We start from the raw sequence: 55,448 nt of genomic DNA on the forward strand, positions 1-55,448 counted from the left end.
CTCTTTTGAACTGGTAGTGGATGTGCTGCAGGAGAAAGTGAGGCGGTCAAACGACGCAGCATCGTCTCAAAGGGAACGGCTGTGTGTGTTCAGAGGGTCACAAACCAAAATTAATCCCAAGTCACTCACCGCTCTTCTCTTCTTGGTCAGCTCTAAAACGTTGATTTCATACTGTAAATAAATAAGTGGTCGTAGTTTGTATTTTATTATTCATTAAAAAATGTTTTTACTAAATTAGAATACATGTGTAACATGAAAAGGCCCCCCTCCCCTACCTGAATGTATGCAATGAAGTCCTCTTTGTTTACGACCAACCTGTGAAGCTTGTACTCCAGAGCCGTTGCTCTCTTGATTATGGATCTGAAATAATAATAATAATAATAATAATAATACAATCTCACGAATCAAAACTGAGCTGTACAGATTGATGAAAAACAGCACACACTGTGTGAAGTATATTTTAGGGTGCATTTTTTAATTAGATCCACTGCTATATCCTCTGTAGTGGTGAGGTCAATGACAGTCATAATTACATGACACACATGGATGTTTCTCCATGTTTCTGCCATACGTGGTCTTACTTGACTTCTTTCTTGGTGAACAGTCCCACTCTCTCCAGCTGCTCCAACTCAGGGATCCTCTCCTCAATGCGATGCTGAACGATCTCCGCCATCTTAGCGACGACGCCTTTCCGGGTTTCAGGTCAGACTGTTATTCGCACTAAATATATTAATGTCAACTTGATAATGAAATGCAATAAGACGGTAAGCAACAAGCCCGAAACTCTCCGACACATGTGTGTGGAAGTTGTGATTGGCCACGTTTCCGGTTCCGTCTGCAAACGGCTCCGTCGGGAAACACGGTCGCGCGCGAGGGCTGGCGAGACGAATTCCGAGCTGCTTCGGATTCAGGAGACACATTATTTAGTTTTGGGAGGGAGACACGTTTTAAATGGCACGACGCGACACGTATTAGTAAATAGCAAATGTGTTGATGGGGGGATTCTAATTTGAAACAGTTAATGCCTCATACAATTCAGAAAGTGATTTCGAAGTTGTTATTGAAGTTATAGGAAAATGAAGAGGTTCCTATATGAACCCGATAACAAATATATGATTTACTTTTACTCAAAGAATATAAATATAACGTTTTAACGTTTTATGCTGCAGTAAAGATCAGTGTAAGAGCCATTTTGTTTGTTTTTGTTTTGTTTAACCTCCCACCACTAGGGGGCGTAGGGCCACTGTCAATTAGGACAGAGGCCAATATAATCAGGAGGAGCACGAGGGCCAGGTGTTGCTGGACTGGCCGGAGAACACCGTTTTTGACCCTATGAGAACAGGTGACAATGTGTGACAACGAATGTTTTTCATTTCTTTCATTTTTTGGTGAAGACAGGGAATGTATCTTTTTTGGTTTGTGTTGGAAAATCAGAAATAAAATACCTTTCACATTAGCAACTGGACATTGAATCTGTTTAATGCACTTGTCTAAACTAGTCCTCAAGCAACCACAGTGACCTTTTTTTGATAGGCAACGAGGTCAGTACATAAGTCAAACTATTTTAGTGTAAATAACAATGATCTGACCTTTATCGCATTAAAATAATAGTAAAGCAAAGTGGGATCAAAGTGGTGCTGTTACCCGAGAATTAAACAAATAATAACTTTCGGTGTTCGGATCCCGGTCTGGGCATGTCCTTCTGTGTGGAGTTTGCCCTCCACGTGTCAGCGTGGATTCCCTCTGGGTTCTCCGGCTTCCTCCCACAGTCCAAAGACATGCAGGTTAATTGGACTCTAAATTGCCCGTAGGTGTGAATGGTCATCTGTCCCTACATGTGCCTTGAGATGGACTGGCAACCTGTCCAGGGTGAGGCCGCCTTCGCCCAATGTCAACTGGGATCGGCTCAAGCGAACCGCGACCCTAAAAAGGTAAGCGGTTCGGATAATTTATTTTTATTTTTATTTAACCAGGTGAATCCCATTGAGATTAAAAATCTCTTTTTCGAGGGTGACCAAACAAAAAACACGGAACAAGACAAGTTAAAAGAAACAAAGTTAAGAGACAGTGACATAACCAAGTTAATTTAAGAAACATTGACATTTTTGGGAACCTGCCTCCATTTCTTTCATGTTATATTTAAAACAAGTAAGTGGTATTTTAAAGTATTCTGCATATTCCAGGATCAGGGTGCAGAGTACACAAAAACCCTTTTTTCCATTGATGTTCTGGTTTTTGGGACAGTGAGCATCAGGAAGTCCTGAGAACGCAAAGAGTATTGTCCCACACCTTTCTTCATGATGAGGACACACGGGTAGTTTGGGATGAGACCAATAAATGCCTTAAAATGAAGGTGGACTAATGACGGCGCCTACGTGTGGCCAAAGCAGGCTCCTACCTGAGAGTATAACTCACAGTGGTGAGTCAGAGCTTTACAATTGGTAATGAACCAGTGAAGCATGGTAAGCTGTGTCCACCATATGAAGACAGTTAGCAGAGGCATGCATGTAAAGATCTCCATAGTCCAACACAGGTACAAAAGTAGCAGCAACTAATCGCTTTTTTTACATTAGTTGAAAAGCACAGCTTATTTAAAAAATAAAACCCCAGTTTTAACCTCAACTTTTTTACCAGGTACTGCACATGTGGCTTAAAAGTGAGGACGTCATCAATCAAAATACCTGGATATTTATAAGTCAACAACCTCTATTTCACTTCCTTCAAGAGTGACCACCAAAGGGATGTTCTGTGGCCTACAACAACAGTTTGAATACAACATAAGTGTTGTCTTCTCTGTATTGAGAACAAGTCTCAGTTGAAATAGAGTATTTTGAACAACATTAAAAGCTTTTTGCAAAAGATCAATTTCCTGTACAAGAGTTGTCGCCCAGCAATATATCAGTGTCATCAGCATAAAAGTGACAGTTAGCGCCCACCACATTTTGGTCCAGATTATTTATATAAACGGTAAATAAAAGTGGATCTAATACAGAGCCTTGTGGCACACCTTTACAGACAGTTGCAATATCAGAGGATAGACCCTCATATCTGATGCACTGAGACCTTTTCTCAAGGTAGCTCGTGAACCAAGCGACCGCTTGCTCCTGAGTTGAGGAGCCTCAGCCCTAAAACATCATGGTCAACTGTGTCAAATGCTTTTGACAGATCAATAAACAGGGATGCACAATGTTGCTTCTTGTCAAGAGCAACAATAATGTCATTTACCACTTTCAGTGCAGCTGTATTAGTGCTGTTTCTTCCTGAAGCCTGACTGATAGGTTGATAAAATGACATTGGTGTATAAGAACTCCTTCAGTTGTTTGCTCATAAGAGCTTCAAGGATTTTAGTAAGTACAGATTAGATATTGGCCTATAGTTATTCACCACCTTTAAACAAAGGCAGATTCCATTTAAATATATATTTGTATTTCGTTATTTTTCACTGTCAGGTTAAAAATATATGCAAGTGGCTCTGCAACAAAATCAGCAGCCAGTTTAAAAAAGTATAATAATAATAATACATTTTATTTGGAGGCGCCTTTCAAGTCACCCAAGGTCACCTTACAATAAAATAATACAGGATAAAAAATAAAAGCATGAAAGATAGGAACAACATTAAAACAGAACATCAACATAAAAACTAATGAAGTGCACGGGGTCCAGTTATAAAGAGTATGCCAGTTTGAACAGGTGAGTTTTGAGTTGAGACTTGAATGATGTGATGGAGTCTGATTGTCTTATGTGTGGGGGAGGGAGTTCCAGAGCCAGGGTGCTGAGCAGCTGAAGGCTCGGGCACCCATGGTACTGAGGCGTGACGTGGGGATGGTTAGCAGTCCAGAAGAGGATGTGCGGGAGGGAGTGTATTCCTGAAGGAGGTCGTAGAGGTAAGTGGGGGCTAGATTATGGAGAGCTTTATAGGTGAGGAGAAGGTTTTTGTAATCGATGCGGTATTGTACAGGGAGCTAGTGAAGTTGGATGAGTACAGGAGTGATGTGGTCCGATGATTTGATGATCCGGGCGGCCGAGTTCTGAATGATTTGCAGTCTGTTGATGAGTTTGGTGGGGAGTCCGGTGAGGAGGGCATTGCAGTAGTCGATGCGGGATGTGACAAATGAGTGGACCAGGATTTCGGTGCTGGACTGGGTCAGTGATGGCCGGAGTCTGGAGATGTTGCGGAGGTGGAAGAATGCAGTCCGGGTGATGCTGGGGTGTGTTGGGATTTGGTAATGATGGATTTGGAGCCGATGAGCAGGGCCTCAGTTTTATTGCCGTTTAGCTTTAGGAAGTTCCTGCTCTTCCAGCTTCGGATGTCATCAAGGCAGGTGATGAGGGAGGTAGGAGGGATGGCAGCGGTCGGTTTAGAGGAGATGTAGACCTGTGGCTTGTTATGGCTTTATGAACTTCCTCCACAGGAAATGTGGTAAGGAATAATAATGGAATGTAATAACTTTCGTCTCTCGGCTATAAAGTGGGATCAAAGTGGTGCTGTTACCCGAGAATGAAACAAAATAACTTTTGTCTCTTGGTTATGTATTTTACATTTGGAATAACTATAATATGTAATATATGGTAATCCATTTTTTTCTGCTCGATGAAAACTAAATTAATACAACTACGTGCAACCACAGACAGGATATTCGTGGGATGCTGCGAACAGCAGACTGTCAGATCTCATGTGACTGCAACAGCATGACAGAGTTTCAGCTGCAGGCTCGTCTTCTTCAGGATTCTGATCAACTTGATTTCCCGCAAAATCGCAGAAAGCAAGAGCGGGTTGTACGTCATCTCCGGAGGCCAGCAGCCAATCACAGCCCAGGATTCTCTGAGTCCGGCTCCTATTGGCTCACGACTGACTACTGCCCTGTTGTTCAGTACAAATTGAAGGAGTCCACACCGACAATAAATTACAGATAGATAATTAATAATTCTGTCCAAAAAATACTCTCACCAGCTCCGCCATCAAACGATATTCGTTTCCATGACCTGTGAGTCTCTGGCGTAACGGAGGTTCGTGTTCTAGTTCACCATGCTAGCATCGCTAGCTAACTAGCAGCGGCTCGTCGCCTCCTCTTCATCTTCATGGCTCTCTGCTGTTGAGTCGGCTGGAGGCTAACTAATTAATGCCATCGGCCAGAGTGGGTTGCCTTTATTTATGCCCTATGTTCACAACACGTCGACTTTAGGAGTATTTTAGTGGGTTAATCGTGGTCCGAGTAAACGAACCGGACACTGCGCCGAGATACCGAACTAAACATGTTAGCATTGGGCTTTTAGCCGAGCTAGCTAGCACGAGCGTTTGCCAACGGGCTAACGTGCATTAACACCGTTCGTGCCGCAAGAACGCGCGTGTTAACGTGTGCCGTTGTGTCCACGCGCAGAACTCAGGTCCTATTATGAGTGGGGCCAGTTGCAAAGCTAACGGCGCCGTGTACCCCGCCTCGTCGGCGGTGATGAACTCTGTGAAGAAGCCGAAGATGGAGCAGATCCAGGCCGACCATGAGCTCTTCCTGCAGGCCTTTGAAAGTGAGATTTTAAACACTCTTCTTCTCTTTGGAATGAAACTCATTTTTTCTCTCCCCCTCCTCGTTTTTAGAACACCAGAATAACTTTCCCACACATTCAACAGGCTTTGAGTTCCCCGCTTAACTTTACCGGGGACGGTAGTTTTCAATAATGTCTTGTGGCTGACGGGCCTCCATCGTTCAACTCGGCCTCCCTTTTATATTGTTTGTTTTGAACCAAGATGGACCTCACGAGCCAACTGTATTATGGAAGTAGCCGTTATCAGACTGGAAACGGATTCATTGTTTCATATATTTTCAATTATTTTACCGTTGATGAGTGTTTTGACTGATCGGCCACCACCTGTTAACACCCCTTTTATTTGGGGCATATAAGCAATGCTAATTGATGGAGTTATTTTCTGACACTGACAGCAGGCTGATGGAGGAGGAGCACTCTGTAAAACAGAGTACAGACCCTCCATGCCCTTTTTTACAATTTGTTTTATTATACTTCTGCTCATGTTTCAGATTTTAGTGGGTTCTTGGTTAAACAATAAAGTTATTCTGAAAACATAGAAATGTGATAAATGTCACAATAACACCGTTTCTATTTCTAGAACCAACTCAGATATACAGATTCCTCCGCACAAGGAATTTGATTGCAGTAAGTGAATTGCTGTCCTATAATTTATTTTAAGTTATTATATTGAATAGCCCACGAAAAAGAAGTGATGTGATGGAATTCCCTTTTCTTCCCTTTCCAGCCCATATATTTGCACAGGACGCTCACCTTCATGTCTCACAGAAATGGCCGATCAAATGCCAGACGGTATGAGATCTGATGTGTTTTCAGATGATGATGTTTTTAACGAATCTTGTTTAGTTCTGCCACTGTATTTATGACTTGTAATCCTCCCTCTCAGGAAAACATTCAAAGTGGATGACATGTTGCAGACAGTGGAGAGGATGAAAGGAGAGCAGGATTCTCTAAGGTAACATGGCTCCACCTCTTTTTTATTTTTTTGCTGTGTAGTTTCTTTTAGACAAAAACACCAGCGAAACCGTATTGACATAATTTATCACCATTCATATTAATAGTTGGAGCTCTTGGTATTACCCGATTTAACCTGTACATTTTTCTGTTGGTTCTTCAGTTTGTCATCACATCTGCAGTTAACCTTCACTGGGTTCTTCCATAAGGATGGTAAGCAGATTTTACTTGAGTGCTTGTGTGTAGCATATTTGTGCAAAGGGAAATGCTTACAAATGCATCCAGAATGGGCTGAGTAAAGAAGTTTTGTGTTGTCTTTTAACTTATAGTCATATTCTGGCTGCCATCAGACCAATAACCTGTTGTTACCTGGATAGGGACTAGAGAAACCTGGATATGCCACCTGGAGTACTCTAATAGAAACCTGGATATTGTGGCATGACATTAAGGACCTTATTCAGGTTTCGGATCATTCTGTTGGTTCACAACATGGGGGCTGATATGGTGAGAGGTCAAGATACAAATGCATGCAGAAGATCAGAAACCTGGATACTATCCAAATTATGGGGACAGGATTCTCCATCTAAGATCAAAACTTGGAATAAAACAAAAAAAAATGTGACATAGTAAAAATAAACAGGACATTAGTACACATGTCAGTATTGCTTACATACAATAATAATACTACTAGTGACAGAGAGTAGACTGTTTACCTGTTGGTGGCCTGAAAACAGACAGGTATTGGTAGGTTGTTATTAAAACGAGGACACGCAGTGTCGTTCTCAGACAATGTTTTATATACCAATAGAGCGTCAGACTTGCATGGAGACTACGATGAAAGTCATGTGTGCTTCAGTTCGATGTTATCTGGGATTTTGTTGTAATGAAAATTGGACAAAGGGATTGACACCCTTTTTTTTTTTGCCATACAGAAAAGCCATCTCAGAATTCAGAAAATGAACAAAGTTCGGTGTCCTTAGAGGTGCTACTTGTCAAAGTCTGCCATAAAAAACGCAAGGTAAAGCAGCAAGTAGTTTAATCTTCCTTACGAGTGATTGTTTTTTTCAAATTTAAGATTGTTTTTTTAAATATATATATATATATATATATATATATTTATTTATTTATCTACTTTTCTTCAGGATGTCAGCTGCCCAATAAAGCAAGTGCCTACAGGTAAAAAGCAGGTGCCTTTGAATCCAGACAGTAACCAAACCAAGCTTGGATCCTACCCTTCCCTCCTGGTCTCCAGCAACGAGTTTGAGCCCAGCAACAGCCACATGGTGAAGTCCTACTCGCTCCTGTTCAGGGTGTCGCGCACAGGACGGAGGGCCGCCAACGGTCTGGTCAACGGAGAGGCCAACGAGAACATTGGTAGAAGACAAACAACCCTTCTGGTTTTTACAGCACAAGTTCAGTTGGCATTGGGCTGAATTATTTAACAGTTCATTTTGTTATGAGCGCAGAATAGGGCGGCTATGATCGCTTCGAACTTGGCCACAGCAAGCCGGCTGATTGCAAGGAGCCAGTCTTCGCCCGGGCGCCGTCATCTGAATAATAATGGTTTGATATGGAATTTCTCACTCTATTTTGTGTTTTTATTCAAAGATGTAATCGACACTCCGAGTAGAAAGAAGAGAAGTTCATCCCACAGAGAGGAGGGAGAGACCACAGAGACCTTCGTCGCACAGATGACTGTCTTTGATAAGAATAGGTAAGGTTTTCTTTCAAGATTTAAGATCACTTTTTCTTGCCGTTCCTTTGACCGTGCCTGTAAAAGTCACTGCTCTTGATTGGCTCTGTGCAGGAGATTGCAGCTGCTGGATGGGGAGTACGAGGTGTCGATGCAAGGGATGGAGGACAGCCCTGTCAGCAAGAAGCGAGCTACATGGGAAACCATTCTGGATGGAAAGGTAACCGTTTGTTCATGTCTCTGCATGAAGCGTGTGAGCACTCTCTCTCCTCTTTGGCTGCATCTGGATGCCGCGTTGGGCTCTTTCATATCTTTAGGATTTGTTGTCTACTCCACATCCCCTCATCGCTGACCCTTCCTCCGTATGACTGTCCCACAGAGACTGCCACCATTTGAGACTTTTTCTCAGGGACCCACATTGCAGTTCATGCTGCGTTGGACAGGCGATGCCAGCGGAAAGTCCACTGCCCCCGTGGCGAAACCCCTCGCCACGCGCAACTCCGACAGCTCCAGCCCCATGGAGACCAGAACCAGCAACCACCGAGCTGCTCTCATGGGTGAGTGCGAAGACGCCACAGGCTTTTATTAAGTGCTGCTTAAGTCTTCATTAATGACACCAGAACATTCAACCAGAATCATTGATTTATTTTCCTGCCAAAAAGTCCTCCAGTGAGTCATCGCTGTCCAGTCCTTTTTGAGACTTGCACTTTGCTCCATGAATGTGACGGCAACATGACATGTCACTCTTTTGAATAAAGCCCCCTCTCACCCGAGTCATGTTTCTGTGTAAGTCATGAAGTATTTATGAATATCAAGCAAAATGTTTGCAGACTGCGAATGAGCAAATAGGAATCGCATGAATCATTTTGATCTCTGTTTGGGCACAGTTCTTTAAACATAATTAATGAGGACATTTATAAAAAGATGTATGGTTGTCTTCAGGTTTGCTTGCTGTAGGCAAGTGAGAAGCCAGGTCAAGTCTCAGCTCATGATGCTTTGATGGTCATTAATTAAGCAACAGATAAACATTCAAATCAATTCAAATGTGTTTTCAGTGATGCATCCCATGAGAGACCTGTAAACACTCAAATCCGTTTACATTTCCTGTTTGAATGTCAAAGGGCCGTTTTATAAACGGGTAGATGAAGTCAGATGTTGCATGTTCCCTGTATGAAAAAGGCTTTAGCAACAGTGATATGTGTGCGCTTGTTATTTAAAATCTTCATGTTCTGGGCCAAACGGTGCAATTTCTAAGTTTTTCTCAAATTCCACGTTGACTGTATCAAATCAATATGGTGATTCTCCCAAGAAATAACCATCTCCGTCTGTTCCCGTCAGCAGTGAAAGAGTCGGTGAGCACAGACATTAAGACGAGGAAAGAGCAGGTCCTGTGTGAGCCGCGGCAGAAGCTACGTATATTTTATCAGGTACGTCGCTCTACAGTCAGACGCACAACTGGGCTGGGATGCTGAAATGCAAAATGTTTGTTTCGTCTAAACATTTTTTAAATTTTTTTTTAAACCTGTTTGGAATTAGTCACATTTCTAGACCGTAGGAAGAACACGTTGCCACATCTGCTGGAGGTTGGCGCATCTGGTTTACCTTGTAACTAACGAGATCTGTCCGTGTTTAGTTCTTGTACAACAATAACACACGGCAGCAAACAGAGGCAAGAGATGACCTTCACTGTCCCTGGTGTACCCTGAATTGCAGCAAACTCTACAGCCTGCTCAAACACCTCAAACTCTCCCACTCCCGCTTCATCTTCAACTATGTGGTAAGGAACCGGGTGTCGGGGTTAGCGTCTACAAATGTAAAATAGAGTGGGATTTTCCTTTTTTTTTTAAAAATAACTTCTCTGTACTGCACATATCAAACTCTCAACAGAGATGAGAACAAAGCAAAATGACTCACTTGTTCGAGTGCTCAGTCATAGATTTCAGGCGCGGTGACAGAAGTAGCTGAGTGCTTCTTTCTCGCCTCTGTTGAGAGTTGCACATGTGCAGGATGTACGAATTCGTGGAGAACTCTTGTTTCCGTGTCTGAACAGGCTCTCCTTTGAGAAATCACACTTCTCACCTCTCAGTGCAGTGTTCCCCTTAATTTCATTAAGTGTCGGGCCAATTTCCTGTATGAACTTCACTGATGTTTTTTTGTTTTTTTTAAATGCGCAGCCTCACCCCAAAGGAGCAAGGATAGACGTGTCCATCAATGAGTGCTATGACGGATCATACGTTGGCAACCCTCAGGACATCCACAGCCAACCCGGCTTTGCTTTCAGCCGCAACGGCCCAGTTAAGAGGACCGCTGTCACTCACATACTAGTTTGCAGGTAAACTTGAACCCTGTTCAAAAAGCAGTGTTTGAACCGGAGCCTGCCAAGCAACGTAATTAACTTGTTTGAATGCACTTCAGTGAATTGTTCATGAGCAGTAAGCTGTTTGAAACCTATTTAGAACAGGGGATGTGTACAATATCATATACAAAGAAACCCGCGTTGAGGTTATTGAAGCATCATCTAACAAATGAGAACAGGAAAGGTGTGAAATACCAGTGTTCGCCCCCCTCCCCCTCCTCCTCCAGGCCCAAGAGGACTAAACCGAGTCTGTCCGAGTTCCTGGAGTCCGAGGACGGAGAGTTGGAGCAGCAGAGGACGTACGTCAGTGGACACAACCGCCTCTACTTCCACAGCGACAGCTGCATGCCGCTCCGGCCCCAGGAGATGGAGGAGGACAGCGAGGACGAACGGGACCCGGAGTGGCTCAGAGAGAAGACGGCCACGGTGAGAAGACTTTTTTTTGCTCGTTGCGTCCTTTTCTGTCTGAAGTGAAACCCTGTAAATCTGAACTACATCTGCTTGGTGGGGTTTGTTTTTACTGCCCGTCAGTCACATGGTGTCCTTTCTCCAGGTTGCTCTGCAGTGTGCCGAGATGTCCCGCTTGTGTCTCCTTAATAGATGTTCAACCATTGTATATTTCTGGCACTCTGTAAATTTACTATGAACTCCCTGTACTTTGTGGCATTTTATCTGCTGTATCACTAATATTTCTACTTCTAAAGGGAACTTTATAATGAGCCTGTGTTACGGAATAGCACATTTATAGTGACCGTACTCTCGTTCCCCATAAATAACTTAAAGCTAAAGCCAATCGGAAATGCTTAAAATGAATTGGTCATCATTGAAATTGTTCCATTGCCCTCAAGACCAAGGTTTTAAACACGACATGTGTTCTACCGCTCGGACGCCGTGGGCGTTGGCCCCTCTTCAGGGTTGTGGTGTCCTGTGTCACCAGAGTTGTATTCTAATTCTTTTTTTTATTTTTTATTAACATACAGCAACTGGATGAGTTCACCGACGTCAATGAGGGAGAAAAGGAAGTGATGAAGCTGTGGAATCTACATGTCATGAAGTACGGGTACGTGGGAAGTAGTAGACATCGCTCCATCAACAGAGAAGTAGTCCTGATGCCGAGATTCAAAGCAGTGGCGTTGTGCACTGTGTATATGTACGCAGCTTTCATTTGGATGGGGGAACTTTCCTAAACTCTGAAGGGGGTTTGATTTTGGATTGAAAAGAAACTCAAAGCACTTAGAAGTCCACTTGCAATCTCAGTATGTGTGATGGAGCTCTGTTTACTCCCCTATGCAGGCGTTGTTCTGTATTGTAGTCCCAGCTACACACGTCCCCATCCACCTATTTAACCTCTAGAAACTAAGCCCTTCTGTGCTCCGCTGTGCCCCCCTGTTGTAGTTTCATTGCAGACAACCAGATGAATCAGGCCATCATGCTCTTTGCGGAGAACACCGGCGCTCACATCGTCCGCCGCAACCTCTGCCGCAACTTCCTCCTGCATCTAGTCAGCATGCACGACTTCAACCTGGTGACCACCGCCACCATTGACCGCGCCATGGCCCGCCTACGGCAGATCAAGGAGGAGCTCCCGGACGCCGAGGAGGAAGAGCAGCAGCAGGGCCAGGCTCTGGTTTCAGCAGGGGCCTGCAACGGCAATTCCATCACCTCCACTGGTGGGAAACAGGGCAAGAGGACAAAAAGCGCACTAACGGACTGATGATGGATGGATGAAACAACGATTGTCGTGTTTTTTCTCTCTCTTTTTCCCCCTTCTTTTCCTTCTTCAAATGAACATTACCAACCCTTTGGTGCTTAGATAGGTGCAAGAACCGGAGGATCTGACCAGAAGCAGAATAGTACACAAGGTAAACAAGTTTTCGGAACTTGAGAACTGAACCAAATATGAACAATATAGAAGTGAAACACCGACATTCGCACAAAGCAGGAATTTGAGGACTCGTTGTAAGTCGAACCTACATAATACGCATTTTGTAGGAGCCACTGAAGTGTCTGTCTTTGGGCGAGAGCCTGAACAAACAAGAGTCCTGGTGTTGTTTTGGTATGTTCACGTCGGAGACGACTGCCTCAAGACTACAGTTAACAATGTACTGGTAACGTCACTCTTGATTATTTGTACACAATAATCTTGTTGATCTTATCCTTTTAGCTGATTATTTTTTAGCACTTGGAGTGTTTGTATTTAGAAAGCTTACCTTTTTAAAAAAAAAAAAAAAAAAAAGTTTCTTTTTATTTTGTATTCATGCTGCGCCAAATGTTAAATGCAGCGTTTCCACTGGCGTCAGTGGAGAAACTTTAGTGGGTTTGATATCACTGTTGTGTGACACTTGACTGGTCATACAGTTACAGTACAAACCTACACTATTGGCGTCAATGTCTAGAGTATATAAAGCCTGCTAAGCTTTTGTTAGGACCCCTTAACCTGGATTTTGGGTTTTGCTGGTAGGATGCCATGACAATAGTGATATACTGTCAGCTTTGGATCCCAAACAACAGAATAAATTCTGATTTTGGGTCCATGCTGTAAAAAAACGAACACAAAAAAACCCAACCCTACTCATCACCCCCTCAGCCTTTTAGCCTGCATTGATGAAAGCCAGGAAAATACTCCTTTTTCCGACTTTTTATCCCAGAGACAACCAGCAGCACGTTGCATCGTGCAGAGTGCACCGCATTTTCCCTTCGCCTTTTTAAGTTTCTTGTCACTTTCAGGTTCGATCATGTTGCAATCACGAAGTGTTTTTGATTTCCCGACATGGGTTTTAAGTATTGACAGAATTGTGTTCACGTGTAATCGCATCAAATGTTGAGCCGTGCCCAGTTCTGGGTCCAATAACTAACTAGCAACTAATTGCAGTTCTTCTCTCAAAGCAATACGCCGTTTCATTCGATGGTTGGCTTTCAGGTCCAAGTCTGTTTGTCTGTCTCCTGTTCAGTGCAGTTTATGCCAAAGGCAAATATTTTCCCCCAGTCTCTTAGTTATGTATATTATTTAGCATCTTTTCTTTTGTTCATTCCATAACAAGTTGTTGTTTTTTCTTTATTTTAATAAGGAGGAAAAAAACAGCAGTTTTGTAGTTTCATCCGACTTTCTTGTGAACAACCAAATTAACAATATTGTTTTCCTTCCTCTCCTACTCGTGGAAGGTTTCTGTATTCATCTGAGGGGGAAAAGGGAGACATTTACCATTATTATCAAAACACCCTGTTTAAAAAATGTTCACTGTACACTCTGGCTAGGGGGACTTTTATATTTAAAGAAATAAAAGGAATTTGTCCTTATGTTGGCTGTAATGTTGTAGCCCTTTTGCACTCTTGCATCATTACACACTCTCCTTCATGGTCTCGGACCAGCAGTGACACTTGTCTTGAGTAACTCTTGTTTATACATTTTATATGAACAATTCATGCCCCACAAATATAGAATAAATATTTCACATACGGTCACCCAAGGCAACACTGAATATTTCATGCTTAATGAAACTGTGTCTCAAGTGAATACCAAGAGGAGAGGTAAACAATTAAACAATTAGTAACCCAAGTGCTAAGGGGGTGCGCCATCTTCCGTCAGTTTGCCTGTGATGGACACACTGAGGTGCGTCACGAATGTAAAAGCTGATGAAGTTAGTAAATGCTTCACACCACTACTTCTCGTTCCATCTTCAGTGGGAGAACATGACAACTTGGCCTCTGTCTCAATAAAGAGCATTTTTAGACTGACAATCTTTGTTCTTCTAGCTAATCCGATCCCGTCGGTGGTGAGTCCGATATTTTTATTGGCTTTTTTCTATTCTAAACTTGTGTTCTTGCCTTTATTTTATCAAATGTCCTCTTAATGTTTATTATAACCATAAAGTCTGAGGCCGATTATAAAAAACAGCTAAATCCAGACACACGAGCTACCACTCTGCATTTTAATCCAAATAATTTATAAAAAAATAAATGAGCGTTGAACTGGAGCCATGATTGTAGACGCAACTGTGTCCTTTATGGATACGTCACCTGAATCAGTTCAGCTGACTGTAAGAGCCTCCGTGTGATTTGTCCTACATACACGATCTTTGGCTCCACCCAACCAACGTCATTTAAACGTCATTGCGAAGCAGTTTTGGATTCAACACTAACCACAAGTTTGTTTTACGAGTTGCTTTAATGCACTTAAGCCGAATCACGCACAGGGAGCTGACGTTAGCGCGGTCGGTGTGAAACAACAATTGACACTTGCGTTTTGTTGTTGTTAGCGTCGCACACACTGACGTCACCGACGCGTCATGCGCGACACAGAGCGAAGCGCCAAAGACGAGAGTCTTTGAATGTGGAGTTCTTTGCGATGCCAAACAAACTCAAACGGACCAAGACCTGTAAAGACGTGTTGCCCCCGCGCGCCTCCGAGGTGGCGACGTTCAGAGGGGACTCGGCCTCGCTGGCAGCGAAAGACGCGCGTGCGGGCGCTGCCGCTGCGTGCGCCGCCTCAGACAGAAAAGTCGCACCACCCCAAGAGCGGAGAGAGACTTTCTGCGGAAAACACGCACACATCGCGCCAATCTTCTTGCGGAAAACACAGCACAGCGAAAGCAAATGGAGCGGCGACGGGAAGCCGGGTCGGCCGGTGGAGAAGCTTTGGGAACCGGGGCTCCCTCCCCAGGCGGAAGACGTGCAGCGGGTGAAAGGTCAGCGGTGTTTATCAACAGTCTCCCGGGGAGGCCGGCTGTCGACCTCGGCTCTGGGCAGCTGTCTGGAAGACATCCAGACGTCCAACCCAGCGTTTCCAGTCAGGACAGTGTTCAGCACTCTGCGGGAGAGAGCGCGAGGAAAGCCGCAGGATGTTGGACCCACAGGTGGGGATTGTTTTAGCAGTTATTATTCTGAATTTTGTTTTTCATTGTTATTCATCCAACTGAACCTGTGCTGTCTCCCCCCCTAGCAATAAATATAAGCTCCCCACAGAACCCCTTACAAGAGAAGAGGAAACGAGGGAACGAAAGCTCTGAGAGGGGCCCCAAACGTCTCAGGTCAAGTCTCGTTGTGGAGGAAGCCTTCAGCGTGGGTCCCTGTCTGGTGTCAGCTGTCCAGGAGGATCCCGTCCTGACGGTCAAGAAGCAGCACTCAAGGAGCAACAAGCTGAGTCGCAGACTGAGGGAGCAAAGTGGGAGCCCAGTAGACCCGGAGCCGCCCAAAACCTCCGGCATCCCCCAAAGAGGTGAACTTGTGATGTCTCGATTGCTCGTTGACATGTTTGATGCACTTTTGGAGAGCAGGAAATGAACTCTTTTGTCTAGATTCCAGTTTTGAGGACGTCCTCTGGACAGACAAATACAGTCCTCGGCATTCAAGTGAAGTCATCGGCAACTCTGCCTCCGTGAAGAAACTGCAAATGTTCGTTAAGTATAAGTAACTGCCTTCACCCTGTTCGCTGATGTATTTGCCTTGAGCATAAGCTATTGTTTTTATTTTTCTCAATGTAATTCAGTTGGTTGAAGAAATGGAAACTAAGAGCCGACCGTGACGAGAGGAGACGAGAAGAAAACAGCAACGGTATGTATGGGCTGGCATTGTACAGGGTCACATGAATAATATGGTTTCTAAATGAATAATTTTTGGGGTAACCAAGTGGCTTTTAAATGACTCTGGGTTTCCCGTGCAGATTCATGGGACTGTGGAGACTTCCAGGGTGAGGCCGGGCCAGAGGAGGGCCTGTGCAACACCGTGTTGATCACGGGACCCCCCGGTGTGGGCAAGACCGCCTCGGTGTATGCCTGCGCTCAGGAGCTTGGATTCAAGGTTGGGTGATTCGAACTGGATCGATATCTTTGTATCCGTCCTGCCAACCGTAATCCTTTTTAATACACTGCTCTGTTGCTTGCTCATTGGAATTGTGTCTATTGACTCTGCGATGATGGAGAATCCAGAAATACATTGTTTTTTCGAACGACTGCCAAATGGCCACACAATCAAAGCGGGTTCCATTTTTAAATGTTACTATTTTGTGGCCCTTATACCCGAAGAACAAACCATGAGCTTCAGAGGATTCTAGACTGCTTTTACAGTAAAGAATAATCCGGACACCACACTTTTAAATACGAGGAATTATCTTACGTTTTTGTCCGTTTTCTTTTCAATTGAAAAGGTATTTGAGGTGAACTGCTCCTCGCAGCGCAGCGGCCGCCATGTTCTGTCCCAGCTGAAGGAAGCTACCCAGTCCCACCTGGTGGAGATGTCGGGGAAGGACCCACTGAAACCCACATACTTTAACAACTACGCCATCAACAGCTGCACTCCGAAATCTGAGACTTTACCTGGTATGACAAATGACATGGAGCTCATTGAAATACAAATAATCATAAAGAACAGTTTTGTAGGAAAGGTGAAGTGTTTATGGCGTCAGGTTTGTGTGGTGTTTGCATCTGTAGACGGTAACGGAGGCCTCGCTCTTCAGGCGTTTGTGTTCTTTTCTTCAACAGGCAAAGCCGTGCGTCCCAAAAATGTCACCTCGACCTCAAAAAATAGAGCAGCCCAGAAGTTTGGCCACTCGAGTCGCAAAGGGAAACCCCGTCCAGCCGCGGTCACTCTGGCCAACTACTTTAGGGTGAAGGCCAAAGCGGATCACGTTCACGCCGGCGGTCCGGCGCCGTCCGACAAACTGGACGGCGAGGGATCGGGCAACCCGTCGCCGGGCTCCGATCCAGTGGCGCCAAAGAACAGAAAGACGGCCACGTCACTCATTCTGTTTGAAGAGGTAAACCACCTGAAAGCCCCCACACTGCAAGACATATCGTTTCAATGGATATGAGACCACGCACACAAACGTTTGGTCTGGTTTGACCCTCACCCCCCCCCCCCAGGTTGATGTCATATTTGATGACGACGTTGGTTTCCTCGCAGCCGTCAAGACTTTCATGATGACCACCAAAAGACCAGTCATCTTGACCACCAATGGTAAGTGCACACGCCGTGTAGTTTAGAGGAGAAATAGATTTAAGGACGAGCTGCGACGCAAAATGACTGTCATCCTTAGATCCTTCCTTCAGAGAGAGATTCAACTGCGGCTTGGAGGAGCTCGTTTTCAAGACCCCGTCGGTGGTGAGTCCGATCTTTATGTCTGCACTCTGGGAAATGCTTTTGTCTTTCCTCCGGCAGCGCAAACTTTGTCTTGTAAAGTTTGCGCCGGGCCCGGCTGCTCAGTGTACTTCTAAAGGCTCCCAACATGCAGAATGGAGCAAGAGTTTTGACGTGAACCTACTTTCCATCTATGACTCCAAGGTGAACGTCTGTAGCTACCTGCAGCTGGTGGGTTTGGCTGAGAGCGTGCGACTGGAGTTCCACGACGTGAGCAGCCTCCTCCGGCTGTCCGGGGGCGACGCCAGGCGCTGCCTGCTGCAGCTGCAGCTCTGGGTGAACGGTGGCGGGGGGCGGTCGTCTCTGAGCGGAGGCTCGCTTGAGGAGGCTACTCGTGTGCGAATCTGTAAGTTGCACTAAATAAATAGACATGGGTTTTGTTTCCAAAAACACAACAAATTTGCGGAATTATATTTCCCCTCAACTAGACTCGAGTGTTACTGAAAGAGGAGACGATGAAGACTCCCAACAGCCTCGGTGTGACGCAGCCTGCACTGCCAGCATGCTGGGTCTCCACCATGTGACCCAACACCAACTTGTAAACCTTCTAAAGGCAAGTATTAATTCAGCTGACTTCTACATAATTGAAAAACGTAATTTGTCAATACTGTCTTAATTCTCCAGCGTCCGGTCTGGACTGAAATAGACATGAACAAGCTCCTGAGGCTCCTAGCTGAGAGCTGGAGAGGAGGCGTTCCTCTTCTGTACTCCAACCTGGAGATTCTTCTGCCCATCGAGGGGGCCAAGGGGACTTGTCCCAGTCTGCAGAGGGAGCTGGGACCCTCTGACAGCGATCCTCACGTCAGCCAGCTGGAGGGAAATGTCACTGGAAGGGCACCAGCCACCGGAAGGGCACCAGCCACCCACAGCAGATCTGTTAAGGCATCTAGACTTGGCAGAAGGAAATGGATCCCAGCAACGTTGGACGCCACATCGTCTTCCAGTGTGACGCAACATCCTCAAAGAGCGGCCTCATCGCCACAGAGGGCCGCTAGTTCGAGGGACGAGACGGAAGTGGTGACCGGCGGTTTGGATGCCTTGACTGACTTCTTTGACCTTGTGTCGTACCTCGATTCCACAACACCAGCTGCCGTGGCGCCGCTCATCTCGGGCCCGTTTGTCTGGACAGGAGCTGAGATTAAGGACGGCTTGTTAGATGAGATGCGCGAGGACGTCGAGGAGGAGGTGGGCAGGATTTTGAGCCAGGAGAGGATGTTGGATATTCAGGCGGCTGTTGAGGGATTGGGGTGTCACAGGTGCTGTTGGCAGATGTCGGAGGCGTTGACCGAAGCTCAAAAAAAATACAGACGGGAGCTGGGAGACACACGGTGGGGAAGGCTGACGGAGGGACTATCCGCCTCTTCAAAAGGACGGAGCCTCACCTTTAGCGCTCATCTGCCGTGCGCGCCAGGGTGAGTCTACTCTCCATCTCAGATAGTTACCCTCCGACACTTTTGACTGAAAATACCGGTGTCTCACCACCGCTCGCACGTCCCTCCCCCCTCTCCCCCTCCAGTGTGTCCAAAAGGAGGTACGAGCTGAGCAGGACCCTTCTTGGCAGTTCGTCCTTCAGCCTGCTGGGGAACAGACGAGCGGTCGGTGTCGACTACATGCCGGTCCTCCGCCACATCTGTCGCTTGCAGAGAGCACAGGATCAGAAAGAGGAGCCAGTCAGGTGAGGCCACAATACGGATTTAAATAACAGTTGGTAGAAGTAGTGAATCATTTAGAACAATTGCACAGTTTAAAAAAATAAATAAAACGTTGACGACATTAGGGTGACGGTGAAGGAAGACACACTGCTTCCGTACTAAATCACCTTTTAGTTTGAGATCCAACTAATGTTGTAATTAGGTCTTCCAATTGAATAATTGTAGGATTCAAATGATTTGTCCCCCCATTAGGAGTCTGAACTACCTCAGCAGCACACACCTCGGCCTCTCAAAGTCAACTATTCAACTCCTGGCTGAAGATTTCTCATAGAGAACCTCATGTACTACCTCACCATACTCCAGTCAGTATTGTTTAGTGTGCATTCATTTAACCTGAATATTGTCGCCATCTAAGTACTGTCAAATTCATTTTATGCAGTTGAGACAAGAAATGTTTCATTTACGTGTATGTTTTTTTTTTTTTAATTGTGGAAAGTAAAATAAAACTATTTTTTTAAAGGATGTTAATTTTTTTTAAGAATGTAAAACACTTTCATTGTTGTCCTGATGTGAATCAGAGTGAAACAGACCGTGGGAAGATGGCAGACAGCATTTACTTCAAGTGTCCAAATCAAACATCTAACAAAGTATTCAAGACTTTAAAATGTGCCGCGAATAACCAGCAAATCTGTTCCAGGAGGTAAATGTTGGGTTCAAGTCCAAAAGGGCTTAGGGTGTCATGGTTAGAGACGGTTCCACGTGGTGGTGGTGGTGGCGGCGGCTAACTGGGAGATTCACTGAGGAGCTCGTAAAAAGTCACCGCCTGGAGCAGAGCGTCACAGAGTTCCTCCCCTCCTCTCCTGCTGCCCATCTGGAAAGAATTCCTGTGCCTCATCAGCAGCTCGGGGGGGAAGTTTATCCTGGGAAGCTTCTGAGTCACCGACTCGATCATCAGCTGTCGCACTGTCTGAGCGCCGCTGGTCCGCGACTCTCCCACCATGAGTCCGAAGTGACGTCCCACAGCGGTGCGCATCATGTTCAAAACTCTGGAGGGGGCGAGGGGGGAGGTAATTTGATTACCATCACCCACTTCAAACAGTTGCCACAAAGAGAATATATCTCTATATCCTAGCATAACATTTGTATTTATTTTTTAAATTGAGTTTGACTATATGGAACCAAAATATTGTACAAACAAACCTTGGAGGAATGTTTGACTCGGGTGGTACGTTTCTGGGCTCCAGCAGAGTGAACAACATGGCCTCCACAGTCCTCATGTGGGCCAGGATGGGGAACAGGGTCGTATTCTGAATAGAGATGGAGGATTTCTCAATGATGTAGAAGTCAGCTGGCGGGAGGAGCGCCACGGCCGCAGACACCTAATGGAAGAGAAATGACGGGATATTCTTTTGAGTTCCACGTTGATGTTAAAAAGGAGAAATTCAAACAATTGGACAACAGGTGTTCTATAGTTTCTCTATGAAAATGTAAATCAACTATTCAATAACATGAACTCTGGTGTTTATGCTCACATCATTCAAGTAGGCAGACGCCATGTATGATCCCTTCAGGAAATTTGGACAGTCCAGCTCTTGCCAATCCAGCACTGCCATCCCCCGGTCCACATGAGCCCAGGCGATTTTATCAGTCCCACATACGAGTGACACAACATTACTGGCCTCCTGAGGAAACAAATACAGAATCATGACAGGCGGCCAAACGACAACAACTGATCAGACAAACGCTGGATCCATCGCCTGGTTGTCAAATTAGATTGCCCAACACACAACGTGTCAAACGTCAGTTTATTGGTCACAGGAATTGCAGCACGGCGTGCGAAAGCAACTACAATATATTTTGTGGTTCACGGAGCGCTTGATCGAGAGAATTGGTGTAGAGTTTTAAAGGCTGGTTGTTTGCCATGCAAGGAGGGAAGAAGAAGAAGATCCAGCCTTTTTTTAAGAACTTAAACATACAGCGAGTCTCTACTTGGCCACCCCCCTCTCTAAAACTCCTGCCCAAGGGACAAGGACCTCACCTCCAGCCAGGACCTGTCAACTTCCGGCCTGATGAACTTGGCCAACTGAATCCTCACTTTCCTCTCCTTCTTCACCGGGTTGAGAATAGAGTTGAACACCGTGACGGCACTTTTGTGCTTCAGCAGCGGCACTTTCACCACGCTCTCCAGGGTCCTGAAGGGCCCGTGTTTAGTCCTGTACTCCACGATGTTGAGCGATTTGCGGCCCCTGAGGAGCTTCACGGCCGCCAGCTCCGACTGTGTGCCGGTGTTGAGCAGCTGGAGGATGACGACCCGCTGCTCGTAGGTGTAGCAGGCGTCCAGGGACCGGTTGTCCTCCTTGCAGGGATCCGAAGCAGAGGACAGGGTGTCGTTCAGGGTCTCGAAGGCCGCCACGGGGACTCGGCTCCGCCAGCAGCATGTGCACTGCAGGTACCGCAGCTCCAGCTCTGGGAGGCAGCCGTGCCGAGGGCGACGGAACAAGCCGACCTGCCCGGCATGCCGACCTGCAGGGAGACACGAGACGTGGTCAAATCAGCCAGCGGTCACGTGGAATAAAACCACAACTCGTGAGCAGAGGTCCCTCCAACTGTTAACTTAACGTCACGGTGAACGGCTGCCACTCAAAGGCTGTGTAACCTCAAGACTATAGTCTAAAACGGAAACACTACCATTGCCTGTATCAGTTAAACTAACGCTAGCTAAGTTAAATGAGTTAGCTTAACGCTGCTGGTCTGCCAATGAAAGAAACGTAGCAACGTACTCATCTGAGCGACAGACGACAGCAATCGCCTGGCGACCCACATCATTTTTTTAAATTCAATTAAATACTCGATTGTTTCATCTGTAACCTCATACAGGTTGCACAACGGTGATCTTTCTGGTTGTTGTCCGCCGGTTTTTAACCCGCCGGCGGGGAACAACAAACACCGCTGCAATGGTTCCGGTGTAGTGTGAAAGATCACCGTTTCCCTCCTGATAAAACAGTAGCACCTCACTCAGGGGTTAGGGTTAATATTTATTAAAAAATAAAAATAATAAAGGGTACACAAATAAAATCATATTTAAAGGTTTGGTTCAGGTTTGGGGGAGGGGACAGTATTCGACACAATGCCACGAGTCTTCATTGTGTTTACAGTCATTGCACTCATTCATATGCGCTAATGCAGTGTTGATTCAATTCAATTTATGTTGTATAGACCAACATTACACATTTGACTCAGAGTTACAATCTGTACACATACGACATCCTCTGTCTCACATCGGTTGAGTAAAAACTCCCCCCAAAAAAACTTTTAACAGCGAGAAAAAAGGGAAGAAACCTTCTGGAGAGCAACAGAGGAGGATCCCTCTACCATGATGGACAGAAGTACAATAGATGTCACGTGTACAGAATCAACACGTTCAAAGAATATGACAGAAATTATTCATACAATGAGAAGTAAGCATGATGAAAAACTACCAAAAATAACAGCAACAGTGGATATAGTAGAATTACAATGATAATGAAAGCAGTATTGGCAATACTAATTGCAATGCAACTAATAATAATAATAATAATGATAGTATCACTGGGTGTCAGGCAGGACCAGGGTCCAGATAAAACCCCAATTCATTGAAACCTGTGAGAAGAGAAAGCACTAAGACAAAGGAGCAACTTTAGTAATGTGCATGAATGGGGCATGAATACAGAAGTAGATAAAGAAGAGTAGAGAGGAGCTCAGTGTATCCTAAAACATCCCCCAGCAGCCTATAAGCCTATAGCAGCATATCAAGGGGCTGGACCATTGCAAACCTGATTCAGCCCAAACTATAAGCACTATGAAAGAGGAAAGTCTTAAGTCTACTCTTAAATGAGGTGACTGTGTCTGCCCCCTGGACTGAAAGTGGAAGCTGTCTCCATAAAAGAGGAGCTTGATAACTGAAGGCTCTGGCCCCCATCCTACTTTTAATGAGTACATACCAGTTATTTAAGTGAGGCTAGATTTGATATTAGAAACACCATTTATTAGTGTGCACTGCAGTACAATAAAATAGCACCACAGTCTACCAGATGTGGAAGATAATAACTAAATGATAGTAGTTGTTGCGTTTAACTCCAAAACACAGGGTTCATGGTCTAAAAAGACACAGTTTTCAACAAAAAGGTGGAAGCGTGATTGTGTTCGTATCTGTGAGCAACCAGAAGTTCAGGGACAAAACCGGAAGTGGAACAAACGATAAAAGGGGCGGGACTGTGTACAAGTCTTTAAAGGCCCTACACACACACACACATATACACACGCACACACACACACATACACACGCACACACACACACACACACACACACAGTGTCCGCATTGGTCTCTCTGAAAAGGGTTGAAGTTAAATGGAGCTCTGCTGGGAATTACATGAGGTCACTTCCATTTAAAAAAAGCTCTAATGAGTTGGGGGACAAAGCATTACTAGATGTTTTATAGAGAGGGTGTTTGCTTCAATGTAGCCTCCTATATAGTGAATAGATGTGCTTGTAATGTCTACCCTGCATTTTAATTATTTTAAATCAGTTACATTTGATTTTTTTATCAACAAAACCTCCCTTCAGTCAGTCAGTCAGTCCCCCTGTTACACAGTGACGTGAGCACCACTTCCTTTCTGTTATTTCTAGACCGTTTGTGTTGCAGAACAATGAACCTCATGATGCTGTGCTGGTAAGAGGAAATGCTGGGCCAGTGGTCACTGAGAAGAAGTTGTGTTTTTCACCTGCTGCGGAGCAGAGCAGCACGGAACCGTTCAATATGGAGTCTATAGCTAGCTGCTCTTTAATTGGGACGTGGCTGTCAATCTGAGCGAAGCCAACTAGCGTCCCCCATGGCCAGTGTGGACCGAAACAACAAAATGCTGCTCGATTTGGTGCGACAGCCCGGTAACAACACATGTGCTGACTGTGGTATTCCTGGTGAGTCCGATTCTTAACCACAATATATGTATTTAGATATGAAAGCCACATTGTTTTGATTGATTTCCAACAACACACGTTTTGTCAAAAACCACCATTTCTGTGTGAGTAAACATGTTGTAAGAATTCAAGTTCAAAAAATTATGAAAAAGAAAAGTAACGTGCGCCATCAGGCCACGTGATGTTTGTTAACAGAACTATCTCCAATGACATATTGCATAGACAAGTCATGTTTTAAAACTCATAAGCATCTTTCATAAGGGGAATTGGTGGCTGTTATGTGGTTTGCACTCATTATATGTGTGTGTGTATATATATATATATTATCATTATTATTATTATTATTATTATTATTATATACTTCCTTTTGCTCACAGAGCCTGACTGGGCCTCCTACACTCTTGGTATCTTTGTGTGCCTGAATTGCTCGGGGATTCATCGCAACTTGTCTGATATCAGCAAAGTGAAATCCATACGTCTGGATTTCTGGGACGATTCACTCGTACAGGTATCGTTTTGTAGTTTGTATTAATTTTATATGGCTAGCTAACAGTAAATAAAACAAGTGGGCCTTAATATTCTTATGTATGCATATCTTGTATCTATGAAAACATGTATGTAGGAACTAACATTAGCTTCTACCTAAAATTGTTATGATTGATATTGATAAATAGCACAGCAAGTAGAGGGAAAATATTTATTTTGGGGGGTGAACTGTCCATGTTCACTCTCTATCTTGGACAAGGTTATTATTGAGGAGTGTACTTTGATACTGTACGTGTTTAGTTTATGATGTCAAATCTACAAAAAAAACAAATTAATGTAATTAATAATAATTGTGTCGTTGTGACTTGTGGTATCTCCCATCTTGTGGTTTCAGTTCATGCGTGAGAGGGGAAATTCTTCAGCCAAGGCCATTTATGAGAAGTGTGTCCCGGCCTTCTTCTATCGGCCGCAGCATAAAGACTGCGTGTAAGTGACCGGCGCTCACCCTCCATTCCCCTCGTCAGCACAATGGCAGCGAAAAGTGAAGTGTATTTTTAGTAAATGGGTGTGGAGAGGTACAGAAAGAGGAACAAGGACTCAGTTGGTTCCCAAGGTGGAGCTTTCACTCTACATGAATTAGACTCCAATCAGGGACAGGTGGACACATTTTCTGGTATTTATTCAAACATTTATTCAAAAACAATAACGCTTTGTTTGTAGTGTTCTTAAGGATCAATGGATCCGTGCAAAGTATGAAAGAAGAGAATTCACAGGAGAAAACTACCCACAGCAAGCTTATTGCTCAGGTAATTAACTGCCGTTATATTAACATGGAAAAGAATATATGTTTTGTTTTATGATTCTTTAAGACGTTTAGTTGCTCTTCATCCCTTTTATTAATTTGATGTATCCAACCCAGACCTGTTTGAATCCACACTATGGAAAAAGGGCAAAGACAACAAACAGTTTTTAAAGAGGAGCTTCCTGCTGTCCCGGAAAGACTTCACCCTCAGATACTTTATTAAAGAGGATGTGAGTTTCGCCACATCATCATGTAGCCCTCGATGTTTTCTGAGCGTATATGGGTTACAGTCCAACTCCCTTTTGATTCTAATCTTGTGAAATCCTTCCCTCATCCAGTCCAAGCTTCCCAAAGCCGTCATCTCCATGAAGGACTTCAATGCAGTCTTCCAGCCGGAGAAGATCAGCCACGCCCACGGTCTGCAGATCTCCTACATGCACGACAAACGCACAAGGAATCTGTTTGTTTATCACGAAAAAGGACAGGTGGGCTGGAGGTGCACTTCAATGTCTTGCAGTACATTGGAGTCTCACATCTGAGGCGAGGTGTGCCTCAAAGACTAGAAGTCGAAAGTAGACGGATCACAACATGAACAGAACACCAACACTGTGAACTTAAGGAAGTTGTGCGGAAAATCTCCACACAATAGCATTGTGTTTTATTATTAACGTGTGTGCGTGTGCGTGTGTGTGTGTCAGAGTCAAATATAGCTTCTCTGTTCAGCTATCCTGGTTTTTAAAGCTCTCTTTTCACTCGTACACTGTCGTAGATGTGCATGGATGCAGATTATATCCTCCTGATATGCTCTCCAATATCTGATGCCTTGCAGGTCATTGTGTCCTTGTTCAACGCTCTTCGGGCGACACGCCTGGCGTACCTCCAGAAGAAACATCCCACTCTTCAAGACAATGATGTGAGACGAAATTTAAAAAAAAAAATCTTTAGCTTGGAGAGATTGTCAACATGCAGGTGCAGCTTTTGTTCAGTTAACGGTGTTACCTGCGTCTCTTTGCACAGTTAGTGCCTCAGATAACGGGACATTGCCTGAAGGAGGGGTACATGGAGAAAACTGGCCCAACGGTTCGTCAATTATCTGAGTTTGATCAATTTGATTTATTTATACTTTTTGTATCTCACAAATGAATTTGATCAATTCTCTGTGTGTGTGTGTGTGTGTGTGTGTGTGTGTGTGTTTTCAGCAGCGGGAGTCATTCAAGAAGAGGTGGTTCACACTGTGCTCGATGAACAGAAAGCTTCTATATTTTAAAAGTCCACTGGTAATTAACAGATAACAACCACAGAGTCCACAATGTGTGTGGAAACCATATTTGTGTGCATATTTACTACATTATTCAACAAGGCTAACACTTACAATACAATGATTATGCATTCAAATCAAATGCAGGCTGATATTTTGGGAGTGGACGACATTTTTCAGGAAAATACGCAGGCATTTAATTGACCTGATATGAAATGAAACGATAGATGATTTTCGCTGAGTGCTGTTGGTTGTCCCCGTCAGGATGCTACTGAGTTGGGTGCCGTCTTCATTGGCACGGAGAGCCACAGCTACTCCGCTTCAGAGAGCAGCGGGCGGAGCACGAGAGGAGGCCGGTGGCACTGCGGCGTCACGCTGCACACGCCGGACAGGGAGTTCGTCTTCATGTGCGAGCAGGAGCAGGAGCAGAAGGAGTGGTTGGAGGCCTTCAGGAAGGTCATCTCTCAACCTATGACATCAGAGGACTACGCTAGTAAGACACTGTGGTTGTCAATAACGGCCTTCCAGTGAGACATGTTGGAACCCACTCCTAACTCTTCCTTCCTTTCCTTCTTTGATATAGACGAAGCCACCATGAAAAGGAAGAAATGACCGGAGCAGTTGTACCTGTTGGTTTGCAGACGTTCAGGGTGCAAGAAGTCTTCATTTATGGAACAGACGGAAAACTTTTGCTTCCAAAAGATACTCCTGAACACAGCTGCTCGACACTACTTTGCACAGACTGTGATTACACCTTGCGTCACCTTGTGACCCCTTGAGAAGCGGCTGCTCGGAGGCTTGAGTGGATTGGATTGTCATTGCCAGAATATCACATCAAATAACTCTTTGCATTACTTTTTGAATACACTGGAGTAAAATATTGTATTTATTTTAAAAAAAATGCGAGAGTAAGTTTTAATGAACAATCTGCAATTGTTCTGTAGTTATTTTGTATTTCACTTAATTTGCACATTTTGAACAGATAAGTTTCTTTTTTTTCTTCCACACACCGTTTGATTTTAATTGTCTATTACGTTTTGTGAAAGCTTTTAATAATGTCTAATACATTGTATAGACAACTGATTCTTGCTTTTGCAATTCTTAACACCTGTGTTGTTCACGTTTGCTGATGTGGTGCAATTATGTAAATAAATGTGTGCTATGTCACAGTAATGTCTTACTTGTGTTAAGATTTAGACACAAAATGAAGTAGCCTCACAGTTGTATTAACGTCTGTAGTCAACAACTGACTGTCAAATTAAATACATTTTCAATAATATTATATATAAAATATGTGTCCATTTTCAAATGAAATTGGATGAATAATAAATAATACATACTCTAATAATAAATACATGTTATCACATTTCAAGTCAAACAATGCATGGATTTATGAATACATTACAAAAGTTTTTTGTGAACCTCAAAAGAGCATTTAGAGAACCTTCAGAAAATTATCTCTCAAAGTTCTTTTAATAAAAAACAACCACTTTTTTAGGTTTCTGCTCGAAATAACATACCCAAACTAAAAAGGGTGTATCTCTGCAACCACAAAGGCTATTTGAATAATGTTGGTGTTATAATAAAGGCAACCCATGTGATCTTTGGTTCAGATGTGTAAATATTAGTATATGTGTTACTGGTTAAGAGTAAATAAAGATGAAACACAGCACAAATAGAATTTTCAGGATGATTATCTCTTGGAAGGATGCAGTGCAAAGGTCTAAACCCAGATCATAGCACACTGTGTGAACAGTCTCTCTTTGACTTAAAAAAATTGAAGCAGAACAAAGTTAGAGAGGTTTTAGTACAGAGAATTTGGGCACCATCTGTGCAATTTGAATGTTCTCATGTACCAAACCATATATTGTATATTGTTGTTAGTTGGTGTTTAAGTTGTGTTAAAATGGCTTATTAATTATTGTAGCCTAAGTTCTCTTGTTTAATTTGATGTATGACATCAATATATTTGCTCATGTTCATTGTAATGTTTTACACAATTTAACCATAATGTGTAAATTTCCCCCCAATTGGGGGGCACGGTTTTTAAAAGGTTAAGTTTTTAGAAGCCCTACAGCCAGGCCTATTTTAGGGGGGCTTTAAATAATGTGGCATTATTGGCCATTAGCCATTTTTTTTGTCTTTAAACAATTGTTTCTGACATGCTACATATGTGCGTGCGTTCTGGTTTGTATGTTTTCTCCCCCTTCAAATTACAATCCAATAGCCCATAATCATACTTAACAATATAATCCCCGGACACTAGGACCTTGGGGAGGCTGCTGCGCTGACTCTTGACCTGTAAATCCAGGTAGTTACAGAAAGTGTCTGTCAGTAGTTTTAATGAGTGTTACCTGCTTACATTCAGGTTTACCTGTAAGTCCAGGTAGTTACAGAAAGTGTCTGTCAGTAGTTTTAATGAGTGTTACCTGCTTACATTCAGGTTTACCTGTAAGTCCAGGTAGTTACAGAAAGTGTCTGTCAGTAGTTTTAATGAGTGTTACCTGCTTACATTCAGGTTTACCTGTAAGTCCAGGTAGTTACAGAAAGTGTCTGTCGGTAGTTTTAACGAGTGTTACCTGCTTACATTCAGGTTTACCTGTAATCCCACAGATTGAACCAATCTATGAACTGTCAGAAACAATGGATATCAGGGGCCCCAAAAATGTTTTACCCGAGAGTGCCGCTCCCCTTCGGGCTTAGCCCTCCCCCCTTTCTTTGAATCCTGCAAACGCCCCTGCCTTCAGCAACACTTAAGGGAATGTTCCCTGGAGGTTTTCAAAGGTTTCTTTTGACCCCACTGAGCCAAATGTGCATGTGAGCTGAGTGTGGGCCCATTTCCCCCCCCCACCCACCCACCCACCCACCATGCCCACCCTTTGGCACACCGTGGGCATACTGGGCACACTTTGCTGTTACTTGTACTGAAATCCAGGATTGCTACTTAAGGAGTGTTTCTTGCACCACTGATTTTAAGTCGCAGTTGTATTATATTGTATTCCTTACTTTAAATAAATACTGCAAACGCTCTCACGTGCGGAATGGAATCGTAGGATCAGATGGTGATGATGATCTTTTTTTATGCGATTCTGTCTCTCATATACGATCTTTGCTCGCCCCTCACAGAAGGGGCGTGCCGGAAAGCACGAGCGCCTTCTGACGCTTCAACTGTCCCGTCTGTGTGAGTGGTAGCTGGCTCAACACGGCGGCGGCATTGACAGCCCGGCTTACTGAGGCGGAGGAATAGTGAAGGCACCGCGTCAGAGTCCCGTTTGTCTAACGGTTTGTCTCACGGTTTGTCTCACGGCCGTCTGAGCGGCGCCGGCTGTTGGTGAACCAGCGTGAACCGGAGCTGACATGCGAATGTAGCCGTTAGCAAGCGAGCCGAGGCCGAGGAGAACTGGCTGCTCGTGTCCTTCAACCAGACGGGAGCATCAATGTTTAACACGAGCCCGTTTACCGAGCTCGTCGACGCCGAAGAGGAGGATGCGCAAGGACGTGCGGATATTATTGGTGGGAGAGCGTAAGTGAAGCTGTGCACTGGTCGTCTGCAGCGTCAGCTGGACGAGGACCTCATGCTGATCAGTCCCTATTGTGGCTCTGTTTTGTAACGGAGTGTTATGGCTCCATATCAGAGAGAAAGGAACAATAAATCCCCTCCATCGGCCGTGGCTTTCTAAAACAGTTGGTAGATATTTCTTTTACACAACTATCCATTCGAGTCACTTGATTGTGGGTTGTACCTAGACTTGGACTAGGATGCTCCTTTGTAAATGGGTTTAGGTCTCAACTTTTGAAAAGATATTGCAAGCTTATTGTCCCATGTTTTCCTGAGAGGAACATTTAAAATCCTTTCCCACCCCAGCAAAGCCAAATACATGCATCTGATTTTACAGCGAGAAGAAAGCTATTTGAAGCTCTTGCTCTGTCAGGTGACATCTCTCCAGAAGTGACCTCCAGAAGGAAAAGATCATTTTATATTCCAATCGTTCCACCTTCACAGGAAGCCCAGCTGTTTCCAGAATGATATAACTCTCTTTCTCATGATAAATCAATAAATGATGTCCCCACGACTACAATATTAATTGAATTGTCATTGTTTTGTTAAGCGAATGTGGTGGCGTGTTTGCTAAGAATCTGGCTCATTTGCACTGAACTCTCGCTCCTCTGCCTCCTTTCGACAGCCAAAGTGGGGAAGACCTCTCTCATCATGTCGCTGGTCAGCGAGGAGTTCCCGAAAGTGGTACGGATAAATGATTATTCTGTCAGAAGTTGGCGAAACCGCGACAAACCGGTTGTGAACTGGTTGTAAACGTGTCTGCGTGACGTGAGTGACGACCATGTTCCGTTTATCCCAGGTTCCCTACCGAGCTGAGGAAATCACCATACCTGCAGATGTCACACCAGAGAAGGTTCCCACACACATCGTGGACTACTCGGGTACCTTAAGACCATTTCGTTTGGGATTAAAATGCATCGAATTGTGGTGACATTTGTACAAAGTTCTATGTTTAGAGCACTTTCCTGTTTTTTAACTGCAGTCCACACATCTTTCTCCTGCAGAGGCAGAGCAGACCGATGAGCAGTTGTTTCAGGAGATCTCCAAGGTCAGTCGGCGCGTTGCGCTCTCCTGTTAGAGAGAAGTGCTGAGTTCAGGCGTAAGCCTCATGGCTGTCTCTGTTGGTCTCTCTCGTAGGCAAATGTGATTTGCATCGTCTACTCTGTCAACAACAAGACGTCCATTGAAAAGGTGAGCTGCCGCTGCGCCTGGCATTTCCATAATTGGTTTGTATTGCAGTTGAACTGTAAAACTTGTGAGGTGGGCGGTGGGACACCCGAGGGTGATGATGTGTTCCATTTGAATCCTCCCTACCTTTTTGTTTTCCATAGGTGACGAGCCACTGGATCCCCCTCATTACTGAGAACACGGACAAGGACAGCAGGTGTGAACTGTTCTAAAAATAACTACGAGTTTTCTTTGTCGGCTCAGCTTTGGGCAATGAAACACGAGGTGAAGAGGCCAGTTCATGGAGTCCTTCTGGTGGTGGTTTGAAGTGGTGACTTTCAGTACTCACAAGTGCTTCTCTGTAAGCGGAGAGCTGAAGTGGAAATGCACTTCAATTTTTTAATTCGTACAAATTAGCGGATTCAGCCTCATTCTCCGTTTTTACTAAAAAAAACACATGAAAAGACAAAAGGCCACTGTTAGATTTAGATGTCATGTTCTTTTAAATAAAATGCTGTGTATGTGGTTCAGGGTTCCTCTGATTCTGGTGGGGAACAAGTCGGACCTGGTGGAACACAGCAGCATGGAGACCATCCTGCCCATCATGAACCGCTACAGTGAGATAGAGACATGCGTCGAGGTGAGAGACTGTTTTAGATTTGGCTACCAAACGCTTCCATATTCAGGCTGCTGGTTCAGACAGACGATTGATGTGCCGCTCAGTACTCCAGCTCAGAAGGGATGTAAACACAAAGGGAAATCAATATCTTCTATCGTTATTACACGGAACATGAAGGGGGGAGGAAGTGTCAATAATAACTGTTGGCTGGAGTCATTTTAGGAGCCAACACTAACAGGATTGTTTTTAAGTTAACATCCAGACGGTTTCTTTTTGACTTTATTAGCAGCGCCCTTTAAGGGATTTACAAGTCCACTGAAGGCACTTAAGCTGGTGTAAAGAATATTCTTTAAAAAAAATACTCAAGGTTGAACTGATTAGAATTTGAAAGGTCAAAGGTCACTTGTTTTGGGCCCATAAGACATCACATGCTAATTAGGAAAATGTTGCCCAAATGTCAAAAAGGACAAAGTGATGACATTTTAGGACAGACATGGATGTAAACTGCAACTTTACTGGTTGTTGGAGGCAAACAACAGCGAGGATCCTAGTTTCTACATTTGTTATGAACGACGCACATTTTTTGCTCATGTTCAGAGTTCACAACGAGGAAGCCTAACGGCTGGATTTAAATACTTGACACCTGTCGCGACCTAGACTCAATGTTTCTTTGTGTCGCTCAGACAGATCAGATGTGCTAATACCCCTTCTGACCCTGACTTAGCTCCTACACACATACTGTACATGTACTGTGTGTGTATATATATATATATATATATATATATATATATATATATATATATATACATACACATAACACACAGTGTTATAGAGCGTATTGGTAAACAGTATACGTATGTACATTATTACCAAACCCCCTTCTTCCTTTTCTTGTTTATAGTGTTCAGCAAAGAACCTGAAGAACATCTCGGAGCTGTTCTACTACGCCCAAAAGGCGGTGCTGCACCCCACAGGTCCTCTTTACTGTCCAGAGAGAAGAGACGTAAGAGCAGAAATATACTGTGCCAATTCTTTTGTTTTTGTGATGCAGATGGTTGTCGGCTTGTTTTACATCAATAAAAATTTCCTTTTGAGAGAGTTATGAGAATTTCAGCAGGTGAATTACGATATGCATTTGTCAAAGGAAACTTCTGATTTCCCTTTTTTGATTCCCAGATGAAGTCCCTTTGTGTCAAAGCCCTGACTCGAATCTTCAAAGTGTCCGACCTGGACAATGATGGGATTCTCAACGATAATGAGCTCAATTTCTTTCAGGTAAATTGGCTCGTGACTGCTTTAGCCGACAAAGTTAACAATGGGGTTATAAAATAAAAAGAATTAAAAGGTCTTGGGCTCCTTTTGACGACAACAATGTGATCGCTCACAGCGGACGTGCTTCAACACCCCACTAGAGTCTCAGGCGCTGGAGGACGTCAAAAATGTGGTGAGGAAGAATTTGAGCGATGGAGTGTGTGACAACGGACTCACTCTGACGGGTAGGAACGCACGGATCGGCCTCCTCATCATCCTCGTGTTTACATGTGCACACAAGTCTCTTGTCACATTATTACCGGATCGTGTTAGTCGGTTTTCTCTGTGATATTCTTCTCCAGGCTTCCTGTTCCTCCACACCCTGTTCATCCAGCGAGGTCGCCATGAAACAACGTGGACGGTGCTGAGGAGGTTTGGGTACGACGATGACCTGGAGTTAAATCAGGACTACCTCTTCCCTCCGTGAGTCTCAGCCTTTTTTTCTTTCTTTTTTTTTTTTTTTTTTTTTTTAGAGATACAGCATCAATTCCATCCTTAATAAAAAGCCTCATTATTTCCCTCACTGTGTGTCGGGACTCACGATTACTCTTTAAAGGGTAATACTGTACTTTCCTTAAAACACAAAGCCCCCTTTTTGGTTCAATTTAAACATTTTGATTAAACTGTCAGCACTGTTAAGCCTTTAAATGAGATGATGGATTCAGTACTTTACATAACACTGTAGCAAGGAACCACACCTACACATATTTCTACTGAGGACCAGGAAGCAAATTAAAACATCTATCGTCTTTTGTATAAATGTTTTCTGTGTTTATCTTCTGCTCATTGACCATACCTTTCACTTTGACCTACACATGGCTGTCTCCAGGTTGAAGCTCCCTCCAGACTGCACCACAGAGCTCAACCACAATGCCTACCTCTTCCTCCAGAGCATCTTTGACAAACATGACAAGGTGCGATCCTGTAAGCCCGGTTCTCTGGTTACTTTACCCTCTGCCCTCGGAGAGGCTTTCACGGAAAGCTGCTCTGTGCGGAACGCTGCACCAAACCACAATACACCGGCGGAGCCACCGCAGACCACCTGCTGAGGCCAGATTTGTCACTGGGGAGGGATTGACAGAAGAATTAGGTTAGAGTGAAAGTCAAGGAGGGGAAAGGTGGCAGCTTGTACCATGATCTGCTTTCGGCCCATCTGTGAGCGAGTGCTCCAGTCCATCATATTTGTTTACTCGGGTAAAGATGACAGGCGGCCAACTAAGGAGCAGCATTTGTCTTAGTTTGCCGTCGCACGCCATCCCGAACAGTAACCGACCTTTTGCGTTTATCAGGACCGTGACTGTGCCTTGTCACCAGAAGAGACGAGCGACCTGTTTGATGTTTTCCCCTACATGCCCTGGGGTCCAGATGTCAATAATACAGTTTGTACTAATGACCAGGGCTGGATCACCTACCAGGGATATCTCTCCCAGTGGACGTAAGTGGCGACTCATTAAGTTTAGGGCTATGCGCAATGTCTTTTTCTATTTTATTATTTTTTTTACATTTGAAGCTCCTATTTAGATTTTTCAAACAAAGCTTAGAATGTTTGTTATATTTTGATAACGCCATCACCCTAAAGAAAAAGATGTCATTTATTGTGCTGTTGGATTTCTGCTGGACTGTCGGGCACGCGGGAGACCAAACTGTTTTTTGACCGCAGTAAAATGTAGTTTTAATGGCAACAAATATTGACTAAAGCAGCAATATTGTATTAGATAAAAAAACATGGAAAAAAATCGATCCTTTTAAAAAATATATATTTTTGTGGTCAATACATTTTGACTCTTGACTTATTGAAACTGTTTGGACCACACGAGTCAGAAACAATCCTATGCAGCCACCACTGGAATTTAATCCATAATGATATGATTGAAAACTGATTGAGAAAAAGAGGGTTTAATCAGAATGAATAGATAAGCAAAACAATTATAATTACCGCGCAGTTTTTGAGTGTTTTTTTTGTTTTGTTTTTTACATTTAAATTTTGAAAATGATGCCTAACATGGGCAGAAAAGAAAGTGCAAAGATGACACCAATTGTCTGATTTGTTAACAGATGCAAAACTAGATATCAAACTTGGTTAGAATGTTACACATATCTTTCAACACTTTTGATAAACTATTTCCAAATTGTTATCAGGAAACCACCAATGCTCGAGTATTTCCCGTTTGCTCGGTATTTAACTCGTTTTGTGTCTTTTGCCTTCAACGTGCATTTGTTCAGGTTAACAACATATCTGGATGTCCAGCGCTGCCTGGAGTATTTGGGTTACCTCGGTTACTCAATAATTGCTGAGCAGGAGTCCCAAGCATCAGGGATTACAGGTGAATTACACCATCACAACTCCTTCTCCATATTCCCGTTCAAAAAAGAGTTGTAGATCTGCATAAAGGTTTATTGTGATATCATCATCCCCCCCCCCCCACCCCTTCCCCTGCACAGTGACCAGAGATAAGAAGATTGACCTGCAGAAGAAGCAGACCCAGCGCAGCGTCTTCCGCTGTAATGTCTTTGGAGACGTTGGCAGCGGCAAGAGCGGCTTCCTGCAAGCGTTCCTGGGTAGAAACCACATGGTAAACAGAAATAAAAACCAGATACTTCTCATTCTTGCATACATCTGTATCTAACGCAGACTCAAATCAGAATTCGCCCACGGCTGCTTTCAATCATAGTTTTATGTCATGATCTGCTTCCACGTGATGTCTCTTCTCTCCTTTCAGCGCCAAAAAACCATCCGAGAGGAACACAGATCCTACTACGCCATCAGCACAACCTATGTTTACGGCCAGGAGAAATACCTTCTTGTGAGTTTCAAAGATTCCCCTTGCATTACTTCAATTACGGTCAACCAGCCGGAGGTTGGCTGGGCTTACCGCATTCACTCGATGCTCTTCACAGTGCACTGCGACTGAAAGCTTTTGCAATTCATAAATTAAATATGGCAAATTGTATGTGTGTGTAACGTTTAGGCAACAATATGGCAAATTGTACGTGTGTGTAACGTTTAGGCAAAAACACTGAATGCCCCAATATTGGTGCTTCCTTTAGCGAGGCAGATTGAGCAATTCATGCGCAATGGTTTAAATAGTAAAAATTTTAGTACAAGTTTAGTCGAGCACCTAACTATTAACTGTACTTTTTGTCTTTGAATAACGTTTTCACACACGGGCGTGCTCCCTGTGCTGGCGTCCACAATGAAACACTTAAATGCCGTGGTGGTAATCCAGGCCACGACAGCTGACCACAGTGATGCAGAGATTATTGGCAACTATCTGGCCTGTGACTGCTGTTGAAACTCAGCCATGGTCTTCTAACTACTTCCCCCCAGCTTCATGAAGTGTCCCCTGACTTTGACACCCTGTCTGATGCCGATCTGGCCTGTGACATCGTCTGCCTGTTCTATGATGTCAGCAACCCTTACTCCTTCGAGTACTGCGCCACAGTCTTTAAGGTAAAACCGTGCGGGCATTATATCGAAAGATGAGCGACACTTTAACCTTCAACCGCCGCTCTCTTTACCTCCTCAGCAATACTTCATGGACAGCAAGGTTCCATGTATGATGATCGCAGCGAAGTCGGACCTGCCGGAGATCAAACAGATGTACGGCTGCAGTCCTCTGGAGTTCTGCAGGAGGCACAAGATGCCACCTCCCCAGTCCTTCACCTGTAACACTGCAGCAGCACCCAGCAGAGACATCTACACCAAGCTGACCACGATGGCCATGTACCCGTAAGTATGGAGACACTTGATTTGGATTGGTTGACCTTGGTTGTGTTTTACTGCATTAGTTTTGATGTCTCAGTCTGATCTCAGTTTTCTCTTTTGTGTTTTATGAATTCAGAACAGGTGAACAAATAGGTGTTTACCATGATAATCTTTATTTGTTCTTTTACAAAAGATGTTATCCGTGAAAATGTTTTTTTATTTCTTTAGGATCATTTTTCAATTGTTTGTCGTTGTAGTACTTATTTCAGCCACAAGAGGCTGAAGCGCACCACGACCCCATGTTCTAAATAGTTGGTTTTCATTTTCAAATTTTTTGAACTTACAATATATGTACTTTTTGTTTTAAGAGCACATGGGAAAAATGTAACTCACCTGGAAGAAAACACAAAATCATTTGCCAAGACTATTTTCCGAAGTCCTAAACTATTTAGGTCAGACTTAAGAAAATTGACGAGCAGAATTTATTATTTTTGCTTGCGTCTCAGGGCATCACCATTGTTCCTAATAGCGTGTAAATAAGGGATTTGCAGTTGTTCCTGCAGCTGGGTCGTACATGGCAGGAAATCCTGTCTACAGATGGGATGCCTTTCTTCTTCAAATCCCCACTAAGCTCGGGTCTGTGACTTCCCTCCATGCCTGTGGATAAACCCGCTCCCTCAGGGAGGGGCTCCTACTCTCCAAGTGTCCGTATCGGACGTGATGCACTTCAGTCTCCATTGATCCACTTCCCCGCAATCTGGACATGCTGCTGTTGCTCTCTGATGGTGGTTTGCTCTGAGTAAACGTGCAGTAGTGTTGATGTCCCCCAGAGGCTCACACTCCTGCAGAGCTCTGTCAACGCACAGCGCCTCTCTGCACGTCACAGATTCAAGGAGCATTTATTCTCATCACTCAACTGTTTTGAGAATATTCCAGGGATCATATTAGTGTACTTGATTCCTTCTTCCAGATGGTTGGATAATCCAGGGACCTAAAAGTCTGTTTTCCTTGTTGTTCATGGGTTCTGGCTCCCCGGCAATGAGCCTCATACTACTCCTCTATTGTTGGTGGCATCTTAAAACTCTTATCTTGTGCCTTTCTTCCTTGTGTGTGTGTGTGCGTGTGTTTTAAAAAAATACAAACTGTGTGTTGGTGTTTTTGACTTCCCCATATCTCTCCTCAGCCACGCCCGGTTGCGCTGCATGTGCACTTGTAACCGGTGCACCTTCTGCTTGTGTCAGAACTTCCTCAACTCTGAGCTGCTGCAGACGGTCAGGGCCAAACTCTACGCTGTTGTACTCAGAAGGTCCTTCTTGCCTTTTTTCAACCCTCTCTGCATCCGATCATTCTCTTGATCGGTCGGCATCGCCTCCTCAAGCTTGTCACGTTCATTTCTCCTTTTCTTTTTTTTGGAAAGTCGTTGTATTTTTACAATTAGAATAGAATGTCTCACGCATTTTCCCCATTAGAATTTCCTGCTACACTTCTACTTTTGAGTCCTCTGACTGTCATTTTCCATTTAAAAAAAGAAAAAAAACTTCTGATATCTTAAGTTTCCGTCTACCTTCTTTGATGTTGCTTCCTGTACTACAGTATGATTGACAGCATGCACTTTTCTATTCTGATCTCGGTCTCGTTTTCATGGCGTTGGCGTCAACTTCCTCATCGTCGTCTCGTGTCAAAACTACAATCCTGCACGTCCGTCATCTGTTTGACTGGCTTTACTTTGTCTTCAGCATGCGTTGAGGCTGTAGCCCTGCTCCGTCATTTCACCCATGTTTTCTTTCAGTGCGTCTTATTTATTTTCATGCCATCCTCCCCATCGACACCTCGTCTCTTTGTCTCTGTACTCTTTATTGTCCTCCCCTTCTCTATATTGATCTCTCTCTTTCTTTCTTTCTTTCTTTCTCTCTCTCTCTCTCTCTCCCTCCGGGCCTGCCTCCCTCTGTTTCACAGACACGTCTGCCAAGCAGACCTGAGGAGCTCGACCTTCTGGCTGAGAGCGAGCGCCGGGGCCACGGTGTGTGCCGTGCTGGGCTTCGCCATGTACAGGGTGCTGCTCAAGCCTCGGTGATTCTCAGGCGCCCGGGTCCAACCCTCTCTGCCCCATGGTACATGGAGAGCTTTAGCCATCAGTCATTGTCATGTTTTGGTGGGAAGGAAATATTTGTCAAACCACACCTTAGCAAACATTCCTCTTTTCTTTTGCATTTTCTTTCGTCAATTTATTGTCATGGGAATAAAAATATATATATATTTAATTTTGTACCCAAATTGCTAATTTCCTTAATTTGTTTTCAAATGTGTGCAAAGTAAAATATCTATATTTATATTAAAAATGAGGGTAAGCTGCTGATGCGCCGTAGTGACTAACATGAGGGAGTTGCATACGTGTATAGCTATTTCTTTTTGGGTTGCTTGCTGAAGGAAATGGAAGGACTTGGTGTCAGCTGTGAGGTTTGCAATAAGGTTGATGCTTTTATTAGTATCAACTATGTGTAAATAGTATGTTTGATATTTGTTTGTCTTTGTTCAAAAGAGCGTCTGATTCACACTCGACACTGGATGCAAAGGTGTTATTGGCTCGACAGCCTGTTTATGAACTCACACAAATGTTAGCGTTGACATTCTCAATGACAACAATCAAGTTTGCTTTTCAGGCCCAAAAACACTTTTAATTTTTATTAACATTTGTACGTCTTAGCAGGTCAATGTTTGATCAGTGGATGTAAATGTGTGGAAGAGTCTGCTGCTCTCTCTCGACCGTTTTTTTCGTGTGTGTGTGCACTCAGATATTTAACATTGACACTTTGTAGCCACTCTGTCAATTTTTTTGCATTTGCATGCTTCTGAACTTCCTATTTATCACATTCCAGCGTTTTAAGACTCGCTGTATAAAAGAACCAGCATGCCAACGTCTCCACATTGCTTTCCACCTCCCCATAATCCAGGGGTTGTACTCATCACGTTTATTGACAGGAGCGCTGAAACCGAGAACAGTCGAGTCACAGTTCGGTTTGACAGCCCTTCTGCCTCGACTGATGGCAGAAAATGCAATAATGTGGCCCCAGCTGTTAACTTCCATGCAATTGGTTCAGTTTGATGTAATCACTCAGCCCTGCCTTTCCAAAAGTTTACAATAAACACATATCTATATGACATCCGGTGTGATGGCGTTTCCTTTCAGTTTCCAAGAGATTTGAAGATATGGCCAGCTGTCACGTGAATACATTAAGGTACTTTGTTTTTGAGTTTTTCTGAACAGCTGTGTGACTGATGCCCGCAACACGATGCAGACGGTATTCTTTAAGTATCGTAAAGGAAGCGTTTACAATTATTTGTGACCATCAGAGCATCTGTAATATGTTTTTATATCTGATAATTCACCACTAAGTCACCTTTCTTTGTATCCCATTCTGACAAGACTAGTTTATATTTATTATATTCCGATAGTAAGGGACAAACATGTATTGACACAAGAGGGCAGCATTGCTTGAGGATGAGAAATCACCAGTGGCTCACTTATCAACAAAATGAGTGGCAGCCATGTAAAATATGCTTTAATTTGCATCAGATTCCATAAAGAGGTCGGTCTGCTGGGGGAGAAGGACCAGGGCCGGTTGACGAGGATAAAAAAAGTCATTTTTCTCTCGACAAGCATATTAGTCTGGAGCAGCTTGAGCTGAACCAACTGGGCAGAGTGTATGGGGGGGGGGAGAACTTCCTGAGGGATGTGGATGAGCGGATCATCTGGTTTACTCAGTGTTGACACTGCATTTGGACATCTGAAGCTGAATTCTCTGGTGCAGCTGCTTTGTCAGGACATTTAAAGCACCACTGCTTCTCACTAATGAGCATCTGTAATTATGTGAGACAGTCAGACACTGTGCTGCAGGAGAACTCCTGTTTAACCACGACAATGAAGCCCCTGCCAGTACTGCTTCTGGTGATACGTGTGTGTGTGTGTTTAATACAAAGAGGACATTGAGGCCTTTCCTTAGAGCAGTGATTCACAAACATGAGTACTTGTACCTCAGGGTGTACTACAGCAGTTTCTACACAGCATGGCATCAGCGGCACCAGCTGACCACCATGATGCAATGCAGAGTGCATGAAAAGTTAGCGAGCAGAGAGGCTGACACAGTTCGCTGAAAGTGACAAACAGGTTACAAGGCTAGCTAGCTAACTAACTAGCTAACAGTAAGAGCTAGAAGTGCAGCTAAAAGTATTGAGTATAGTAATGGGCTGAAATAACTAAAAGTAATTGATAAATGGTTTAATTAGTAAGAAATTATTGATAACTGGCAGCTTAAAGTAACTAATACATAGTTCAAGGTAACTGACAAATGGCTGAAATAGCTAAACGTAACGATAAATGGCTGAAATAGTTCAAATTAACTGATAAATGGCTGAAATAACTAAAGGTAACTGATAAATGGCTTGAAGTTGTAATGGTTGAAACGTGCAGCTTCTGCTGCTTCAGGTGTTTAGTGCCACAAATGCAAACTGGACCAAAGCATTGACAGTTCAATTGTGTGAATGAAAACCACATGTTGTGACAACCTGCACCATTCACAGTGTGTAACATCCAGTTTAGGATCAATGAACACATGTTGAACCTCAACCCGAGTTGGTCAGTGAAGAGCTGTGGCTTAGAGAAGTTATAACACCGACGCAGACTCCCGTCAGAACGAGGCAACACTGGTAATTTATTGGCACCATGAGCTCGGTTTTCCCACATCGCAGGTGTTTTTCCTGCTGTATATCTTGTCTCTCCCCCTCCTTTTTGTTCACACTGCCTTGCCTCCTCCGTCTCTCATGTCTCAGCTCTGCAGCTGACGTTTGTACAGGACTTGTGAAAGCTGCCACGTCAAAGCTTATTTTGTCCAATTAGCTGCTTTTAAATGGAATTCCCGTTGGAGCCTGTAGCTAACAAGACTATAATTCCCTTTTCTCCTTGGTCATATGAAAGATGGAATTTGATCATGTCCTTTGGATACAGTGACAGGGTTTATTTATGAATGGATTCATCTACTTTGTTGATTATGATTTTAATTGTGCAGCCCAAGTCCTAATATTTGTTCTCTCCATGCACAGTATAGTGCGGTGACACCCTGTAATTTGTTTTATGCTGTTTTTTAAATAATATATCAGAGTCCAGCTTTAACCCTGCTGTGTGGGAATCAGGAAAATACCCCAAGGCCCAATAATATCAGCTGGCCATATTGTTTCCATGGCAATGCTATCGCAGATATCCTGTATACCTGGGGCTGTTTCACTAGACGGATCCTGATCAACCTACACTCTGCAGACCACAGCGCCATCACATCGTTTCCCCTCCTGCATCGCTCCCACCCACTTATTAGTCTGGTTTGATGTCTCTGGAGGTAACAGGGAGGTGCTTGCCTGAAATGGGACCCGATCATTTGGGTGACTGTAGCGGTGCAGTAGAGGAGGGGGGGGCAGTTTACGGCCTCCAACACTCCCTATTCTCTGAGCCTTTAGGCAATTTAAGTGCAGTGGTGGAATGTAACTACATTTACTCGAGCTCTGCATGCTCTTAAATAATCCCAGGTACTTGTCCTTATGCGTTACGTACCACTTCTACTTCTAGGACGCTACAATTCAGAGGAAAATATATAACTTTTTACTCCACTAGATTTTTATTTTATAGCTTTATTACTTTACAAGATTTTGGCAGACAAAACATATGAAGACCATGTAAAATACAGTGTGATGTTTTGATCTAGATTGAAATATCCAATATGCATGAAGTACAACATTTACTTGCAATACTTCAATTGTCTTGATTACACTTACTTTTGCAGGACTTCTAACAGAGTGCATTTTCTTTACAGGGTGGTCGTTTTACAGTAACTTACCTGAATAGGCTACTTCCTTAACACTGTTGAAGAGTTTATTCTGGTTTTGTGAGACATGATGAATAAGCATTTAAAACAAAGAGTTGACATTGCATTAAATGTCAATGAACACCACTGAGAAAATAGTAAAAAGAAGAAAAGTAGAATATTGTTTTTGACTACTTTAATATGATGCACCATCTGTAAAGCATTGTAACTAATCCTTGTCTTCCTTCACTCTTTCTTTAAGGAAGACCACGACGATTGCAACAGTAATAGGACCAAAATACATGAATTGAAAACCAATTTAATTAAAGGAAAATGTGTCTAACATATTAAAAAATGTATAGTTGCAAACGTGATAGCCCATTAGAAAGTGAGAAACTCATGTCCCTTTATTAATGTTTTTTTTTTACCAACATTGATATCAAACAGAAATAATAAACCAAAAGGGATGACAAAACAGTCCTCACCCTCTTGGCACACTATGGATTTACCATCAGTAAACCTTTATCTTTGAACTCTCAAAGAAGGATTCCTCATGAATAAGTCATGTTAGAAAAGGCTACATTATTGCATATTAGACGGGTGTTGTAAATGACCATAACTACAACTCATCACGCGCACGCGAGACCGGCCCCCTCTGAGCCAGTGACGGAGCTCCAGTGGCTGGTGATCCCCCTCCCACACCGCCGGACCAAATCTCTCCCTGCCTCCATTCCGCCCCTCTTTCTACGCCCTCCTCCCCCCCCCCCCCCCCCCCCCCCCCACACACCTGCCCCGCTCTCCGTGCCTGGAGAGACGCATGCGGATGGAGCAAAGTGCCGGCGTCTCCCGGAGCTGAACCGGCTTCCTGTTGGCACGCGCCAGAGAAAGCAGACGGCTGTCCCGTGCTGCGCCGTGGGGGAAACAGCGTGCCAGGTATCATGACGCACCACACACACACACACACACACACACACACACACACACACACACACACACACACACACACACACACACACACACACACACACACACACACACAACAACAAAAAAGACACCTGCTTGCCATGTGGCGGTGCCCACGTCGAGGTTCACCGGCACACACATGAGACCTCATCATCTAGTCCGGGTTCTCCTCTCTGTGGTCACGCGGTGTCTGATGATGTCATTATTTCTTTCAGATGGATCCGCGCTCTGCAGCCGCCGCTACACTCACACCCCGGCCGCTCCACAAACTTGGACCGCTGCCTCGGTTCGTGGCGAGCAAATCCGGCCAGACGCCCCTCCAGCCCTGCGAGCCTCTGTGGCGTGAGACCCCAAAGGGACTTCCCAGGAACTATTACTAAACTATCACCAAATCAACTTTCCCCCATCTTGCTGGTGAAGATTTATTTGCCCGGTTTATTGTGGAAGTGTGCTTTGGAATAACTGCAGAGTACGCGCACCTATATTTTTTCTCTTTTTTTTGGTTTTATTCACCGGCGTCTCTTATTCCACCCCCGGACTGATCCGCCCGTCCAAGAGCCGCAGACAGGGTCCGGAGGTGTCGGAGGGATGCGCGAGCGAGCGCGATGCTCTGCTCTCACGCAGTCTCGTCGTTGCTAACGTAGGGACCGACATGGGATCGCGAACTATGTGGAGTCACTCCTGAGGACCCGAGTAGAGCCCGAGGATGGAGGGCGTAACGCGAGAGGCACCCGTGAACTCCTCTCCGGCGGTGGCGTCCCACGCGGAGGGCGAAGAGATCGAGGTTTTGGAAAGCACCGACGTTCTCCCCGTGGCCCCAGAGGACGTGAGTCTACACACGCACGAGACCTCAAGTGCATTGTACACCGTTTCCCTGTTTTTACACATTACGCAGCTGGACACGCACTTTGTTTTGCGCCTTTTGCCAAACAAATGCTCGCTGTACAGATCACGTAGGATGGATTGTGTGAGAATGTCAACAGCGTGACCCCCAAAATGAAGTTTAGAAGGTTATTTCATCCAGATGACATGGGATAACTGGAGATTACGGGATGTAAAAATACTGAGTTAAGGAGAGCAGCGCCACATTCTTTCTAGGAACACACACACGCACACACACACACACACACACACTCTCACACACACACACACACACACACACACACACACACACACACACTACTCTTGCTCCATTAGTTGACTCAACTTCAAAGAAGTCTACTATAAAGAACCCGTATAGACATAATGATCCATCCTTTGTTACCTAATATCTGTGGCTCATTGAACACAATTGATCAGACAACCATAGCATGTGATTCCTAGACTGCAGTTAGAGGGAAGTCCTCTTGGCCCAGACTTATCATTTCCAAACAGATGCTCCTCTCCACTGCAGCACGTTTCTTTGATCATTTGTATTTGTGTGTCTTTCTATCTCTTCCTCTCACTCACTCTTTCATTTCCTTTCTCTTTCCTCGTCTCAGCAATGGAAGTCTCTGTTCGACAAGGTATGTACTCGAATCACTCACCATTTGCATGTGTTTACTCATTTTGGAGCAGTGTTCACGTGTGTGATGTGTGGACCAGATCACGGTCATGAAACATGGGGAAGATTGTATTATCGCACCACAAGCATCAGTGGTAAGAGGAGAACGAGCTTTAGATGCTCTCACATTTCTATTGAGTACTTTAAATAAAAGTTTAAAACATTTAGTAGTTATTTTGTCCATGCATCATGGTCTCATGGCCTTGACGTTGTAATTATGCTGTAACAGTGGCTTTAGCACTAATGTAAGTGACTTAAACCTGCACTGGGAAATGTTCCACTTTGGCACCAAGAGGTAACTGTCACAAATAAAGTAACTTCAGCACCCAGAAATCCCGTGTGAGACTTCACGCAGCGCGCTCACGTTTGGCACCCTGGCTGCATGCGTGCAGCTGAGAGTCTCCCCTAAAAGATGAAGACAGGCATTTGGTCGAGCGCTCACTCATTGCTATCTGCACGTTTTTGCATCCCCGATTCATGTTAATTCTTCTCTGTCTGTTGGTAAGCACGGGAATTTTCATTTGACTAAATGAGGTGAAAATACCAGATCTCAGCCCCGGTTTGGGATTCAGGCAGATCAGACAAAATGTATTTTTAGATCAAAATCTTGCCCGGTGCAGCTTTAAATCTTTTGCCTGCTGGTTGACAATCACAGCATTAACATGTAAGCGAGCCGCGGCTTTGTCAAACCGACCTCCTGCAGGCGTGAGAGCTCCAGAGGGGCGGGAGCACCCTGGAGGCCCGTGGGTGTGTCGAATGCTTACATTGACCCTGATAATGCAATCGGGGTGCTACATAATCCGAGATGCATTGATCAGTCAGACCGGTCTTGTAAGAGACACACGCACACACACACACACACACACACACACACACACACACACACACACACACACACACACACACATACACATCCATGGCCACCTCTCTGTGGGGCTGCCGCAGCACCTGCCTGACCTGGGGCCCCCTACTTTCTGAGTTGAGTCTGTGTGGGTGTGTGTGTGGGTGTATGTGTGTGTGGTTAGTGGGAAGGTCTCGGCTTGAATCAGAGGCTCGTGTCAGGCTCACTCTTTCGGGGAGGGACTGAGGTCCCATGGGATTATGTGAAAGGCTAGCAGGGGTGTGTTGTGTGTGTGTGTCAGTGTGTTTGTGTGCGGGCGGGTGTATTAGTAATGGAGCATATTCTACGGACAGGCATTGAGTGGGCCTCTCACTCGGCTTTCTTTGTGCGTGCGGCACCGCTTTGAATTTCCTCAAGTGGACGTCGGGCCTAAAAAACAACAAAAAGACGTGGGTTTGTCCAAACGGCGAGGTCGCTGCCCGGCCTGGCAGCAACAAATGTCCTTTCACTCTTTTGTCCTGCTTTCCTCCTTTTTCCTCACAATGAGTTGCACCATTTGTCAAGGGGCTGACCTCCGAGACCGCGTCTCTGTGACGCGACTAAGGAAGAGAAATGATGGGCCGCTGAAGGCGAGGACAAGCAGGGTTTTTTAAAACCGGTCCGACACACCTGTGTCACCGCATGTGAGACAAAGGGACGACGTCTGCGTGGAAACAGAGGGTCTCCACTTTGTCTTTGTCTAATGCAACGGATACAACGTGCCTCCGTGCATGTAAGTCCGACGTATGTATAGTTCAGCTGATCAAGATTAACGCTGTGGAGACTGCATGGGCTGCCTCTGCCTCTGCATTTCACCCTTTTATGTAACCAGTAACGATGGTGCGAGTCCAGGTGGCTGGGCCACGTCTCGCATTCAACAAGCCATCCCACACTTTTCAAATCTAAAACAACATTGGCCCTTCAGCATTGACCCTTTGTGCACACTAGTTTCTTTCATCCATACTCTGTTCTTTACGGTTACCCCGTAATCTCTCATAATCCGCAGTTCGACCTCGTGGCTGTAATTTATTTATTCAAATAGCATGTTCCAGTGAGTGCAATCGAGTGGCCAACAGAAATGTCCCGAGATGAAGACAATGATGCGTCTCTCGTGGTAACAAATTCTTATCCAATGCACAGCCTTTTAATTTCTGTCCACCCCATCATGTTTACACAGCAGAGGAAAGACAGGATCATTTCCCATCCCTCACCCTGTTCTGTTTTGTTTGGACTCCGACTCTCCTCAGTCGTCTATAAAGCCGTTTGGGCTGCGTACAAAAAGCCTTTTCCCATCATATCTTTTTTTACCGGTGTGAACTCGGTACTTGCGGCTATCGGTTTCTGGATTTCAGACCTGGAATCAAAGTGCTGCGTCGCTCCGTTCGCTCTTCCCTTCACTCCTCTTTCCTCTCCCCGGAGAGGATTTTGTTGCTGTATAAGTGCTTTCCTCCTGTGCGTGCAGGAAGTAAGAGAGCAAACCTCAGAATGCTTTGATTCGTGTTCCCCGAAACAAACACGAGGACCGAACACAGACAGAGGCGCTCTAATGAAGCAGAGGAGATGCTGGAGGGAGGATGGCGGCCCTCTCTCTCCCTCATAATCAAAGTGTCCCTCAATCTGTCCTCTAGTCTCTCACACACACACACACACACATGAAATGAGGAAGTGTTAGATCGACACGTATGTCAATTTGAGGATTTGACCACAGTTCATTTCCTGGATTTATCTATTGAGCCGTATTATGTTCATATCGCACGCCAAAATGGGCAAAAGACATTTGTTTTGTCATCTAGATGCAGAGCACAGTTAGTGATTTTGCACAAGGTCCATCATGGTGGGCTACACGTACAGCGCAGACGCACCACGTTTTTATCTAAGGGGATTGGGAATGCCCCAGTGCTTTTAAATCCTGAGATTGGAAGTCCCCATGTGTACAGTAGATACAACTCAAAGTAGATGGAGCCCTCGTAGACAGCATGAATACAAACTGTGGCCTGTATATCAGAGTTTGTAGCAGACATTTGTGTCTCTTGTTGTAATCGAAGACTGAAAGCAATAGAACAGTAACACTTCTTGGACTCTGGCCTGTTGTGTCGGTGTGTGTGAGAAAGAGTTGCCACAGTGGCCTTTTGTGTTGCCAGCCTGCTTCCAATGGCATGCTGAAATGCCCCGGGCACGCGCCTCGAGGAGCTTAGTGATTAAACACTTTCACATGGCTGCGTTGCTTCCCATGGAAGCGCCTTCGTTTTCTCGCCTGGTGGCATGACGAGGCTTCTGAATGCGAGTTATGATCCCAAAAAACTCACTCGAACCACAAATATAAGTCTTTCAGATCTGTCGGGAATGTCGTCTAGCCGGAGGGACTTATTCTCGCCCGTGCACGTTGCTGTAGTGGAAACACTGTTTTAGCCACGTGGCGCGAGATTTATGGTCACCACCCTTCCGTCACTTAGCAAGTGAAATAATGGCCGTGGGCTGTGGTGTTGGAAAAGCCCGGCGAACATCATTAATTACAAGAAGCAGAAATTCAATGGTGGGGAAGCCACCTGTTCCCGGTGGCACTCCTGTTTCTGTCATGCATGTTAGCTGGACACTCAGCGGTCATGCCCGAGAGAAGAAGGAAGTCCTTATTTAAAGTCATTTCGTCTGGCATTGGTCCCGTGCGCTACCCAGCTGGCGTCCTTCTCAGTGTCCCGCTGCGTTTTTCTTCTTTTTTTTCCTTTCCGTACACTTCAAATGAATGCCCCACCACCCAGGTAACAGACACTTAATGGATGAGGATTTCCCCCGTCTGCGTTTACCGGTGCATGCAGGGATAGCATGACTCGCCACGCACCACCGTCATTAAAAGCAAACGGAAGCTTAGACAATGAGATCGTAACAGTAATGGAGGCTATAGATGCAGCTGTTATGTTAGTATTTTTTTTTAGCTTAGGTGAGGTTTTTCTTTAAGTTTCAAAGACTAGAATGGTAGAATTCCTTAATGTCTGAGATCAACTAATAGAAAAGGATATTATTCCAATAATGTGACCAATATGTGAACACCTCTTTTTGTCTCTTAAGCAGGCAAGCTTATATATTTGCGTCAGTTGGCCTCCTCTTGGATTTCTTTCCTCTTTGGTATACTGATATGCGTGTCACGCATAATTGTCATCGACGCGTGCACCAGATGGCGGGGTCGCGGTCTGCCGACCTGCTCGTCTAGCTCTGCAGCGGTGATTGACACCGGCTGAGTTTTGGGGATAACTTAACCCCAAAACAGTCCGGGGGTTAATATCCAACCACGCTGTCTTGATTCAGGATCGTGAACGTAGTTGATGCCGGCAAACTGCACCTTGTGGTGATGAAATAACAGACGGAGCCTCAAACATTTTCATTGAGAGATTTAATCAGAGCTCATCTTTCCCCGCTCCTCTGCCTCTCCCCGCTGCTGGGCTCTAAATAGATTTCCTTAATGAAAGGCACGGTTCCAGTTGGCGGAGTGTGAAAACAGTCCCTGCTTTTATGCCGAGGTAAAAATAGCGTCTGTTGCCGGCACGTCGATCTGTAAATGGGAGAAAGAAGACCCGCAATTGGCGTACAGTGTGTAAACTCATTGCAGCGGTGGCATGAAATCGAAGGGCCCCTTTTGATAGTTGAAGGACTCTGTGATCTGGCAACCTCCGTATACTTAGTGTGTGTGTGTGTGTGTGTGTGTGCACATGCAGTATGTTTTCACCCGCCACGCCTAAAAATGTAAATCCATTACTAAAGGTCAAGGGAGGGCAGTTGTAGTGACAGCAGACACCGCCCGCTGAACAAGCCTGTGTGTGCCTGCTGCCTTTTAGGACCAGTGGGGATTGTGATGGGGCTCCCATGCACAAATTAGCCCTGATTGTCTGCTTTCTAGCTTATCGTTCAACTCTCTCTCTCACTTATTACCTCTCTCTCTCTCTTTCTCATCTTTTTGTTATGAAGCCCCCATCGGCGTAATGTGGACGACACTGCAGATGTGAAGAGGCTTCGGTCTCGGTCTGCCAACCCGAGGCTTTCATCTCTTTGGATTAGCTTTGCTAAAGGTTTGCCACGCGCTAGTTCATCAGTTGTGTAATAACGACACAAAAAATGGCAGCTTTCGGTGAAAAGAAACCATAAAATTAGGGTTTGATTAAGGAGCTTCGAGTGGTTTTTCACCGAGTTTACATCTTGCGTGTCTGTGTCACTGCTGGCTGGGATCTAATTGTGTTTGGAAGAGTTAAACAAACCGACCGAGGCCTTATTGTTCTGGTCCTGGTGAAGCTGCACCAGTTGAAGAGGCCGGCCGAAGTGTTTCAAGTTCTTCTTCCAAACTTCTGTCCATCTCACTGTTTTATGAGAGCAAAGTCCTCTGGCATCATAGATGCAGCTAAAAGACAACTGTGCTGTGAGGTACAGCTATGTTGACATTTAAAACGATGTGTTCGTAGAGAGGGTTTGAAGTGTTTCTGCTACACGGTCCAAGACAATCCCAGAGCAAGCTTACGACATTGTTTGCCAAAGGCTTATATTCACCGTGCGCACATTTTTCTGGATGTGGAATAACGACGACTTAGTGTGGACAGAAGTCCACAGTGGAGAAAAGGATGTCTTCAGGTTTAACCCGGAGCTCAAAACAAACTCATTCGTACAATGGTTTGTTGGACGCAGTGAAAGTGCTTCTAAGTGCTTGAAGGCTGGTTTAAAAGCCATCCGGCCATAAGAGACCATCTTTCCTTGAAATCACTCGGTGTGTTGGACACAAAAAGACGGCAAGCAGTTGTGTTAAGAATTGCTTGAGGAAGTTTAATCCCTTCTTTACTCTCTCGACTTTGCACAACCAACAATTGAAATGTTGGAGAGGGTTTTGTTTCCTATTTGACCATCTGACAAGGCGCCTTTATTGTGGCATTAGGTTGTTTACTTTTGGGTGTGCATGTGTCAGCAAGACTGCCTTTGTTCAGGGTAGGTTGGAGAACGACTTCCTGAACTCCAGCGTACCAATCAACCAGCACCGTTGAAACGGTTTCCTATTTCAGTCCGTCACTCTGACCCCCAAGTGGATCAAAGACACAGGCCCGTACATTGCTGATGGCTGCCACTGAAATACCTTCCCACAGGTTGTCGTTACGGAGCCGTTGTAACACGTGCGCGAGTGCGACTCGTCGGCCTGCTGTTCTTCGGTGTTCTGGGCGACTTCTCAGGAGGTTTCGAGGGACCTTTGGAGCACTAAATGGAAAATATCAGTTTTTTGACACAGAGCTTGAAGTCACCATGGGGAATGTTCACCGAGTAAGATCCTAGAAAACACACGCACACATATTCTGGGACTCATTCCTATGCCATAAGCAGTTCAGGTCTGCAGTGAAGCCTGGCAGGTGCACTGCTGACACAGGTACAATAATCCTGTGTGCACCTGTGTGTGTGTGTTTGTATGTGTGTGTGTGTGTGTGTTAACTGATTTCTGCCTCCTCAGTCAAGTGCTGCCCATTAGGGAATGTTCTACGCCGAGCGTACGACTCAGCCAACTCTTTCATTGTCCCACTGGAAGAGCAGTTAAGTCTTTACCGAGACAGATGGCCACGTTGACGACCACCGCAAACGGGGGCCGACAACTCCCAGCGCAGATGTTTGCGTCTGTGTGTGCTGGATTTGTGATGCCGCTGCAACACTTTCTGGATTCTCAACTCCAAATTGTTTGCCGGCTCTCAGATCATTTTGCCTTTTTCCGTATGCTTCGCTGTCCGTGAAGCACTGTTCAAACAACAGCGTCTCCCCGTTTGTTCCTCCTCCTCCTCCGCTCCCTGGAGAGCTTGCTCTGAAGTCATGGCAGGCTGCGGTGTAGACAATGCAATTCGAGACACTCGTAATTCAAAGGTAATGACATTTCTTCGCTGCTCCATCCACGCCCACGCCAAACCCGTAGGTAGAACGTTTAGTTTGTGGTTCAAAGCCGCTGTTCTCGCCGTATTCACTCTGCTCATTTTCTAAAAACTTTTTTTGATCAGTAGCATTTCTTTCCCTACCTCTTAAAGACATCAGGCATCCCATTTGTCCTTCCTCTGTGTTTGTCTTTTTCTGGTTTGAATACATGACAACTCCCTAGAAGCTTGTATCTTTCCCTGCAAAGCAGTGTCTCTCTCCTTGACATCTCACTTACGGGAATAAAAGCAATGTCCACATTTGGCGCAAAGCAGGTGGGGGTCCCAGTCAGCGTTGGGCCTATGACAGACTGCGATAATCACCTCTCCTCACACAGCAGTCGCTCGCTCTGCGCAGTCCCGCGTCACATTCCTCTGTCTGACGAGCACTGTAAGATGACCACATGACTCTGTGGTTATCCAAGGTCCAAGATCAGAGGCCTTCAGGAAAGACAATAGGACCGAAGTAACGTGGTCTTTTTTATTAATGCAGGTTCAAATACATTTATTTTCGTTTTTTTTAAATGTGGCATTATTCTCACTTTTATCAAACCAGATGATAAAGTAGAAATATTTTGGAAACAAGTTTTAGATCAACTTCCTGTCTTCATTTTTCTTCAAATTAAAAGAAACCTGAATTGGAAGATCCAGGTGTATTAGCAGAGCTGTGTCTATACGCTGACTCTGCTAAACACCTTCACATATCGAGTGCATCAGGTTGACGTCGCAGCATAATCAGTGTCATTTTCCACATGACCAGCGCAATTCTTCTCGGACAGTAAAGCCGGGGGTTCGGTCTGTTGATCAAAAGTATTCCGCTATTCTCGGACGCCCCTGGCTGTTTTGCTGCTGTCATGGCAACCCCGGTCCCGGGCTCAGCAGACGCCCAAGGTGAGCGACAGTGCTTAGCTTTCACCCAGATCTCCGGTCCCGTCCGGTCCCCTCCGTGTCGTCTTACAGGGCATCGCTGCCAAACGGGCCAGAGTGCTGAGGTGGCTGACTGTGACAAGGCAAAACCACATCACACACACACACACACACACACAAATATAGCCATTTATGACCCTTTACTGTGACGTCTGACTTTGTAGCAGTGTGTTGTCGCTGACTGCTGGTCATTGGCATCATGGAACTATTTAGTGTATTGAAACTTGGCCAGATGTCGTGTTTGTGATTCTGTGATCCCCTTGTCTGATGCACAGTCATTCTGATTATATAGACACATTATTATTATTAGAATTATTGTTATAATAATACTAATTATTACTATTATTATTATTACGCAACAATGCTACATATACACACAGACTGATGTCTTTTGTGCTGAGATTAGTCTAGTAAAGAGGTAATAAGTCCCTGTGGAGTATATTGTCACATGGCTTTGTCAAATATCTTGTGACACATTTCATGAGTGAGCTGGTGGGGGTTGGGTCTTGAAAATTAATACTAAACGCCTGAAATCTTAATGAACAAGGAGGCTCTGATCAAACCTCTTTTTTTTCCAATCACCGGTTCCAGTAACTTAACTTCAACTGATCCAAGACCAGAGCTATTCCCAATTTAACAATCGCGTTACCTTACTGTGACCTCACAGGTCATAACTCAAGATCTGTTATTATCATTTTGTGCTGTGGGGCCATAAAAACTGCATTTATTGCACCAAGAACCTATAAAACTACGTATGCTGTTGTTGAATACCAACAGTAACTAGACGGACGTGTAGGATGTGGCGAGCGTTAAGACCTAAGTTTTGTAACAACGGTATGTTATCGTAACCGAGGCAGCTGTTCCCCCGATGGAGATCATTCCTATCATAACCACACCCTCAGTGCAGGACCTGAACAGGCACCCAGATGAGCCGCTGTGTCTGCGTCTGCAACTGTGACTGCCGTACACCCCCCCCCCCGTTGTTACAAAACCTAGGTCTTGACTAGGTGACTACTACAGTCTATGATACCAACCTAAACACTGTCACATATACCTTGTTAAAAAATGTTATTTTGGGAAGGGCCTGGCTGTAAAAGGGCTGGATTAAAAAAAGGATCGAACTCCAACACGGTGACTACTACATTACAGTAGTCACCGTGATGGCAGCCATTGGTCCGTGGGCTGCGGTTGCGACGCCTCAAATTTGATCTTTTGGCTTTCACCATCTTGGTTTTTGGAACTAGAAATGGGGTATAGCTAAGTACAACCAAACACTGGAAAATCTTTTTTTTATTGCAAACATGTATTGAAGAAGAGTCTAAACTAGTGCACGTGTGAAGGGGGCTAAACAGACATGACAGTAATATTAAAACCTTCTCATCAACTCTCAAAATGACGAATTGTTCCTTCAAATCAGAGGAAAAAGCACTCGGGTACAAAGATGGAAAAAGACTTCTGAGTCTTGAATATATATATATATATATATATATATATATATATATATATATATATATATATTTGTTATTTCTATAATAATTGTCAGTGACCTCTTCATTTCAGATAAATAATAAAACCATCTCCCTGCAAATAGATGAATTCTTCTTCATGGTTTCACAGAGTGGTGAATTTCTGGTCTGCTGCACGGAGGCATTATATCTGCCTGGCCTCTTTAGGGCCCTGAGGTGCCTTTCCTGGAAGTTTTTTTCTTTTCTTACTTCAGTAATGCAGTTTAAAAGAACTCTTTTGCCGTAAAAGGAAAGGGGTGTCTGTTATAGAGAGAGCAGGGACTGTTTCTTGCTCACTGACCTCTGAGGATTACGGGAATAGGATTATAAAGTAGAGGGTGCCCTAGTGGGGCTTTCCACCACCACCACCACCACCACCACCAAGGATCAGGAGACAGCTGACCGCCTGATTGGTGTAGATTAATATAAGCTCCTACTTGAAGAATTTCCCCCAAAACAGTCAAGGAAGGGAAGTGTCAGACGGCATTTGTCACTTATACTGTTGTAATAAGTCCTTTTCTCCCTGCAGCCTTACCCATCTGGTAGGGGTGGGGTTCTGGTTCAAGATTGACAGACAGTTTGAAAGGTCTCACCCGACCCAGATGGCAACCTTGAAAATGTTTCCGACGGTCCCCCGCCCTCAACCCCAGCCTCGCTCAGCTCCCCCTTTTTTT

General features: G+C 44.6%; 6 protein-coding genes across 13 annotated transcripts in view; 4 read left to right on the forward strand and 2 right to left on the reverse strand.

Annotated features, from left to right (window-relative positions):
- Positions 1-849, reverse strand: part of utp6 (UTP6 small subunit processome component) — a 7,242-nt gene extending 6,393 nt beyond the window's left edge. Inside the window, exons 1-4 of the mRNA XM_034542807.1 lie at positions 582-849; positions 276-360; positions 130-171; positions 1-25 (exon numbers count right to left, since the gene is read on the reverse strand). The exon at positions 1-25 is cut by the window's left edge and continues 68 nt beyond it. Coding sequence (XP_034398698.1) covers positions 1-25; positions 130-171; positions 276-360; positions 582-673 — 244 coding nt within the window. The 5' untranslated portion in view covers positions 674-849. The remainder of the gene's footprint in view (positions 26-129; positions 172-275; positions 361-581) is intronic.
- A 3,974-nt stretch (positions 850-4,823) lies between these two features.
- On the forward strand, positions 4,824-14,016 carry suz12b (SUZ12 polycomb repressive complex 2 subunit b). 4 transcript variants are annotated; one of them, XM_034539359.1, is made up of 17 exons: positions 4,824-5,135; positions 5,379-5,523; positions 6,122-6,168; positions 6,269-6,333; positions 6,428-6,496; positions 6,659-6,708; positions 7,428-7,513; positions 7,638-7,869; positions 8,104-8,209; positions 8,303-8,408; positions 8,568-8,745; positions 9,527-9,615; positions 9,822-9,965; positions 10,363-10,520; positions 10,772-10,970; positions 11,525-11,598; positions 11,940-14,016. In XM_034539359.1, exons 1-17 carry the CDS (start codon positions 5,121-5,123, stop codon positions 12,256-12,258), a joined length of 2,082 nt encoding a protein of 693 aa, XP_034395250.1. In that variant the 5' UTR covers positions 4,824-5,120; the 3' UTR covers positions 12,259-14,016. The 4 variants fall into 4 exon arrangements, with proteins under 4 accessions (XP_034395250.1, XP_034395330.1, XP_034395415.1 ...); XM_034539439.1 differs by having other exon boundaries at positions 9,530-9,615; XM_034539524.1 differs by having other exon boundaries at positions 4,824-5,007.
- A 542-nt stretch (positions 14,017-14,558) lies between these two features.
- On the forward strand, positions 14,559-19,814 carry atad5b (ATPase family AAA domain containing 5b). Its single transcript, XM_034539239.1, has 14 exons — positions 14,559-15,397; positions 15,484-15,759; positions 15,839-15,935; positions 16,030-16,094; positions 16,204-16,340; positions 16,687-16,858; positions 17,021-17,295; positions 17,402-17,495; positions 17,575-17,639; positions 17,820-18,021; positions 18,104-18,228; positions 18,300-19,087; positions 19,192-19,350; positions 19,580-19,814. The coding sequence occupies exons 1-14, from the start codon at positions 14,890-14,892 to the stop codon at positions 19,656-19,658; spliced, it is 3,042 nt and encodes a 1,013-aa protein (XP_034395130.1). The 5' UTR covers positions 14,559-14,889; the 3' UTR covers positions 19,659-19,814.
- A 107-nt stretch (positions 19,815-19,921) lies between these two features.
- tefm (transcription elongation factor, mitochondrial) lies at positions 19,922-22,241 on the reverse strand. Its single transcript, XM_034539730.1, has 5 exons — positions 22,108-22,241; positions 21,366-21,850; positions 20,860-21,009; positions 20,528-20,706; positions 19,922-20,373 (listed from the first exon to the last, which is right to left on the reverse strand). Exons 1-5 carry the CDS (start codon positions 22,151-22,153, stop codon positions 20,109-20,111), a joined length of 1,125 nt encoding a protein of 374 aa, XP_034395621.1. The 5' UTR covers positions 22,154-22,241; the 3' UTR covers positions 19,922-20,108.
- Positions 22,242-23,624: 1,383 nt separating this feature from the next.
- On the forward strand, positions 23,625-28,003 carry LOC117738003 (arf-GAP with dual PH domain-containing protein 2-like). Of its 4 annotated transcripts, XM_034544267.1 has the most exons (12): positions 23,625-23,741; positions 24,010-24,284; positions 24,662-24,792; positions 25,165-25,256; positions 25,491-25,576; positions 25,690-25,802; positions 25,911-26,057; positions 26,402-26,485; positions 26,590-26,652; positions 26,772-26,849; positions 27,095-27,323; positions 27,414-28,003. In XM_034544267.1, the coding sequence occupies exons 2-12, from the start codon at positions 24,197-24,199 to the stop codon at positions 27,440-27,442; spliced, it is 1,140 nt and encodes a 379-aa protein (XP_034400158.1). In that variant the 5' UTR covers positions 23,625-23,741; positions 24,010-24,196; the 3' UTR covers positions 27,443-28,003. The 4 variants fall into 4 exon arrangements, with proteins under 4 accessions (XP_034400158.1, XP_034400172.1, XP_034400165.1 ...); XM_034544281.1 differs by lacking the exon at positions 23,625-23,741 and having other exon boundaries at positions 23,782-24,284; positions 26,772-26,794; XM_034544274.1 differs by lacking the exon at positions 23,625-23,741 and having other exon boundaries at positions 23,782-24,284; positions 26,775-26,849.
- Positions 28,004-29,955: 1,952 nt separating this feature from the next.
- On the forward strand, positions 29,956-39,453 carry rhot1b (ras homolog family member T1). 2 transcript variants are annotated; one of them, XM_034538793.1, is made up of 20 exons: positions 29,958-30,353; positions 31,015-31,073; positions 31,189-31,270; positions 31,394-31,437; positions 31,527-31,580; positions 31,721-31,773; positions 32,088-32,196; positions 33,077-33,178; positions 33,352-33,450; positions 33,563-33,671; positions 33,789-33,909; positions 34,316-34,400; positions 34,776-34,921; positions 35,710-35,810; positions 35,929-36,059; positions 36,207-36,290; positions 36,815-36,937; positions 37,014-37,216; positions 38,376-38,498; positions 39,149-39,453. In XM_034538793.1, the coding sequence occupies exons 1-20, from the start codon at positions 30,317-30,319 to the stop codon at positions 39,264-39,266; spliced, it is 1,983 nt and encodes a 660-aa protein (XP_034394684.1). In that variant the 5' UTR covers positions 29,958-30,316; the 3' UTR covers positions 39,267-39,453. The 2 variants fall into 2 exon arrangements, with proteins under 2 accessions (XP_034394692.1, XP_034394684.1); XM_034538801.1 differs by lacking the exon at positions 38,376-38,498 and having other exon boundaries at positions 29,956-30,353.
- The last annotated feature ends 15,995 nt before the right edge of the window (positions 39,454-55,448 follow it).

The sequence above is a fragment of the Cyclopterus lumpus genome, chromosome 1 (assembly GCF_009769545.1).
Source record: "Cyclopterus lumpus isolate fCycLum1 chromosome 1, fCycLum1.pri, whole genome shotgun sequence".
In the NCBI taxonomy this organism is placed as follows: Eukaryota; Metazoa; Chordata; class Actinopteri; order Perciformes; family Cyclopteridae; genus Cyclopterus; species Cyclopterus lumpus.

Bases quoted from the DNA above. Each gene is read 5' to 3' on its own strand.
- suz12b (XM_034539359.1), top strand. The intron at 7,514-7,637 runs GTAAAGCAGCAA...ACTTTTCTTCAG, and splicing joins TCTGCCATAAAAAACGCAAG to GATGTCAGCTGCCCAATAAA. The intron at 9,616-9,821 runs GTACGTCGCTCT...GTCCGTGTTTAG, and splicing joins AGCTACGTATATTTTATCAG to TTCTTGTACAACAATAACAC.
- LOC117738003 (XM_034544267.1), top strand. From the start codon at position 24,197: ATGGCCAGTGTGGACCGAAACAACAAAATGCTGCTCGATTTGGTGCGA. The intron at 25,257-25,490 runs GTAAGTGACCGG...CTTTGTTTGTAG, and splicing joins CCGCAGCATAAAGACTGCGT to TGTTCTTAAGGATCAATGGA. The intron at 27,324-27,413 runs GTAAGACACTGT...TCTTTGATATAG, and splicing joins GACATCAGAGGACTACGCTA to ACGAAGCCACCATGAAAAGG.
- rhot1b (XM_034538793.1), top strand. From the start codon at position 30,317: ATGCGCAAGGACGTGCGGATATTATTGGTGGGAGAGC. The intron at 33,672-33,788 runs GTAGGAACGCAC...ATTCTTCTCCAG, and splicing joins CAACGGACTCACTCTGACGG to GCTTCCTGTTCCTCCACACC. The intron at 36,291-36,814 runs GTGAGTTTCAAA...ACTTCCCCCCAG, and splicing joins GCCAGGAGAAATACCTTCTT to CTTCATGAAGTGTCCCCTGA.
- tefm (XM_034539730.1), bottom strand. From the start codon at position 22,153: ATGATGTGGGTCGCCAGGCGATTGCTGTCGTCTGTCGCTCAGATGA. The intron at 21,010-21,365 runs GTGAGGTCCTTG...TTGTTTCCTCAG, and splicing joins TTGACAGGTCCTGGCTGGAG to GAGGCCAGTAATGTTGTGTC. The intron at 20,707-20,859 runs GTGAGCATAAAC...CTCTTCCATTAG, and splicing joins CGTCTGCCTACTTGAATGAT to GTGTCTGCGGCCGTGGCGCT.
- atad5b (XM_034539239.1), top strand. From the start codon at position 14,890: ATGCCAAACAAACTCAAACGGACCAAGACCTGTAAAGACGTGTTGCCC. The intron at 17,496-17,574 runs GTAAGTGCACAC...TGTCATCCTTAG, and splicing joins AGTCATCTTGACCACCAATG to ATCCTTCCTTCAGAGAGAGA. The intron at 19,088-19,191 runs GTGAGTCTACTC...CTCCCCCTCCAG, and splicing joins CATCTGCCGTGCGCGCCAGG to TGTGTCCAAAAGGAGGTACG.